The sequence below is a fragment of the Uranotaenia lowii genome, chromosome 3, assembly GCF_029784155.1.
Source record: "Uranotaenia lowii strain MFRU-FL chromosome 3, ASM2978415v1, whole genome shotgun sequence".
NCBI lineage: Eukaryota > Metazoa > Arthropoda > Insecta > Diptera > Culicidae > Uranotaenia > Uranotaenia lowii.
The window spans coordinates 84549106-84621194 of NC_073693.1; the positions used below are offsets into that span (position 1 = coordinate 84549106).

The 72089-nt window shown below is 35.5% G+C and overlaps 1 protein-coding gene and 2 long non-coding RNA genes across 4 annotated transcripts; all 3 read left to right on the forward strand.

The window, feature by feature from the left end:
* The first annotated feature begins 3559 nt into the window (after positions 1–3559).
* LOC129755555 (uncharacterized) lies at positions 3560–4100 on the forward strand. Its single transcript, XR_008739281.1, has 2 exons — positions 3560–3763; positions 3856–4100. It is a non-coding gene; the product is annotated as an uncharacterized LOC129755555 (long non-coding RNA).
* A 2432-nt stretch (positions 4101–6532) lies between these two features.
* Positions 6533–8276, forward strand: LOC129755556 (uncharacterized). The gene is made up of 4 exons (XR_008739282.1): positions 6533–6987; positions 7049–7609; positions 7669–7871; positions 7932–8276. It is a non-coding gene; the product is annotated as an uncharacterized LOC129755556 (long non-coding RNA).
* A 512-nt stretch (positions 8277–8788) lies between these two features.
* Positions 8789–27978, forward strand: LOC129755838 (protein ERGIC-53). 2 transcript variants are annotated; one of them, XM_055752523.1, is made up of 6 exons: positions 8789–9132; positions 21886–22213; positions 22274–23146; positions 23211–23333; positions 24024–24099; positions 24158–24304. In XM_055752523.1, exons 1-5 carry the CDS (start codon positions 8937–8939, stop codon positions 24070–24072), a joined length of 1569 nt encoding a protein of 522 aa, XP_055608498.1. In that variant the 5' UTR covers positions 8789–8936; the 3' UTR covers positions 24073–24099; positions 24158–24304. The 2 variants fall into 2 exon arrangements, with proteins under 2 accessions (XP_055608498.1, XP_055608499.1); XM_055752524.1 differs by lacking the exons at positions 24024–24099; positions 24158–24304 and adding an exon at positions 26999–27978 and having other exon boundaries at positions 8790–9132.
* The last annotated feature ends 44111 nt before the right edge of the window (positions 27979–72089 follow it).

A 72089-nucleotide genomic window follows, 5' to 3' on the forward strand; every position in this document is an offset into this window, starting at 1 on the left:
GCAGATATTCAAAATCCTCGAGATGTTCAACTTGTAGTATGTATCCGAACCACCATGGCAGCTCAACATCGGGATGCCTATTGTTTATCAAAACTCACACGAGAATGGAGTTCCTTCTTTGTTGTATATCATCTGAAGGTGTCAAAGGAATGTCTCGATTACAGTGGAACGCAGTTCAAATTCGTCAGGAGGATCAGATTCCAGCTCAACGTGTCAGTTCAATCGCAGTGCGCTTGAGTTATATTGATTCACATAAGTTTACAAAAAAAGGGATAAGATTATGAACCGCACGCTCAGTTAAACCCAGTTGCAAGTGAAATTTTGAAGTCAACCGACCTTATTTACATTCCTCATCGAAGTTCATGCGATGGATTTTACGTTAGACGTGCATTGCACTTCTCGCGGCAATGCACGTCTAACGAGTTCCTCTAGTTGGGGTCACAGAGATGCTTATCAAAACCACCAAAACCATTCACGCAAACAAAAAGCTCTGCTGTTCCGGAACTGTTGAGAAATCGAACTGTACTATCAGATGGCTCGGGACATGAGGAAGCTAGCACCGCTTATAACCATTCCAGCGCCTACATTGGTGCTCTACAAGGTATTCCCACTAGCGTTAGTGTGCTGATTTTTTTTTCTTTTTAGCATCGGACCAAGTAATAACACACTATAACTCGTTCATCAGACCCTATACGTAAATCTTGAATGGTCATCTCGTAAGGTTATTGTATAACTACGATCTTTGAATCAAAACCAATGAGTTCATATGCAATACGTAATACTAGATTCCACTGTCGGTAACACTGATCTTCTAGTAGTATATGTGGTATAACTTTTAGACAATTTGAAAGTTCAATTCTAGATTATTGGTATCTTGGTACCAACCGTTGACACTAAGTTTCTTGGCTCCTTGTTTTTTTTTACGTTCCTCCCTCTAATATTTACTCTTGACTCAACTTATTACTTCTTTTTTTTTTTAATATTTAATTTGTTCAAATTCCTGACCCATTTCTAGTGCCTTTCTACTCTAGACCCTTAACCTATTGTATGGCTTTCTAATCTTGACTCACGATTTGATTCTCGACCATTCATCACCTTCGGTTGTAAAACTTTTACTTCTGACTCATGACCCCTTTTGACACTTGAGTTCAATTTCAAGCTCTTAACTTTTGATTCCTGACCATCGATTCTTGGCTCATTCATCTTTCGATTGTTGATTCCAGCCCTTGTTGATTTCTGATCCTTGACTTTCTACTCTCGGGTTTCAACTTTTAACTTATGGTTTTGGCTCTCGACTCCTGACTCCAAATACATAGATTAAGATTCACTCATAATTCCTGAGTTTCGAATCGAACACTTTTGTCTCTTGGTTGTTTACCTCCAACATTCACTCAAAGCTTCCAATTTATTCCTTTGTTTTTTTTTTTTTTTTGACAATTGACTTTCCACTCTTGATGCTCGACCTTCTACTCCCGACTCGTGATCGACCACTCAATCTTTTCAGCTGTCACGAAATTTCAAACTCCTTACTTTTACTCTTGGCTTATTCATCCTTTTATTATTGATTCAGGACCCTTGACCTTTCACCATTGACCTTCAACTTCCGACTCATGATTCCGACTCTAGACTCCAAATCTTAAACATCGAATCAGAACTTTCATACGAAGACTCCTGTCTCTGTGTTCCTTTTTGGTCTACATTCTATTCTAATAAAGCCCAAGTTATTACCATTGCCTTTCTTTTCTTTTAATTCTTAACTCATATCTATTGACCTTCTGATCTTGATTTTTGACTCTTCGCTCATGTTTCTGACTCTCGACTCCGACCTTTCACTTTTGACTCATAATTCTGACCCTCCAATTTTTGACTCTTCAATTATGACTATTGAATCGCAACTGAACTTCCTTGTCATACTGTCATACTTAACTCCTTTCTGCCGGTTCACTTGTTGATTTCTGATCCTTGACTTTCTACTCTCGGGTTTCAATCAACAAGCGTTGCTTTTCGGGTTCGCCGGAACCGGTTAGCTATTTCTTTCAAACCAGCGTCACCTCCGGGCGCCATTCTTTTTTTTTTTCACACAAGCTTCACCTCAGGTTCTCTAGACGAGCCGGAACCAGGTCGCTATTTTTTTTTTTTTTTATACACAAGCGCCACATTAGGCTCTGCAAAGTAACCGGGATCGGGTTTCTTTTTTTTTCATCCCGCATACTAAAAAACTATAGCTTAAACAGTCTAAACCAAACATCAACAGTTCAAGAAATAGTGATGGTATCTGTAAAAGTAGCTGTAATATTAAACTTTACTTCGACAACATTAAAAACGAAAAATGAACGTTTGTGTGGAAAAGTGATGGTATTTGGAAAGGTGAACGAATGGTATGCACGATTAACTTAAAATTTTCTTGAATCGTCAAAATTATACCGAACCGTTACCCATAGCGTCCATGTCTTCTGTCAAACCCACGTCAAAAATGGCTGAAATGCGAATCAAAGATGTCAGATGATTTTGCAAGAAATCAGTACACATTTATTAAATCTTTAATTTTTTTTTCATATACTTTTACAACTGTTTAGAATAGATCTATATGAGAAAAAAAAAAGAAGTTTCTTTTTTCTTCTTCGCCTACATGCAGCCAGATGGTTTTGTACACAAAATTAGTACAGATTGATGAAAACAGTTTTAATTTTTTTTATATTCTGATACTGCTCAAGAGTAGTTTCAATGACAATGATTGAACTTGGATGCTACATATTACATCACACTAAAAGAGGTTCCGTACTTGATTTACAAAATGCTTTAAACAAACGCTTTAATGACATTATTCAAGATAATTATAATATGAAAGTTTCTTTGCGAATTCATGGACTTAATTAAAATTTGTTACATGCATGTTAAAAAGCCTTATGCGGACATTCCATGAAACATCAATTGCAGTAAATGCCATTCTCTACATAATCCACATTATTCCACATTTTATTTAGTATATCATATGTAAGTAAAACAACGAGTCAAAAGGAATCATATTGGAAGGTAACCCTGCTGGGGCTGAATAAATGGCTGATATTTTGTACAAGCAGCACCATACACCATGCCACAGAGAGTCGTTTGTACAAAATATTTCGATCCCGAACGATTTTATTCAAACCGTTTGCGCGGTCATTCAAGCAGTGCCATACACGATGCAAATCGTGTTCACAGCGACAAAATTTCATCGAATTACATCGCATTTGTACAAATGTTGTGTAGTCAGTGGCCCGCTTTAGGGGTAGAGCTTGAAGTTTCGATGGTGTAAAAACAACAATTACTACTGTTTTCGCCAGCAATCGTTTTTTAAGACGAATACGAGAACTATGGTTATTTTTTAATTTAGGCTAGAAAACATGCAATCAGGTGACATAAAATCATCGATTTTGTGTAATAGTTTTGCTAATGAATGAATGATGAATGAATTTATTATAATTTACTACGAAACAACATTTAATTTAGTTGACTTAAATGTTTAACATTTTCTAAATTGTTTAAGTTCAGTGCATTTGGCATCCCTGGTCGTTTTTGTCCGGTTGTTTACTTCTTGCGCCGAAAAATTGGAAGCTCGTCGCGTTTTTTTAAAACTTATCTTTACGGTAATTTACCGGATTCGGTTTCAGGACTCCCGGTGTTGTGATGCCCACTGTGGTCCGTTCCGAGCTGGGCTTACTCAGTTGCGGCAGCAACACCGGGAATTGGATTTTCTGCTTACTGAAATTCGTGCGCTTTTCAGGTAGGTGAAAATTTGTGTTTTGTTCTTCTTATTGCTCAATTTAACAAAAAACTAAATGCACCTTCTAATAAATAATTTTATTTCTATTCTAGCGCCTGAATTTCATCTCCCACAAATAAGGCAGCGGTTTCCGTACAGCAGCAACGTTATGTTGCGTGAGAACGGCGCACTCGGAATGATTAGGTTATTTCCAGGGTCCTGGTCCGCCGGCTAAACCGTTCACCAGGCTTTCGGTGGCTTCCCTGCATGCCGTAGCGCTGGAGCTACGGAAAATTTTGCTTACGCTTTTCACCCCTGTGTAAGTATCTAATAAAATTTCAATGAAGATGAGTTGAAAGATTGAATTTATAAAATAATGAAAATCCGAAAATCCCCAAAATATTTTCATCTATGTGTGGGTGAGGGTAGAAAAAAGCTTTGAGGTTATCGTCTCTTAGCAGTTTTACGATAGAATCTTATAGTTTTTTTCAATGTTTATGTTATATGAGGCCATAAAAAATACAGTAATCTTAATTCAAACGGTTCGTATACCTATTTCCGTAACAGTTCGGTTAACGGTATGATAAATCGTTTAAAATATGCCTACACATGTTCATTCTAGAAACAGTGCAATGCGCTGAAAACGTTATTCATAAGCGTTTTATAAACCATACCCTAACTGTTCCTAGAACAGTGTCTCCATATATAGGTTTTAATAGTTTTAAACAGTAACATAACTTAACGCCATATTCAACAGACCGTCGTTTTGGAATTCAAGATAAGTGGAATGTTTTTTATTGTTTCAGATATCATTTTCTAAACGTTTTTTTACGCTGTCTCTAATCGTTTTATAACTACTACAGGAACCGTTATGTAACAATATTTTCGTATTCGGGATAGGCGTCACCTCAAGTTCTTCGGATAAGCCGAAACCGGGTCGCTACTATTTTTTTTGTACACAGGCGTTACCTCTGGTTCTCCGGATAAACCGGAACCTGATCGCTATTTATTTCTCTAAACAAGCGTCACCTCAGGTTCTCCGGAGTGACCGGAACCGGGTCGCTGCTTCTCTCTTTTTTTTTGTACACAAGCGTCACCTCAGGTCCTCCGGAGTAACCGGAACCGGGTCGCTACTTTTTTCCACACAAGCGTCACCATAGGTTCTCCGGCTTACCCGGAACCAGGTCGCTATTATTTTTTTTTACGCAAGTGCCTATGAAATGTTTTAGAAAAATGGTTCTTACCGACTGTCGCCATTGTCGTGAATTTTCTTTTTGAATCCGATACACTATACACTCAAGAACAAACGTAAAACCTAACCGTTCGCTAAAAGATTCGTTAATAGACTACTCCTTTGTTTCACCCTTGAAGATCGATCAGTTCATTTCTTTCTCTCTTTTTTTGCATACATGCCAGCCAGTTCATCTATTTCAGGCGAAAAGCAGAGAATTCTCTTTTTTCACATTGCTCTTCACAAAACTGACTTATGCACCATACACTGATGAAATATTCATATAATTTTATCGCATAGATTTATATTATTTATATTTTTTATTTTACTATTATTATTTTATTCCATTATTCTCTACAAGGATCAGGTGAAAAATATTGGAGTTAATGATTTGAAATAATTTGAAATTAATCAGAGTAAATACTTTTTGATTTTCGGATCTTTTTTCTTTAATAATTCAATTTTTCTTTAATCAATTTATTTCAAAACTTACTACATGCTACAATTTTCTTAATCGAGTCATCCTCGTTAGGCAACAGCAGTAGCGGCATCTCCTCCAAAATCACTGGCCAACAGCCCAACCGGTGTTGCTGCTGCTGATAAAAGTCCATATTTATGAATGACATGGTTTCCGAACCCGAACCATCGCCATCGGCTCCCAAGGATTGCATTCATTGGACTCAAGTTCTGCCGTGTTCTGAAATTGAATAAATGCTGATTAGTAGATAAGCATTAGATTTTCAAGGGTAGAAATAACTTACCTTCCAAACTATTCCTGCCGGTTCCTTCGGAGGTTGAAACTCCACAAATCCACTCCTGCTGCTGGCCTCCTACCCCGTCAATGGCAGTTTCCGCATTGGTGTTTTTGTCAGAGCACTCACAATTTTCTCGATATTTTTTTTCTTTTTTTTCCATTTTTTTAAACTACACGTTTATTTAAAAAAACTAGGTTTTCGTTTGAAAATAAACCAAATTTTGATTTCAGGTAATAACAAATTAGTGTGCAAAAATAACAAAATTTTGTAATTATTTTCAATCGATTTTTTCATGAAAACAACTGAAAAATATGCATTGAAAAAACGAAATAAAATAACAAAAGGTTTTGTTGAACCGACCCCCCTTCTTTTTTTTCTGCGTGTACCTTACTAAAGAAGATTCTCTTCTTCTTCTTCTTCTCTGTGTGGTGTCCGCACCACATTCGAGTTCTTGCCTGAGAACTCTTGGACCGGTTACAATGACCATATGTCCATCAAACTGTTTAACGTCGTTCGACGGTTATTCCAGTGGATTGTTGCAGTTATACATGGTTAAGTTAGATCCGTTTGTGAATTCTAATAATATTTTTATAGAAACGTCGCTGGTGAACTGGTAACAAAACACAGACTTTCGACAATCTAGTAGGTACACTGAACCAAATCGGGAAATAAAATTTACTAGGTCATTTCAATAATTTTCAAAGTCAATTGCTCAAATACAAAGTAATGATTTATCCAGTACAAGTTATTGGAAAATCCAATAAATTCTACAAGTGTATTTTGTTGATGAAAAACATACTAAAAAGTATAGGAAAATCTAATGAATATGATGAGCCTAGTAATCCTAATCAAATATATTAGAAAATCTATTAATTTTCACATGTTTATTTATAAATAGATTTTATATTTTGCATACCTAATAAATTTACTAACAATTCGCACCGACTCGATCGATTTGTAAGTTCCTTATTAACAGGCTCACACTTGTCAGCCTGCTTGGAAAGCACAAATTTGTGTCTAACATCAGCAACAGCTGTGATGGATTTAGATCCTGAGTATTTGTCCAGATATTCGAGGTCCAGCTTCAATATCGCGCATCTGAGTGTAGTGTGTCTAGGCTGCTGCTGTCGTAGAAAAAAAAACACGAGACATATGTGGACCCGTACGATTCCGGAAGAAAACTATTTACTTTGGTCAGGAAACCAATAAATGGCCATAAAACAAATGAAAAATAAAAGCACCTAACACAAGCGATGAAGGTAAGTAAAGAAAAATTTTTGGTAAATGAAAATTTTAAATTTTTTTCTACTCTCCGTACAGCTCAACAAAGTACGTCAGATGCAAGGGAAAACTCCACCATCCGGCCGGACAAACACCTGAGCAGAATCTACAAACAGGATGAACACCGGTACAGAACAACCAGCACCATGCAGTTTATCAACAACAGCAGCAGTAAACATCACTCTGGCGGAAGAAAACACCATCAGTCTGCTAGTTCCTCAGCGACGGATACATCCAGACACCATGCAGCTACCACCGATCATACCGCCTACGCCATCATCACCACCAGAGGCAACAGCAGCATAACATCGGACATCCGCCGGAAGCGTTCCATCGCAGCACTACCTGCTTTCCGATGGAAGAGACCATCAACGCAGCAGCATCTACCTTTTCATCCTCACCACAAGAAGTGAACCAGCTCAGCAGCAGCCGCGGCCGCGGAATCAGCATTTCTTCTCCCAAAACGGAAGCGCACCAGGCGGCGGAAGTGGCTCAGGCGGGTCACAATGGAACAGTGGAATTGATGTTGGTTCTAGTGTGTTCATTATGATCTAATCTGTCCAACCCATGAGTGAACATATGCAACAGCCCACAGCCCTGGTAAAATAGTGACAGGATAAGTTAAGCTTTGATTAACTAAGAACTTTTTTTTATTTTAGAAAAAGGACGATCAACCTTTTAATATAACAGCCAGAATAAAAAAATAATCCCTGAAAATCTTCTGAAACGACGAAGTGGAACATTTGTTTTTATCACGGCGGAACCAGAGGAGTCAGCGTTAGAAACAGCAACTAATTAGTCAGCATCTTTAGAATTCAGAATTGCATCCGTGGCCCAGATTCCAGTCATGAGGGCCTTGGAGGTAGCACCAACTTTGCCCCTGCGTTTTCATATTTTCATTCCGAGTTTTTTTTCTTTTTAGGTAAAAATCACATTCTGAAAGCATACATCTGGTTCTCGAACTGCCGGAATTCAGTGAAGAGTTGTTATCCGTAAGTAATTCGTAGTGTCCGGCCATAGACAACACTTTTGGAAATGAGTGAAAATTAACATAAAATTATTTCTCTTACCTCATGAATATGTTGCAAATTATTTTTTTTCCTGTATAGTTAAGTGATCATAATATTGATATTCTCCAAATCAGTAGAAAAGCCAATATTTACAAAAAAATATTTTTGAAGTTATTGCTTAAAAACCTTAAGTGTCCGGTAGTAGAAAACTTCCCCCTACATACTGTCTATTAGTAAAAATACGGTCGACTTATAGATTCAGTGATTAATAAAATATAATGCTATACAAGCCCAGATGTTTCATTTTTCCTAAGAAATCAATTTAAATTCGATAGAAGAACGGATAACATTCATTTCATTGTCTAGAATAATCATTTTTATCAAATTACGATTGAATAACTTTCATTGGAAATTCCTATAAAATTTATCGGGACGCCAAACTATATGCGCAAAATTTTGCGCTGACTTATAAAAAGTATTGGATTTTCTAGTAGTGCAAAAATACTAGAATTCCCAATACTGTTTATAGCCCGATTTTGCTCAGTGTACATTAATACTTAACTTTTTTTTAGCGGTAAGTCTTTCGGAACGCTTTATTTTAAAAAAAATCACATACCGTGAGAGTTTATATCAAAAAATTTCGATCACTTTGCCGGACCCACCATAACATCGCAAAATCGACCAACAAACGTCAACAGTCGACGAAACGTCAGCAATCTGTCAAAACACTTTCTCCTCTCTCGGTTTCGTCCATCCACACTCTCACAGCTCCGCACTCCTAAAGCAGTGTTCGATCGAACTTGTTTCCCCAAAAGTGTATCCCCAAAAAGCAGCAACAAAAAACAGCCACCTCAGCCGTTCTTCGTTCAGGTCGCAGTTCGTTTCCGCAGTTGGTATCGTTTTCCACCGAGAAAAAAATGTCCACCGCCGTTCCGAGCGGGCTGTTCTTCCTGCCAGTGGTTCTGGTTTCGGCCATTCTCGGACTGCTGACCGTTACCGTGACGGCAAATGCGCCCCATCTCGTTCACCGGAGGTTCGAGTACAAATACAGCTTCAAGCCCCCGTACCTGGCCCAGAAGGATGGAACCGTGCCGTTCTGGGAATACGGCGGAAGTAAGTAGCGATTTTCATTGTTAACAGCTTGATTTTTCGGAACGATACAATCCGTAAAGCGGGGAACATAGCCAAAAGTTGTCTGTTGGAGGAACCTTGGGGTGCGTAAGGAGAAAGGGTAATCGAACGCGAAGAGTTACACGTCAGAAGGTTAGTCGTGTCTGGTTGAGTTTGAAAATTTTAACCAGAATGTCAGCTTGAGCATGTTTCGGAAAAACGAAATTCTGCAGACGAAGGCTGGTTGGAATTCTTGGTACAATTTGACCTTTTTATCACTCAAAATGGTAGGAAAGTTTTGTACATTTTGTTGATATAACTTAAATGCTGTTATGTCTGGCACGAAAGAAACCGGTTATTGTTTGATATAAGAGAAAACGTAAACTTATTTTACGTAAGATTCGAAGTTGCTATCGACCTTGCTTCCTTATGTGAAGTTGAGTTTGGCCTTTATAAAGTGACTATAGTCACATGAAAAAGATTATAAAGCAAGTTTTGTTTAACATTTCGTGTTGAATTTAAAAAGTTTGTATTTTGAAAATTTTAGCTTTGAGGCTTAGAACGTGAGTCAAAGAACGTGAGACATGAGACCTAAGACATGAGACCATGTGAACTGAGACCTGAGATTTGAGACATGAGAACTGAGACACAAAACCTGAGACATAAGACCTGAGACCTGAAACATGAGATTTGAGACCTGAGCCATGAGACATGAGATCTCAGGCATGAGACAAGATCCATGCAACATGAGACCTGAGACCAGAGACCTGTCACATAAGACCAGATACATGAGACATGAGATCTTAGACCTGAGAAACGAGACTTTAGGCCTGAGATATGAGACTTTAGACCTCAGATATGAGACTTTAGACCATAGATATGAGACTTTAGACCTGAGACATGAGACCTGAGACATAAGACATGTTTTTTTATACGATGTTTGTTTTTCTTAAACGATCATGTTTCACGTCAAATTAAGCAGTAACATTCTTACTCCGAGTATTTGAGTTTATACGGTTCAAACTTTAGACTAAGTTTGGTTGAAAATTTAAAATTGAATTTTACTTATTTCAATCTGTATTATTTTCGAATTGATTAAGCTTAGTTAATTTAGAAATGGACACTTACTTTTGGTGATAGCTACTCTGCCGTTCTAAGCAAGATTTTCCCATGTGGAAAAACGTACAAACGAGAAAAACGCGATTGAAATATCTGCTATATTTCCAATTTTTCTCTCAAACTAAAAATTCACCGACAGTTTTTTCGTAGTGAACAGTTCAAGTTAATCATTTTACAATGTTGTCTGCCAAAAAAAAAACATTTCCAACTGGCCACAGTCGTCTGCTTCCTACACGACCAAGATATCGCTCCTCCTTGCGCCACGAATACGTACCCGCTTGTAGACTTGCGCTCATCCGGATCGGATCCCCAGTCAGCGTCACAGTAGCCAACGATGTTGATATCTGCTTTGCGCATGTACCTCAAACCATGCTTCGATGTACCTCGGAGATAACGCATGACGTGCTTCACCGCTATCCAGTGTTTCGGTCCGGGATTCTTGTTAAACCGGCTCAGACAGTTAACAGCAAACAAAATATCTGGTCGAGTGCTCTGTGCCAGATACATGAGGCACCCAACTGCTTCTTGGTACGGAACATCCTTCATGGCTGCCAATTCCTATTCGGTTTTGGGGCTCATCTCGTTCGACAACCTCTCGCTTGTGTTCATGGGGATTTTCACGGGCTTGCTGTTAACCATGCCGAACCTCTTGAGCACCGACTCCACGTAGGCTTCCTGGTCCAGTGTAATTCCATCCGTCGTCCTTTGAATGCGGATGCCTAGACAGTGATTCGCAGTACCCAGGTCCTTCATGCGAAAACTGCTGCTCAGTTGATTCTTCAGCTTGTCCATTTTGGCCCGGTCGTTAGACAACAGGATAATGTCGTCAACGTAGATTGCAACGATGAGAAGTGTATTGCCATCTACATCCACGTAAACGCAAGGATCATACATCGTCGAAACCATGCCAAACCTTTTCAGCGCTGCGTCGAGTTTCTGGTTCCACACCCGGCTTGATTGTTTAAGCCCGTACAGAGCTTTATTCAGCTTACACACCTTCCTTCCTTCGGTAAATCCCATCGGCTGCTCCATGTAGATTTCCTCGTGGAGGTCCCCTTGGAGGAACGCGGTCACGGCGTCCATTTGGTCGAGTTCCAGATTGTACCTCGCGGCTAGGGCGAAGAGATATCGCAGTGAACTATACCTAACGACAGGAGCGTAGGTCTCTTCGTAGTCCACCCCCTTTCGCTGCGAAAAACCTTTAACGATAAGCCGCGCCTTGTGCCGCTGCACTCGCCCATCGCTGTCCCGTTTCGTTTTGAATACCCACTTCGTTTTGATTGCCTTCCGCCCAGGAGGAAGTTCGGAAAGGGACCACGTCTTGTTGGCAATCAAAGCATCGTATTCATCCAACTCGACGTCTTCAAATGTCCCGTCCGGCTTTTGATTCGGCTTCACTGCGCCCCAAAGTCCTTCCAGCTAAAGAAATGTCTTCGCTGCGAACTTCCATGGCGACCAATTTGCTCTTCCGGTCAACCTTTCGATAGCAGGAAGACTTGATCCCACGTACGAGGTTCCAGCTACTTCGCCTCCGGCAGCTACGGTTCTTGACGATCTTGATGTGGACATTTCAACCTTCTAGAAAACTTGCAGACAGGCCCATAACCTGTTGTAGAGAGCTAATCAGTAGAACGACTAGTTCGGTTGAATGTTAAGAACTGAATGACAATTTATTGAAACATCATAAACTACATTAATAACTACGGCTTGCTACGACTTATTCATTTCAACATATTTTTTTCCCAAAAACTCATGCTAAACCGTAATTTGAGAAATACGTTTCTCTTTATTTATAAAAATGTATAGTTGAGTATGGATCCTGTAAGTAGTGCCTGCCGAAAAGTGTTTTGTGAAAATTTCTCTGAATAAAACACTCAAGGCTTCTCGCTCCTCCTCTGTTCTCTATTTTAGTGTTCTTTTCAGTGAATAACATTAAATTCAACAGTTTGAACTCATCTTAAGACAATTTTTAGATAAAAGTCGCATTTTTCATAGAATTTTCTCTAGTGTGACATTCTTGCGTAGAACTATCAACATAGAGACAGACATTGAAAGAGTGTGGATGCTCGTTTTTACAATTTGGATTTTTTGGCTATTTTAAACTGTTGTATTGTCATTATTATTAAGAAGAACTGTGATAATTTTAGCGATAAATTCACAAGTATACCTTCTGTGATAAATAAGTGACCGTACTAAGATGAGTGGCGAGGATGCTGCTCCAGACGGAGCAGCATCAGTACTTAACCTCAATCAACCTATACTAAATCCAGGACAAGAAAGGATGGAAGAAGACATGGAAACAACCAGCAGAGGAAAGGATCACGTTGACGCAGCAAGTAGAAAAACATTTAAAAACTACAATTACCAAAATGGGGATTGCCGTCCGTATCGCGTAATAGTAGAGAACACAGATGTAGAAAAACGAAAAGTTGTTAACAGATTACAAATAGGGATAATGCTACACCAAAATGGTTTTGACAAATGTATCGATGATATCAGGAAGACAGCTAGAAATAAAGTAACAGTGTACGTAGGAAATATTAAAGATGCCAATAGATTGGCAAATTGCCAGAATCTAAATCTACAGGGATTCAAATCTTACATTCCGAAACAGTTCGTCACGGTGACAGGAGTTATTTCTGGTATACCACTTGAAATGAAAGACGAAGAAGTAAAACACTTTATCAAGGCCAAAGCAGAGATAGATTCCGTTTTTCGAATGCATCGCTATAAAGACAAGAAAAAGGAACCCACATATAAAATGGGTGTAGTTTTCCGTACTAATACTTTGCCAAATGACATCAGTATATATTCTGTGATACACAAAGTCCAACCGTACATTAGAAAACCGATAATCTGTTTTAAATGTCTTCGTTATAACCACTTGTCCAAAAATTGTAAAGCGTTGATTGAAAAATGTATGTCATGTGCTGTAGAACACTCGACAGAAAATTCTTGTAACGTTTTAAAATGTTTGTACTGTCCAAATTCTAATCATAAGACGACTGACAGAGTGTGTCCTAGATGGAAGAAAGAAAACGACTTACAGGCAATAATGGCCAAGAAATGCATGACTTACCAGGAGGCAAGGCAGTACTACGAGGTTCCAACTGAAAATATGTTTGACGTTTTGAGGACTACAGAGGATTTTCCAACAATTGCAGAATCATACTCCAGAGTTGCAGCTAGCGGGCGTAGTTTTCCACAACAACTCCAGCCAAAGCGCAGTGAGTGGAATCCAAACGACAAGAGAAATAGATCTAAAAAAGAAAATAAAGAACCAAACAAACTTAATGTAGAAACAGATAGTGTACCAGGAGTGGCCAGTATTTTGGGATTAAATCAAAACGAATTCGCCAAAAAACGTAAAATGGAAGAAGAAAAAGAGGAAACAAGAGGCATAGGGATGTTCAATAAGTATAAAACAGGAGAGTTAGAGAGGTTTAAAAAGGAAATTGAGGAAACAATTAAAAAACAATCACAAGAAGAACTGAAACAAATAATTTCAACAATTAGCATGAAATTAGAAACTATTATGAAACCACATGGCACAAAAGGAGGAGAAATATCAGCTTGCATCTTGGGTGAATTAAATAAAATGCTAGGATCTGCAGGAGACAAATAATGTTCACCGGCGATTTCAAGGTGTTACAGGCAAATATTCAAAGTTTATTTCGAAACAAAAACGAACTAACACACGAACTGTATACCCAAAATTATGATGCAGCATTGCTTTCGGAAATCTGGGTCAAACCAGAACAGATTTCTACTTTACGATGGAATATTCAAGGCTACCATCGACATCTGGCACCCCGTGCTGACGGGTATGGAGGAGTAGCAATATTCTTGAAGGAGGAATTTAAATTTGACAACATTCAATTACAAACAACAGACGATTTTGAAACGCTCGGAATATTCATACCTAAATTAGATCTGGCACTAGTTGTCGTCTATGTGAACCCAAGAATATCAAACGATAATTTAGAAACAGCCATAACAACACTCTTTAACGAAACAGCTAGATTCGGTAAAGTAGTAGTAGGAGGTGACTTTAACAGCCATAATGTAATATGGGGATGCCAAGAGTCAAACGGTAAAGGGACAATTGTACATGATGCCATAATAGGAGCTAATTTATTACTATTGAACAATGGAGCTGTAACTTACATTCCTCCAGTTTCCAATCAAAGATCTAGTGCTATAGATTTAACATTGTGTTCTCTTAATTTATTTAATGTGGTTCAATGGAAAGTTGTTGATAAAAATTTCGGAGGAAGTGGACACCTATTTATTGAGATTTGTCTGGATTTAAGGATAAACCGTAAACAAAAATACTACAACGATAAACAAAAAATATCGGAGGAAATGGCACAGGTTGAGCACTGGGAATTCGAGGACTTGAAAGATCTGTCTAAACTTTCCCAAAATATAACTTAAAAACACAAAAAAATAAGCAAACATACACCAAAATATTACTGGAGCTCGGAGTTGTCACAGCTCTATGAACAAAAACAAAACGCACTACGTAGTTACAATCAATGCTGTAGTAGTGAAAACCTAGTTTTTTGGAAAAGATCTTCTGCTATTTTCTTGAAATCCAAACTTGAACACATTAAAAACAAAATGATAGAACTCTCCAGCTCCATTGATCCTAGAAATTCACATGAAAATTGGAAACTCGTTAGACGATTAAAATTCCTCCCTGTTACCAACCCTAAAAACAATTCTATAAACACCAGCAAGGATATGGCTTCACAGTTTCTCACCTGCAACTTTGGCCCATCAAATTACAGAGAACCTCTCTCACCAGCAAACAACACAAGAACATCCATATTAACCTATCGACATTGGAAAAACTTCATAAGAAACAAATCCCCAACATCATCACTAGGTACAGACTATATAAACTATAATGCATTAAAAAATTTAGATCTACAATCAGTTACAAAAATAATAGAATTGCTAAACGGAATGTGGCAAAAAGCAACTCTAGACGATCACCTAAAGGAAATAAAAATTATCCCTATATTAAAGCCCAACAAACCACCAAATGAAATAAGTTCCAGCCGACCTATAGCGCTTTTACCAACCGTTGTAAAAATATTAAATGCAGCAGTATTAGTAGACATCCAACAAACGTGTGAAAAGAACAATGTCATCCCAGATTTATCTTTTGGTTTTCGCAAAGGTATGTCTACTGAGCATTGTATTACGTATGCAACAAACCTAATCAAAGCAGCACGAAGAGCCAACTATACCACAATTGGTGTCTTCTTTGATTTTTCAAATGCTTTTAACACAGTCGACATTGATAAATTATACAATATCATGATACAAGATGGTTTCAACGAAGATACATGCACATGGATCTACAACTTTTTAAACAACCGGAAAACCCTCATTCACACCGATCAAGGAATTGTCAGCCAAACTATTTGTACTGGAGTACCACAGGGCGATGTTATGTCACCTGTTTTATTCAATATTTACACAGCTTCTTTGCATAATACAAACCTCGACCCAGATATAACAACTTTACAGTTTGCAGATGATTTTTTAAAAATTGTCAAAGCAAAATCTTTAGAAAAGGCCATTAACAAGATGCAATCTGAAATAAACCGATTCATGGCAAAAGCTACGGAGTTAGGATTACGTCTTAATAGCTCAAAAACAAAGGCAATGCTATTTAAAGAAAGTGATAAACAACTCCACTTAAGAATGGGAGGAGAAACCCTTGAAACAGTGAGGAGCTACAAATATTTAGGTATAACACTTGATCAGGCACTCAGATACGGTATACATGTTAAAATGCTGAAACAAAATGTGTTGGACAGACAAAACATGCTAAAAATAATCAGTGGTATAAGATATGGTGGCACACCGAGAGTGATGATGCTGTACCATAGAGCTTTGTACGGGAATTATTTGAATTACGGCGCAGTAATCTATGGAGGAACAGCTAAGAAATATTGTGACATGTTAGAAGTAACGAATAGACAATGTCTGAGAATTGCTACAGGATGTACTAAAACTACACCAGTTAACACATTAGCAGCAATAGCTGGAGAAGAACCGCTGACATTCAAACGCACTTATTTAGCAAAAAAACGTATTGCCTTGCATATCCATCGTAACGATCTAATTGCACAACAACTACACTCTTTAGATTTGGACAACGTTCAAAGTGAAGCAAAGTACACTTTTCTAGAAAGAATTTACATTAAAAACATACAAGAATTTCAAACGATATACACAGAAACAAAACCAGAAATAGAAATAAGAGTCGAGATAGAAGATCAAATGATTGGCTCAACACACAACGAAAAAAATCTGTAAAATCACATCACATGAGATGTAAATAAAAAGAAGCATCATATATGACGGAATTTTCAGTGCTAGTTGGAAATTACACGCCAGTGAAATTTTGCAACGTGTAAAATAAAAATGATGTAAAATTTTGCAACGTGTAAAATAAAAATGAAGTAAATTATAATCTCACTGAATATTGAAAGGGAAACTTTCCAATTGGAATTTATTTTGTTTTATTTTTTGTTTATATGATTCAACAATGGAATTTTCTCATCTCTTCATAAAAATTAAACCTTTTTATAACTAATTTAATTTATTTTACTTAGCGACAAACATTTTTTAGCAAACATTTTTTTTATTAGGATTCACTTCACCCTTTTACTTTCTTCCCCGGATCCTAAGTTGATTTACGTGGAGCCGCTTCCGGAACCGCATCCCTACTTCACGAAGATCTCCGGGAACCTCACTCGCGGGAAAACTGCTTAAACTTTGGTGCACGACTTGACTTGACACTTTGTTTACATTTGTCTATGGTCCTGTTCTTGACAGTTCATAATTTTAAATGACATTATCATGTTCAGTGTTTGTAATATTGATTAAACACAAATTCAATGTCGTCATCACATTCCATGACGTGTAATTTTAAGAAATTTCTTATTCAGTGTTGTTAAGAATTGTATATGACCAAAAACATTTGTAAAATTACATCACATATGATGTAACGAAAAAGAAGCAACACATATGATGGAATTTTCAGAGCGAGTTGAATATTACACGTCTATGAATTTCAACAGACGTGTAAAATTTGGAAGACATGTAAATATTTAAGACGTGTAATATTTAATTCGCACTGAAAATTCCGTCATTTGTGATGCTTCTTTTTATTTACATCATATATGATGGAAATTTACATCAAATCATCGCATTCCGTGTCATGTAATATTCATGTCCTTCGAATTCAGTGCTATTATGGATTCAACTTTTTTCAATCTGTAAATTTACATCAACAAATCGCGTTCGACGTCATGTAATATTAAAGGTTTTTCAATTTCAGTGTTGTTAAGGATTCAGATTTTTTTGCTGTGAAGAATAAAAAAGAATGAAACATCTCCAATTGTTATGAAAAAACTGGCCCAAGAAATGATAAACAACCATTATAGTCACCGTGACCAATGGTACACTGATGCTTCTAAAAGTACGAACAAATGTGGCATTGGAATTTATGACGCTTCTTCCGATACAAAGATAAGCATTTCCTTAGTAAATAATGTTAACATTGCAACTGCAGAACTTTTAGCTATAAGAGTAGCTTTAGAACAAATACACAACGAAGAAGGAACTGGAGTTGTAATTTTCACCGATTCCCAGTCAGCCTGTAAAATTTTAAAAAGGGACATAATAAACAAAAAATTTGATCAAGTCACGCACGACATATGCTCACTAGCTACAACAAAAAATGTAAAAATCCAATGGATACCCTCACATGTCGGAATAGAGGGAAATGAACATGCAGACGTTCTAGCGAAACAAGGATTAGACGGACCAATATTACTCGAGAACAAACTGAGACTCGATGATGCATACATGAGATACAAATCAGAATCACTCGAATCCACGAATTTATGGTATAGGAACATGGTGCACAATGAAAGTAAAGGAATCAAATTTTATGAATTACAATCAAATTTCTCTACCAAACCCTGGTATTGGGACATCGAACTAAGCAACATTCAAATTCGCACTTTGAATCGTTTACTAAGTGGCCATGACTATTCACCCTATTATTTAGGAGTGATGAAAATTCGAGACACTAAATTGTGCGAACTATGCAACACGAATTTTACCACCGAACATGCACTTCTCAAATGCATTCAATTCAATCATATAAGGAATCACTATGATTGTATACAGAAAAATCTGTATATGTGGTAACGCTGCTGACGACCGCTCACGCACGGCACGACAGCAGCTCAGCCGTCGTGAGATCGTATGTATGCATGTAGCAATGTTGCCACATTCAAATCTGTACCGCTCATCGAAAAAATCTTTTTTATCTGTACCGAAAACTCAAAAATCTACCAAAATCTGTACCGAAGAAAACAAAGTTCTGCATTCAATGTGTTGATGTGTAAAGATTTTGTTTCCTTATTTTTAATTAAAAAAAAAATAGATGCTTTATTGCACATAAAACAGTTTTTTAGTTAATCACATTTTGTGAAACTCATTTATTCATTTATATTTTATCCTTTTAAAAAACTGACATTAAAAAATATTTTTCAAAACAAAGACTTCCTAATCCCGAGTAACATTTAAAGTTTTATAGCAGGCTTCTATAATAAGTTTAGGTTTCATAAGAGTCTTACAAAACAATCGGGAGGAGTTGATTTCCGACCCTGTGTTGATGGCGTTACTTCCCACAAGAGGAAGAAAAAAGGTTGATTTTACGGTGAAGTTATTGTTTTTCGTTGAGTTTTATTTGTTGGAGCTATTTTTGAAGATATTGTGTTCAGAAGAGTTGTGAAGTTCCAGTGAAAAGTGTTATCTGTGAAGCGCAATTTATGTTTTAATATGTGTATGATTTGTTTTCTTTGTGAGAAGCGAAAATGGCCGCAGTTCGAAAAGCCTTTAGAAAAGTAGCTAGTAATTTTTTGATATAAGATGGCGCTGTTAGGCCTTTTTTTTCTCAAGAGATTTTCTTCCCGAGATGGCGCTGTTATGGGTTTCCGAAAACTCATCAATTTCAAATGGAGATGGCGCATCTACAGCGCTTTTGAAGAAAGCTCAATATTTTTGTGCTGCCAGTTCATGAAAATTTGATGATCCTTATGGCTTTTTGATGACGACGAGTGGCGTATTTTCACCCGATACCGTTGCCCACAGAAGTTAAGGAAAGTCTTACAACTGGATACTAAGATAAGTATTTTTTTTTTTCATTTCAATTCAAACTCGAACCATATTATTAATTAATTGCTTAAAATATGTGAATCTGACAGATTAAATTTTCTTGCTACGATTTTGAGAGATATTAAGTTCGGCAGTTAGTTGTTAGAAGTGAATTGTTAGGTACGTAGAACGCTTATCCGCCGTGAAATCGAAGGCTTGTACAGCGTTTGATGATGGATAATTTTTCCGCGTTTTATTTCGTACGTACATTGCAAAGCCGCGTTTGGACATATTTTCTCGTGGTTTACAGCGCGCGATAAAAGTGTTTTGTACGTGTATGATGATTTCAATATAAAAATTTTCCAATGCGGTTAAATTCCGTTCGTTTTTTTATTTCTCTTCTTCTCCCCGTTTGCATAATGCGTTAGAACGTTTTTACTCGTGATAAAATTCGGTGAATCGCATCGGTGCTAAATGTGTATGCCAATGCACGTTAGGATGTTTTGCTCTTCTCGTTATAAGCGCGCGGTAAAATTCGGTGAGTTGCACCGGTGCTAAGAACATTGCACGGGTATGACAATGCCACGTTAGGACTCGATAGTGTGCGACGCGACGATTTTTAACTTTGCTTTGATCACATCCCTTCCCAAAGGGAATCCAGATCTTATTTACCCTCCCCACTAACAAACCACCCTTCCTGTGACGACCGTGGAGATTTAGAGGTGTATTCGGTCTCTAGTAGCAACGGAAGTCGAACTAACAATCCTTCCCTTTCCCCGATGAACTGTAAGGACGTGGCCGGCGCCGTTATTGACCATATAAGATAAGGAACCTTCGAAACGTGCACACAGAAAATGGTAAGCTAATCCCAAGCCCCATTTATTTGGATCTATGTGCAATTTTGATGGTTCTCGTCAATCACGGAGTAGCAACTACTGAAATGTACGGTTTATCTAAGCTCAAGCTCAAGCTCAAGCTCATAAGAGTCTTACAAAACAATCGGTGTTACTTGGGAATGTTCATGATGTTTATACATAGTTTTATTAAAACAATTTTTGAGCGTCATATTGAATACGACACTTTTCGACCCGCTTGTAAATCTTAAATGACTTTTCCTTCTAAGGATAGCGTCCAATATGTCAACACTCCGACGATTAAGAACTTTGGTTTTATTGGTATTTACTTGCGAGAAAATGCGCTCAACCACTGAGAACGAGTGGGGGATTATAATCAGATATTTAATTATTTGTAGCAAATTTGGAAATCTAATTGTTCCATCGTGACCAGGGTTGGTAAATTTCGCCCGTCACGCTTGACCCGACTAGTTTTTTTTTTCATCAAACGACCGGCACCTTACTCAATTGACGGAGCCTCACTACTCGCATGACGGATAAAGCACGACACAATCAACATTTCTCCGTCATGCGACTGGCGAAGCTCCTACACATCCTCGATCGGCTGCTGCCGGCAGGTACAACTAATTGAACGACTTGCTGGCAGAGAGCAACAATAGCAATAAAAAACTGAAAATGAGCTTGCTGGCAGGAGTAACAATAATAATAAATGCGTTTCTTTTTCGTCATCGGTCATTGAAATGCGATTGCTTGACTAGGTTATTATTTTAGCTTCAAATGACTGGGGAATGAATGACTGGCAAACGAAGTGACTGGTCGTTAAAGAACAGTCAAATGAGTTTGAAGGACCATTTTACCGTTGACCGTTGAATTATGCCAACCCTGATCGTGACCTTCCCAAAAAGGAACTCCTATCGTCAGAATAATAAAGGCTAACTTTTGACTTATTTTCTATAAACTGGATGAAAGCCAAATATAGAAATTTTATTAAGTTTTTAAAAGTAAAAAATCTGTACAAATCTATACCAAATTTTGAAAATCTGTCATCTGTACGTACAGATTCTGTACCAAAAATGAGCTCGAAAATCTGTACCTGTCTAGATAAATCTGTACATGTGGCAACTATGGCATGTAGTTAGGATGATAGAGAGAGCATATCGACTCGGAACGGCCTATCGACCGAGAGAGTGTCGCGCTCGCAATTATCGGCTACACATCTCCCCCCTACCCAAAAATGCAAAGAAAATTGGGTTCAAAATGTTAATCTGAGGCAAACATTCTGATATTTAATTTTTTTGCTCGAACTTTCATTAAACCATTTCCATTTTATTTTGTGATATTTCTCCGAGGAATACGGAATACGAGAATTTTTTTTAAATCTACCGTGGAAGTAAAGTTATGAAACAAAGAAGTTGTTTTCGGTATAAAATCAGTACAAAGCTGACTTTCAAAACCATCTGCATGTTGATTGTAATTGAAAATTTGACCGCTAGCTGAACATCTTTGTCACTGTTTTCCTTGAAATAATACAACTTCTTCAAATCATAACTCGCCATAAAATACTAAACTAAAATTTCCCATCCCTTGCCAGATGCCATCGCTAGTTCCGAAAACGTTCGGATAGCGCCGTCGCTGCGCAGCCAAAAGGGTGCCATCTGGACCAAGCAGAAAACCAACTTCGACTGGTGGGAGGTGGACATCGTCTTCCGGGTGTCCGGCCGGGGCCGTATCGGTGCCGATGGGCTTGCATTCTGGTACACAACCGAAAAAGGCGACTACGCTGGGGATGTTTTCGGTTCCTCGGATCGCTGGGTCGGTTTGGGTATCTTCTTCGATTCGTTCGATAACGACAATAAGCATAACAACCCGTACATTTCGGCGGTGTTGAACGACGGAACCAAGAAGTTCGATCATCAGAAGTAAGCTTGGTTTAAATATTAATTGAGGTAAAAAAGATTTATAATTAATTATTTTTGCAGTGATGGATCCACTCAACTGTTGTCGGGTTGTTTGCGAGACTTCCGCAACAAGCCATTCCCTACGCGTGCCAAGATTGAATACTACAACAACATTTTGACTGTGCTGTTCCACAACGGAATGACCAATAACGATCAGGACTACGAGATGTGCTTCCGGGCCGAGAATGTTGTGCTGCCGAAGAACGGTCATTTCGGATTGTCAGCAGCTACCGGAGGTCTTGCCGATGATCATGATGTTTTCCATTTCTTGACCACGTCGCTGCATATTCCTGGCCAGGTGAAGGAAGAACCTGCTCCAGATCAAGATCAGGCCAAGCTGACCCAGGAATACCAAGACTATCAGAAGAAATTGGAACTACAGAAGGAAGAATACCGAAAAGAACATCCTGAAGAAAAGGATGAGATGGATAACTGGTTCGAGGATTACAATGCCCGTGAGTTGCGACAAATCTGGGAAGCGCAGACGGCTACGCATGATCAGCTGCGTGCGTTACACAGCAAGTTAGATGAAGTTATCGGTCGTCAGGAACGTACTCTGGGATTGCTTTCGGTGCAAGCTGGACAGGGTATGCCTCCGCCACAGGTGCAACAGCAACCGCAACAGGGTGTTCCTCAACTTGGCGCTTCCGGTGGAATACAGCGTAATGAGGTCGATGCTCTGCTCCAGAATCAGAACCTTATGGTTCAGACGATTCGTGAAATAAGATCCATCATCGGAGAAGTTCACGCCCGTACGGATAGCATTCTGACCAATCAGGCTCGGGCACCGACGGCACAGATTCAGGGTGGAAGCTACGATATGCAGCAGTTGGTCTCCGAAATGCGTGATGGCTTGAACCAGGTCAAACAAGGTGTTGCAGGAGTGTCGCATAAGTAGGTTTTGGGTTTGAATTTTAACCGTCGAGTGGTTGTTAACAATGTTTTTTTCAATTTTAAGGCTTCAACAACCCAACGCTCAAGGTCAGGTTCAATGTCCGACACAAAACTGCGTTGGAACGACGATATTCCTGGCTACGATTGTCGTTCATTTGCTGCTGGTTATTGGATACAACATTTATAGGTAAGAACAAGTTTTTAAAAACACTTAAAATGTAACCAAAATCATGAACCCAAGAATTAGCTTAAGATAAGGCTCAGGGATGATAAAATCTTGAAACCGATTATAACCCTTTAGGTACACTGAAAGAAAAATCATGGTATTCCAAAATGAATAAAAATGTTTAATTTTACCATACGTTGATATTGTCGATATAAATAAAGTTTTAGTTATTTTGACCACTTTTTGGTTAATTTTACCATGCGGAGCAGAAAAAATATGGTAAACCTTAATGAAAAAAGAGGTTTAATATTACCATGCACAAAATTTGTTGATAAAAATGAAATTTTGGTTATTTTGACGATCTTTTTGTTAATGCTACCATACGGGCCAAAAGAAAATGTGGTAAACCTACATAAAAAAGAGGTTTAATTTTACCATGCGGAACGTTTTGTGCATTCGAAAATAAAATTTTGGTTATCGTGACAATACTGTGGTACATTGTACCATGGTTGTCGATAGCCAAAATACTTTCAATTAGTTGTGTCATCCTGCACTTTGTTGCCTCCTTGCCATTTAAATGGCTTTGAATTTTAATTTATTGTTAAAAACTTTGGAAACAATATTGATTTTGTGCTATGTTTCGCGATATTAAAGGTAAAGTGTTTCGGTGTGTGATGTATACAAAAGATATCATGTTTTATTTATCCGCAGAAGGCCATTACAATCTGGAAAAAAAAGCAGAGCCATCAACGGGCGCTAATTTCAACAGTTTATAAAATGTTCAAGAGTAAGTAAATTTTGTTAGTATTTCTGCACAATATTTAACTTTTTCTATATATTTTTAGCGCACGATGATGATTCGAGAAGACCAAAATAAAATCTTGGGACAACCGCGGAACACCGGAAACGAAATGTCGAAGGAACCTTCATCAAGTTTGGTTTTGGCATTTCCTGATCCAGCGTTAATGACAATAATAATATATGTGAAAAAAAATAACGGGGATAGTAACAGTAATGAATAAAAATAAACCAGTATTTTAAAAAAATAAATTATTTCATTGAATGCATGGATAAATTACCATAATTTTGTCTTAAATACCATGGCATAGTAAAATCGACCGTCATTCTGCCATAACGCACCATAACACGTTCACATGGTAATTTTAACCAATCTTTTGTTCAAGATAAACAAAAACGTACTCAAAAAAAATCCATCTGTTTTTATTTTTAAATTTACCCTCGGATATGGTAACGGTTACCATGATTTTTTTTTCGGTGTAGGTATCGTTTAAAGAAACCATTACTGGACCTGAATATAAGCTGCACATAATCTGAGTTAACTACGATAAAGCACGCTGGTGCCTAAGCAAGGAAAACTTGGTTTGAACCAAAGATATCTTATTTGAACACAAGATAAGGTAGTATATTTACCAAATTGAAAAAAAAAATCCCGAATCCAAGTATAAGCTCTTGGTAACGTAAAGACATGACAACCATTAAGTTTTGAACTCGACATGTTCTGCTGGAGAACCCATAATCTTGAAACCGTGTATTAGCTCATAAACATGTTTAACACTAAACGTACCGGAGGCGGTCAAATGACGGTTTTTGAACTTTGAATGATGATTACGCCTTATATAATTTATTTTTCGCAAATTTAACGACAGGACTATTTTTATTTTCAAAATGCAAGTATTTTTCCGCTTTTAAAATTTTTCTAAGTGTTGTGGTTTTTGAATAACGCATGTGGTATACCTATTCATACCGCGAGCGGTCAAATGACGGTTTACACTGTTTTCGCTAAAACTTTCTTGTTTCTCAACCGATTTCTTTAAAATTTATAGTTTTGAAAAGCCTATAATGTGACTCAAATATGTTTCTCAGACAATTTTCAGCTACAATAAATTATTTTGAAGTTATGTTAAGTCCAAGAATTTTTTTATGAAAAAACATGCTTCAGGAAAATTGCTATAAATCTGTTCATCAGTGCTTGAAAAAAATTTCACTTAGTGCATGAGAAAGCTGAAGTTAGAAGCTATATGTTGCACATACGGAAATTTTTATCAAATTTTTCTTAAGATCATGGCCACAAAAAATGTAAAAAAGTTGTGTAAAACCCGTACTTTTCAATCAATCAACCGCCAAAGCTGTTCCTGTTACAGTAGAAAATTTTGAAAAAATGAATTGAAAAGTAGACGTAATTTATCACATTTTGGCATCTTTAGATTTTTGAAATACGAAATACATAATTTATGACGACTTTTCAAAGGTAGCTGTTTTTCGAACTTTTTATCAATTTGGATTTTCTGAGACAATTCCTACACCTAAATTCAGCTTTGCACTGGTTTTTGAGTACGTTGACGTAAGTTTTAGGCAATAAAACTATGTGCAAAAGAAAGCTTATTTCATACCGGTTCTAGTGGTGTAACTGCATTGGCGGTATAGTGCTTGGCAAAAATATGATAAATAAAACAGTGAACTAGTTTCTGAATTTTGAGAAGTCAGCACAAATTCTTGCTTGGCAGACGGGCGCAGTGGGTGGTAATATCTCAAAGTCATTTTGCACACGAAGACGGATGAAAGGAAACGAAAAAACAAACGAGCATTCGCTCAAATTTTCTGGTTTTACTTTCAGAAATATATTTATTATATTTTTGTCAAGCATCGCACCGTCAATGTAGTTACACCACTAGAACCGGTATGAAATTAGCTTTCTTTTGCATATAATTTTTTTGCCTAAACCTTACGATAACATACTCAAAATCCAGTGCAAAGCTGAATTTAGGTGTAGGAATTGTATCAAAAATCCGAATTGATGAAATGTTCGAAAAACAGCTACCTTTGAAAATTCGTCATAAATTATGTATTTCGTATTTTACAAAATCTGAAGATGCCAAAATGTGACAAATTGCGTCTACTTTTCAATTCACTTTTTAAAAATTTTCTACTGTAACAGGAACAGCTTTGGCGGTTGATTGATTGAAAAGTACGGGTTTTACACAACTTTTTTACATTTTTTGTGGCCATGATCTTAGAAAATTTTTAAAAAAATGTTCCATATGTGCAACATATAGCTTCTAACTTCAGCTTTCTCAGGCACTAAGTGAAATTTTTTTCGAGCCGTTAATAACTGATTTACAACCTTTTCCCTGAAGCATGTATTTTCATAAAATTTTTCTTGTACTGTAAATAACTTTAAAGTTATCGATTGTACCTGAAAAATATCTGAGAAACATATTTGAGTCGAATTATAAGCTTTTCAAAACTATAAATTTGGTAGAAATCGGTTGAGAAATAAGGGAGTTTTAGCGAAAACGGTGTTTGCCGTCATTTGACCGCTCGCGGTATGAATAGGTATATACAAAGTGTCGGTATGTTTAGTGTTAAGAAACTAAAATCGCAACATATTAAATTCATGTAGGTACCTATAAGATAAAAGTAGGATAAAGAAACTAAAGGACAAAAGGCTGAACACGAGTAAGCGCTCATGGTGAAATAAAAACGACAAATTCCCAACATCCCAACAGGCATATTTAAAAAAAAAAATCGTTTAATTTGTGTTGTATATTCATGCTTCAAATTGGATTAATTTTATAAAAAAGTATGAACGAAAACAATGTCTTAACACCCACCTCTAAAACAATCAGAAAAACGTTCGAAATATTAACTGTCTTATCTTTTTTCAGGGACAGCAGAGATGCCCAGGCCAAAAAGTTCTACTAGTAGGAAACGTGCGATCATTTTAAGTAGACCCACGACCACCCAGTCCTGTTAAAAATTTCGGAAACGGAATTATCTTTCGATCGAGGTGCAGTAGCATTTGGGCACCAGCTTCAGCGTGGGACGAGAGCTAACCGAATCCGAACGGTTTGGGTAATGCTGCTGCTGTTCCACGAATTGTACCAGCAACCCACAGCTAGGGACGCATAGTAATCTTAGAGACGAAAGGCAGACAAAAGAGTAAAACAAAACAGTACATTTAGTGTTGATATGATTGGGGCAATTCCGGTGTAATATAAATAAAACATTCGAAAATATTTAGCATTAATGAAAGACTATTTGGAAAAAACGGAACTGAGTGGAATTCGCAGCAAACTATTTGGTAGAACTGAAAAGCGTCGTATATGGTAAAAAGTTTGATTTGTTTTTATTCTTAATCAAGGTCGTACTATCACGAACGACAAGATGAGGAGCATTTATTACTTAACCAACCACCCATATACGAATTGAATTGGCACACATTTAAGGAAAAAGCAAAAAAAAAAAAGGTAACAAAAGGTGGTTCATTGCCTGACGTGAATGTTTTAGATGTTTGTGTTTTTCAAATCCTTATACAACTTACAATACTTTCAATTTAGAGTGAGATTTAGTTTGTTTTTGTTTCATAGTGAAAACTGTAATTCAAAATATTCTTGAATAGATGTATCCGGCATGAGGAGGGCACGTTGCCCTCCAAGGCCGATAATCTCTATTGCTATCGTTTTCCAGTTTGCGAGTATCGCAACGTTGCTTTGTTACTTTATTGCAATGATTTGTGGCCGAAAAAGAACTAACTATTTTGTTTCAAAGAATGAACATGTCGGTGTAAATGTGTATTATGTTTGTGTATTTGATTTATAAGAAGAGCGAGAATTATAAAAAAATAGAGTCGAAGTTTATCAAAAAAGGTGTTTTTTTTTATCTAAGCTAAAAGAACTGAAATCACTTGAACAACCACTAAATAATTTGGGAAAATTTCAAATAATAGATCCATTGAGAAATAGTTAAAATATTAAAAAAATGAAGGTTTTATCGTAGGTACCTATACAAATTTATTAATTTTTTTGCTATGTTCATAGATTTTTTTTTTCAAGGAATTTAACAGCAAGCTGTCATTCTTCTCAAATATTCATAGATTTGTTCAACAAATACGAGTAAGGGAAAAACAACTTGTGGAAGATTTGAATTTCAATATTTTTGAACCTCGAGCTAACTTGCATGATGGCTTGCATGCAACCTTTCTTGTGCCCAACAAAGTAGGCGCGTTTCCAATGCCAGCCAACATTTAGGTGAAAACGGAGCGGAGTGAGGTTTTTATACAAAGAAAAGAATAATTAAACAAGGCAAGAAAGTTCACATTTTTCCGAGGTGGCAAGATAAAAGTGCTAGTTTTGGCTAATTTGAAGGCGCAAATAATAAAAAAAATATAGGTTTAGTTTTTTTTTCTATTTGAGCTCTCGTGTTCGAGATAACTTTCGAAATTAGGTAAAAACTCTTTGAAGAAATTTGTGCACTTTTTGGAAAACTGTGGATTATTGAAAAGATTTTGAAAATGATGGTTTTAATGTAATGATCAATTTTACAGAAAACCGCGAGTGGTTTTGATTTTTGTTAAAAAAGTTGTTGAAGTTTTCATTTTATTTATTTTTTTCTCCATATTCTGTAAACTAAAAGAATTTTGATACAATTCTAAGAAGTTTTAAATCAAATTGAATGCTAGATTTATTCAAGCATAAGTCAAATCGTTCTACAGTCTTCAAAAAAGTTGTTAAATGAATTTAAATCTCGCGTAAGTTTTAAAAACGTCGTATGAAACAAAATGTAAATAAACACACCCTTATTCTTGTTTACGGCGTATCTGGCTTTCGTTCGAACGGATACTTTCGAACGAATTCGAAAAGGCTATTCTTGTTTTCGTTCGAATCAGATACGTACGAGATTGGTGTTACCAGATGAAATTCGAAATTTCTAGGCAGCCCTGCGTATCAAAATGACATTTCTGGCAAGCAAATTCAATGTAAACAACCGTTCTTGTTTTGTGGGGTTGTGAAATTTTGCTCGGCGGATTGGAGTACGGAAGCCGGAAACCAGGGAAAACTCTGTACAAATGGATCTTGCCTGCCGTCAACATCACCAGCAGCAGCTACAACGGGTGTTAAAAGATGGAAATCGAGCCGGAGCCATTCACCTTTATTCTTGTTTTCGATCGAATGGCATTCGTTCGAAAGTTTCCCCAATTCGTATTCTTGTTTTCGTTCGAACGTATATAGACAGTTCGATCTTTCGAACATAGTTCGATCGAACGAATTTATGCATTCTCGTTTTCGATCGAACGTATTTGTTCTACCGCCAGACAAACGCGAGTCCGATGCTGCGAACGGGGCGCGTTTGTGAAGAAGAGAATAATTTGGGTTCAAAATGTGTAAATGAAATGTTGTGAGGTAAAATACTTTTTTTTTAATTTACAAAAGGCAAAATGTGTGGTTTGAAATAAACAACAAATTAGGCATTTTATTCAAAATTGGGCTTTATTTTTAAACCAAACTCGTCAGATCTATGCGTTTTTTCAATCCTTCTAACATCTCGGCGGAATTGGTTTTCACAACAGAACAAATAGCACCGGCGCCTTCATTATCACCGGATGGCACCTTGTTGTGATGGCAAACAGCCTTGATATTGAGCTTCGTTTGTTGTTGCTGACCACGGTATGATTGGTGGGCTAGATTCGTTGCCGAAACTCCTTCCGACCTTCCAGCAGACACTACTGATGTTTTTTTTTCGGTATCTTCGGAAACCATTCTAAAAATTGGATGAGCACAAGCACACTAAGATCCGTTTGTATCGTGACATCTGGATACATTTCTCGCGTCGCGGGCCGATGATTTTTTCCACAACAGCAAAAATAAAAATGTTTACGCTCAGAAGCAGCGATGCCACAAAATAGTTTTATCGTCAATTATCTCATTTTTTCCCATGAGAGTTCCAGTGAAACCGAAAAAATACACTGATAGATACAACTTTTTTGTGGCAACGGTGCTTAGAAGTTTCGAAGTTCATCTGGTAACACCAACATCGAACGTATCGCGTTCGAACGAAAACAAGAATAGGTTTTTCGAATTCGATCGAAAGTATTCGTTCGAACGAACGACAGATACGCCGTAAACAAGAATAAGGGTGATTACCCGCCGGTGTTAATGATGCTTCTCTGTTTCTGCTGTTCCTCCCAAGATGTACGGCCTTGTTCTCGTTTGCATATGTTTAATTCGGTTCAAAATCCGCTATCAAATGAATAATTCTTCTATAATAAAATTCACCCTCATTCTTGTTTACGGCGTATCTGTCGTTCGTTCGAACGGATACTTTCGATCGAATTCGAAAAACCTATTCTTGTTTTCGTTCGAACGCGATACGTTCGATGTTGGTGTTACCAGATGAACTTCGAAACTTTTAAGCACCGTTGCCACAAAAAAGTTGTATCTATCAGTATATTTTTTCTGTTTCACTGGAACTCTTATGGGCAAAAATGAGATAACTGACGATAAAAGTATTTTGTGGCATCGCTGCTTTAAAATGACAGCTCTGAGCGTTATCATTTGTATTTTTGCTGTTATGGAAAAAATCATCGGCCCGCGACGCGAGATATGTATCCAGATGTCCCGATACAAACGGATCTTGGTGTGCTTGTGATCATCCAATTTTTAGAATGGTTTCCGAGGATCCTAAAAAAAACAGTGACTGGAAGGTCCCGGAGTCTCGGCAACGAATCTACACACAACGAAAAAAATCTGTAAAATCACATCACATGTGATGTAAATAAAAAGAAGCATCATATATGACGGAATTTTCAGTGCTAGTTGGAAATTACACGCCAGTGAAATTTTGCAACGTGTAAAATAGAAAAGATGTAAAATTTTGCAACGTGTAAAATAAAAATGATGTAAATTATAATCTCACTGAATATTGGAAGAGAAACTTTCCAATTGGAATTTGTTTTGTTTTATTTTTGTTTATATGATTCAATAATAAAATTTTCTCATCTCTTCATAAAAATTAAACCTTTTTATAACTTATTTAATTTATTTTATTTAGCAACAAAAATTTGTTAAGCATTAGCACGCAATTTTTTTTTATTAGAATTCACTTCACCCTTTCATTTTCTTCCCCGGATCCTAAGTTCAGTAACGTGGAGCCGCTTACGGAACCGCATCCCTGCTTCACGAAGATCTCCGGGAACCTCACTCGCGGGAAAACTGCTTAAAACAAATACTTTGGTGCACAACTTGACTTGACACTTTGTTTACTTTTGTCTATAGTCCTGTTCATGACAGTTTATAATTTTACATGACATGGATATGTAATATTGATTAAACACAAATTCAATGTCGTTATCACATTCCATGACGTGTAATTTTAATAAACTTCTTATTCAGTGTTGTTAAGAATTGTGTGCGACCAAAAACATTTGTAAAATTACATCACATATGATGTAACGAAAAAGAAGTAACACATATTATGGAATTTTCAGAGCGAGTTGAATATCACACGACTATGAATTTCAAAAGACGTGTAAAATTTGAAAGACATGTAAATATTTAAGACGTGTAATATTTAATTCGCACTGAAAATTCCGTCATATGTGATGCTTCTTTTTATTTACATCATATGTGATGTAAATTTACATCAAATAATCGCGTTCCGTGTCAAGTAAAATTCATGTCATTCGAATTCAGTGCTATTATGGTTTCAACTTTTTTCAATCTATAAATTTACATCAATAAATTGCGTTCAACGTCATGTAATATTAAAGGTTTTTCAATTTCAGTGTTGTTAAGGATTCAAATTTTTTTTCTGTGTAGCCCACCAATCATACCGTGGTCAGCAGCAGCAACAAACGCCGCTCAATATCAAGGCTGATTGCCATCACAAAAAGGTACGATCCGGTGATAATGAAGCCGCTGGTGCTATTTGTGCTGCTGAAACCCAATTCCGCCGAGGTGTTAGAAGGATTGAAAAAACGCATAGATCTGACGAGTTTGGTTTAAAAATAAAGCCCAATTTTGAATAAAATGCCTAATTTGTTTTTTTATTTCAAACCACTCAATTTTGCCTTCCGTAAACTAAAAAAAAGTATTTTACCTCACAACATTTCATTTGCACATTTGGAACCCAAATTATTCTCATCTTCACAAGCGCGCCCTGTTCGCAGCATCAGACTCGCGTTTGTCTGACGGTAGAACAAATACGTTCGATCGAAAACGAGAATGCATACATTCGTTCGAACGAACTATGTTCGAAAAATCGAACTGTTCTTATACGTTCGAACGAAAACAAGAATACTTTTTGGAGAAACTTTCGAACGAATTCGATTCGATCGAAAACCAGAATAAGGGTGATTATTTACATATTCCAACTTGCAAATTATTGATTTTTATTTTTAAAATAAACGATTTTTTATCACTTTATTGCACTCCGCAAAAGTTAAATAATTTAAATATCCTTGGAATTCCACAACCGGTCTTATTTAATGGCAAAAATATCTGTCAACTATTGGCTGAATTAATTTTGAATTGGAATTTCTCCTATTTTCTTTTAATTTTTCACAAAATATGTTGACATCGTGTGAGAATTTTTCAATCAAACGCACTCTGTTCGCAGCATTAGACTTGCGTTTGTCAGGCGGTAGCAGAAATACGTTCGATCGAAAACGAGAATACCTACATTCGTTCGAACGAACTATGTTCGAAAAATCGAACTGTTTTATTCGTTCGAACGAAAACAAGAATACTTTTTGGGGGAACTTTCGAACGAATGCCATTCGATCGAAAACCAGAATAAGGGTGACAGTCTTATTACAAAAAAAAAAATTCAAAACTGAGTTTATGTCAGTTGCAATTTTTTTCCATTTATTATATTTGTAGTCTGACAACATATTCTATATGTGAAATAAAAATTTTAAAGTTGTTTTGATAACTTTTCCAGTAGTTTTCTGTGAATTCTTAAGATGTTTCATACGACGTAATGAAAGCTCACACGAGAAATGTTTAATATCAAATTTGCCTTTAGTAATTTCAGAAATAATTGTAAACCTATTTATTTTTTATAAAACTGTGGAATTTAATTTTTTTCGAAGCGTTGTTTATCTGAAACTAGAATATTTTGGCAAAATCCGAGTAGGCTGTGACCGTTTATGACGGGTGTTTTTTTTTCGGCTGCAAATTTGTGCTCCCGAAAATGGAATTATTCTTGAAGAATTGAGAATTGTGCTAAGCTGAGTTTAGGAAACTATCGTGAAAGACGGCAACCTTCGGAGGACTCATTAAGATAAGTGTTTTTCTTTATTATCATTTTCTTCAGTTTAGAATGGTCATTTTGTAAATTACTGAACATTGAATATTTTTTCGAAGTTTGAACGTCTAAAAAAGATTAAAAAAGGCAACCAAGCCAGTTCGGTAGATAAGGAAAAATAAGACAAGTCTAAATTCCATTTTCCATTGAATGTCGCATTATATTTGTACTGGAAAAGCAATACAATTTATGAAAAAAATTTAACAAAAAGTATTAATTGATCAAACCAAGCCTCAAGATATCGGAAGGTAGCTACTTTTCGTACCTTGGTATAAGAATTTGCTGCAAAAAGTTTGTATTTCTAAACTTCTTGATAAATTTAAGTATGCTCTTCAGATGTGCAGAAGTTTCAGTAGAGAGCTTAGGAGATTAAGAGAAGAAATCTCATGCGACTTCATCACATGTCAGAATGATTTCCATGTTGTACTATCTTTTCTCCAAACATTCGGCGTACTCGGCGGGTCTCTGGGTAGATGGCGACAGCCACATTCTTTTCAGATTTTTCAAATAATGAGATTCTGATAGTAAACAATAGAAGCATAGGGAAATAGGTTTCAAAATAAGATCTTTAAACTTGTTAAAAGTGTTTCCTGATCATATCCCTTTTCCCAACATCCACACCAAAATTGTTTTGCTAGGATGCAGAGGTGACCTCGGTCCTAAAGCATAAGTTTATTTTCTTTCATCCTTTTCTCTTATTTTCCTCTATGTTTTGACTACTAGGACGTGACCGGCGCCGTTATTGATGTATAAAGAGAGAGCATCAGTTTTGTTAATTGAGAATACGCTGTCAATCCCAGACACGATTTTTTGACCTCTGGACAATATTTATGGCCTCGGTCAATCACGGAGTAGCAACCATTGGCGATGTGGAATTAGTTCTACTGAGCCACGCCTGCGGTTATGGAATCCGAAATGTTTAAGTATTAATGATGACGGAATAAAGTCAAACACAAAAGTAACAAATCAGTTTCAGTAATAGTTTAAGGTGGCATTTCGGGTTCAATGACTTAAGGTGGATGTGAGTAGTCAATCAAGCTAACCAGAATATTTTGGCAAAATCCAAATCTACGATTGAATGAAGGTTTCAATATCAGTTTTGTTACTCAAGTAGGTTTGTTGGTTCGTTAACTATCAATTTCTAAACGTCATATCACCAAAATCTTCCAAAATCAGCTTCAAAACGTAGGCAAAAAATGCTGATCCCTTGTATCTAGGTTCCGTTTTATGACTAAAATTATAGTCAAATTGAAAATATTACGTACTTTAATGTTTCTAACGAAAACTAGACATGGATTAAGGTATTGTCATAAATTCTACATTGAAATTTTTTAAAAAAATGTTAATTTTTTTAATAATCTGGACTGATTTATTATTTTTCAGGATTTAATAAGAATTGCTTATTTTAAACAATTTTAAAATCTAAATTATAGTCATTAGTGGCTTTATACATTACTTTGAACAACTTATGTTTACATACCTACATTTGTGAAAATGATTTCAAAACGCTACGTTGCCTTCAAATGGGTACTTTTAAAATGAAAAATAAAATGCGGATAAAATATTGTGACAATCTTGGCATCGGTACGGCCATCTGAGGCGATTGATCCGGGGAGCGAAAGCAGAAACCTTCGATTCGATGTAGCAATGTTACTGTGTATGTACAGAAGGAAAAAAAAAAGAATAACGAATAAATCCGCCTTTTGACCATTAATCCAACATGATACATGACTATGACTCATTGGAGACTTTCCTGGTAGCGAATTGGCGAGCAGATATTGCTACGAACTTGTGCCTTTTTCTTTTTTTCTGTAATCGAATCAAAGTGCGTGTCTGTATCGAGCATAATGAATAAATAGTTTTAAGGAATGTTTCATTTTATTAACCTAAATTTTTCTTACAATAAAATTCAACATTCCAAATGTTATCTATACAAGTTTCTAATGGGATTTCAATTTCAAACATTTTTACGTTTTTATCCGACAAAATCGATTAAAGTTCAGATGCATGAAGGAACATGTCCCTATAAATCTTTACATCTTTTAAAGCTCTTCTGAATGTTGCCGGGATCTACGCTTGCAGAAACGCAACTACGCGGGATCCCTCACCGTTTCACGGAAGCGACGCTGTTGGAATCGAGCGCAGTACGCATCAAGCTGACTGAATATGCATTGCAAACGGCAGATACCTCCTTGAGCTATCCGCGAAAGATGTTTCAAAAGCCTATCTGCCCGTCTCCTGCCCTCGTCCCTTAAGACCCATCTGAAGGCTTTCATGGGGGGATTATCATCGTCAAGGACATCATCACTCCCTTGACTGGACCACGCTGCAGCTTAAGAACCATGGCCATGATGGGGGCAAACAGGCTAGACCACGACGACACGGTTTCGTCTGGTTGGTTCTTTTCTGGGGGTTGACTATGAGGATGATGATGATGATGAAGAACAGCCTCCCAGTTCTTGAAACCCGGAGGTATACCGGCATTTTCGAGTCAGTTTCCAACTTCTACTAAGAAATGGCGGTTCGTCGTTATGAGAGGGAGTTTCATAGCAGTTACATTGCTGGTCAAAGGAATGTAAATATTTCAGAATTGTAAGAGTGCGACTACGCGATAACCGTTTCTTGACGGTCGCCATAGGAAAATATTCAATTGTTTGATATATGTAGTACTATTCAATGTCTCAACCAACATAAAAAAGGGAAATTTCGTTAACAGTTTCAAGATTTTGGTATCTGACCGTTGATCTCTCTAATCCTTCATCATCCTTTTCTCAAGTTGCAGCGGAGTATCTGGAAACCGTTGATCATCACTGCAGCCTCCCATGCAACATGATCTTAGCGATTTGCAAAGTCATGGCCATTTTCCCTCGACAAAAGACGCATGCAGCCAGCCCATTACACTTCTCGGCAGCCAGTAAATTGCAGACCTGGACGGCTGCGAGGGGCAGAAAAATCCCACAAAGTTATGGTTATGGCAATAATTTATGAAGCTGCCTAATGAAATTAAAGAAATAATTTTCAATTTCTTATTGCTTTTTAAAATCGCATCTTGTGCTATCATCCATCGGTCGTTTTGCGTTGTTCCATCGCTTATTCTATAGCTTAGAGATCTCAATTTGCTTACGCACATTCATAGCTCTATGAAGGTTGGTTGTTTATTTAGCCGGGCGCAGGCCGATGCAATCTTCCGGTGCATAGGATGGGACGGGTCAACCGGCCAAGATTACCGTGATAAGCCTTTGCCATATGATATCAGCAGAGGTAATCGGCCATCAGCAATCAACTGAGGGTTATTAAAATTTCTACAAAAAAAAATCTATTCCGTGCTGATAAATTCGATTTTTACGACATCCATTCCTGTTTGTTGCTCGTTTTCCAATCACTATCGCTCCCTCTGAAGTGATATTATTTCAGAAAACGGTCAATAAGAACACCGGGGGATTTATTTAGAGACGAACGAAACCCATTCTTCGCAGCCTTCTGGTTCTTTCTCGGGCTCGCATCATCATCACAGGTAATGATTTCCGGTTATCGTAGAAATTTGTATCGAACCATGTCATTTTATGGCCACCGCACAGGCGCATTTTGGAGCCTTTTTCGGGCCGGGCCACCATCTCTGGGGCACAGCGTGCGTCGTTGGCTTTTAGTGGCCATCGGGCAAGATAGGTTGCTGATAGGTGCTGACCGGTTTCGGTTATTTTTAATTTCTGACCAAGCTGGGTGCCCAAAATGGGTATTATCTTAAAATTTATGCAGATTTTGACGCCACATCGGGGTAAGAAAGTCGGTTTTTTTTTCCTAAAATGAACATAATCATGGAACCGTATAACTTTGTCTGTGGTATAACATTTCATTTATGAGATTCAGGTTCCATTCTATCGAAAACTGTTTTTAAAATACATATATTTTTTGAAATTACCTTATGCTGAAAAAAAATTAAAGTTTATTGTAGAAAATTACTCTTAACATGATTGAGTACAACCTGTGGTACAACTGAACTTTCGAGTTGAAACCATGAAGTTCATGTTAACACAACTAACACATCAATATTCACACCACATGTATACGTTTGATAAAAGATGGATTGCATATTTTATGATGGAAGGTTTTTACTTAATTCCTAATATTCTGGGTGGGTGGGTTTGAGGGTTGAGCCCTTCTTGATAGCTTATGAACAAATCACGAGATACTCTATTCTACTTATTCTATACATAAAATCTAAAATTCCTCATCAAATTTATTTAATTACCGAGGTGATTTAAGAGAGAAAATCTCTACTCAGATGGAAGACCACTCCACTATCACAAAAATAAATCTCAGGTTAAGCAATTTGATATCAGTTTTGCAAAAAAAAATTTGTAAAACATGGAAAAGGTAAACATCAGATCCAGATGTTGAATTTTAGATTCAATTTCAATGATGATTTCAGTAGAAGTATAATTCTTAATTTATTTTGTATTAGCTGACCCGGTGTGCTTTTCTGCTACACCTTCTGAAAATAATTGAACATTGTAAAATTATTTGAATTTTGACTTATTTTTGTAGGCATAATTTTAAATCAATTTCAGCATTTAAAAATGAGAACCGAAGCTGGAGTTTCGAATTGAGTTCATCGTTTCAGTGAACCTTGATCTTTAAATTTGATTTTCAAAATCTGATATTTTAACTATGTTTTTATAAGTTTCATAAGTATTTTTATTATGCCAAAATGTATGTTTTATTGGTATGGATTCTCCACCCTTTCCCCCTTTAAAAGTGGAGAGGGCTCACGAACTACAATAAACACATTGTTAGCACCGTCAAACGGGGCATCATGCAAAAGCAGGGTTAAATAGATGCAACATTTTATACTACAAGAAATTTCTTTTGAAGTACTGTGAAGAAAATTGTACATAAATTTAAACAAATATGGAACACGCTTAAAGATAAGCGGAAAAGGCGCGCTTTGTCCAGATCCCTGCAACGATACAGGATTTGTCTATGTATCGTGTGACCAACATCTATTTGCAAAGTGTTAGAGAATCTCGTTTTTAAGCTTTTTTTTCCTCAGATTTAAGCTTTTTGTGCTTTGTGAGCATAGGAGATAAAGGCTTAAATCTGATGAAAAAAGCTTAAATTTGAGAGATGTGCTCCACACGGATTGTATATCGTTGCTGGGACCTGGCCTTGCCCCGCCTCGACATGTTTATTTAAAATCTCTCAAAAAATATAAATAATCATTAAATTAGGAAATTTTTGATTATTTTTATGAATGTGAAGACTCATGTTCATCACTAGAACAGATGACAGGTGTTTTTTTTTTCGTTTGAGATGCCGTAATTCCTTACGAGAAAAGTTGAAAAATTTCAAGAAAAACTCCTAAAAAATGTAGTTTTCGTTTTTCGTCAAATTTACGTGATATAAAAAACTTAGAAGGTCCACAAATATTTATGAACGCATAAAAGTGTAAATAGAACAAATTGGCATTTTTAGAAATGTTGAAAAATGTTTGGAAATTCGCTGCAGCATTTTTGCAGCATTTTTTTACTTTTCGACAGAAAAATGAAAAGATTTGTAATCGTTTATGATAAAAATTCGTGCCGGAACCAAACAAAATCAACAAAGCGATTGTTTCATAGTTGAGAAATGATTGAACTAGTAAATTTATCCAATGCAAAACTCTCTCAAGCAATCATAGGGCTTATTCTGCGACGCGAGTGACGTGACTCACGAAATTTCACTTCTTCGTCTTGACTCCAGAAAATGCTTAGCAAAGAAATTTGTGTATCGATGAGTTCTGAAGACCAATAGCAGCTCATATGAACGAAAATTTCGAGACTATAGAGAGGCTATTTAAGCCAGTAAAATGATATGAAATTTCGTGAGTCACGTCGCAGAATAAACCCCATAGAAATGTTTCTCGTATTCAGATACCCTCACATGTAAAATTTGGTGCCATTCACTTGAATAGATTTTGGGCTATGAAAAAAATCGTTAAGGAGATGTTTCTATCCCCCCATTGGAAGGAGGAAGAGATTCCAAAGATTCAGGGAAACATTTATCGTGCCCTAATATTCTCCCATGCCAAATATTATTCCATTTTCTCGATTTGTTCTTCAGTTATAGAAAAATTGTATGGAATCTCCCTTCCTCCTTTCCTTTTTCCCCATTGCAAGCAAAGAATTTTAAATGTGTTTTTTCTCCTAAGAGTGCTGTTATTTGTTGTTTGAGATTTCGTTATGAAAATCAGGCATTTGGAAAGATTCCTTGTCTTCATTTTAATATTTGGAAATAAAAAGCAGGTTTTGAAAATTATAACTCACTATTGCCATTAAGTTTGAAGCACGATATGAGCTTGAAAAGTTTTACACAAAAAATATCATGATCATCTTCCTCATCATTCCCTTTCGAGTCTGTTTTTCCTACGACCCTGTCATTAACTATCAAAATTCTGTTGAAAATTTTGTGAAATGCATAAAAGAGATTTCAAATTAATGTTGTGCAATCTAAGTGTAAGTACTTTTTATTATTTTCCCAAAGTTTCACATTCGAAGCATAACTCAAAAGCTGTTTTTGAATATCATTTTCGGATTCAGCGCCCGACATTTAAAATATAGCTCGGTCAATAAAGTTCACAATTTTGTAAACTAGTGTTATTAGGCAACTGAAGTATGATTTTTCTTTAGGGTGTTTTTTACTGGAGTTGTCCCAAAAATAAAGCTTACATTTAGAAAGTTCATATTTAACCTATTTTTATTAAATAACAAAATATCTTAACGTGACTGAATAAAAACACTAAGTGCTTTTGGAGCCGAAAATTTGCACAGTTTCAGGGTCGTTTTCTAAAGACCACGGAAATCAAAACTAAAAATTTTGAGAAGCATCTGGTAGCAGGCATTTGGACAAAACGGTATAGTTTATGAAAATCGGATCAGTAGTTTGATTTTATAATTAAAACAATAATCTTGGTCTATATGACCCTAACCGGCCAACTGTCCGTTGTTTTGCTGAGGGATTCTGGTAACCCTATTCAAAAATCTAAAAATGAGAAATTGTAGAACTCCTCTTTTTAGGAAAAGTCAGAAAATCTCATGTATCTAGTTTTAACCGTTCCTGGGATATGATACCGAGAAGACCCGGCAGAGTTTACACATGTTTTCTCAAATACATTTTGGTATGGGCCCAATCGGTCACGCTTGAGGACAATTTGGCGGATTCATCTCCTTCGATACGATCTGGACGTTGTTGGATTTGTACCAAGCCATCGTGTCCTTCAAGTAGCGAACAGATGAAAAATCAGGCCAAAACAGTACTAAGCAAAAACAGCTTACGGATTATGGACAGGAGGCACTCTCGGAAGTAAACAGCTGTTTCAGTGTTCAGTGCTGAAAAAAAATATGTCTCCGTCTTGTCAACACTTTGGTCATCTCGAACAGCGTAATACTGGTTGCCCGTAAGCTTTTTGTAATCATACTTGCAATAGATTTCGTCGTCGATGATAACGCTTACCGATTTTCCACACAGCAGTTGATCATATAATATACGAGCCCTTGGATTTACAGAAGTTGCTTGTTTTTTGACTCGGCTCCGGCTTCTTCTGTAGTTTATATGTCTTTAGACCCAATCTTACCTTGGTACGATAGACAGTACTGAGAGGGGATCCATGGTTTTGGCTACATCCTGAACTGAGGCTGTTTTCTAACTGGCGTAAGCACGCATGATTTTATGGTCCAAAGTTTTGTCCACTGGACCCGGTTTCCGCCCAGATATTTTTTGTTCTCGAAGCTGCTTTCCTTTTCAAACTTCCGAATCGCATTTTGGACCGCTTCAATGCTTACTTCTTTCATTTTCGCCTACTGACTCAGCAAAATGTTGGGGATGTACTTTCCCCAACATTTTGCTGTGCACGATATTTTTGCGCTTTTCCGGGAAAATTCTTCTCATTTTCACGAAAATGATGAAAATTGGAGCTCAATATACACAGGGTTTTAAGCTCGTCATTTTCGGATTCAGCGTTCGATTTCAGCGATAATCTTCAGTTGGCTAAGTTAAAAAATGCTGTAAACTATTGTAAACATTAGAATGGTTTACATGTGGTTTGGATCGATTTATCAGTTATTTTAAAAACCAATTGTCAAATATCCTGTACAAATTCCATGCTGTTTGGCCACATAATCGAGTGTTGGTTCGAGTATTTTGATTGCAAAATTTCTAGGTTGCATTGAAGCGTTTTCTTATCCTCTCTTATTGTGATTTTATAAGCAGAAAATTCAATAGTCTTAAACTGCTTTGTAAACCTTCTAGAAAGATGAAGTCTGAATTGACGGCAATAATTTTTAATGGGGAGAAGTTATACATGATTCCTTTACACTTCATTTACATCATCAGCAATTTTGATCAATTTTTACCTTTTTTGGTGGAATTCCAAATCTACTAGGTTTTTGATACTAGTGAAAGTCACAATCCAACATGTCTTTTTTCCAAACCAAGAATGCTACCGTTTTGATACTTCTGGTTTAAAGAACGTTTTTGCTCAGTCTTGATACACGTTTTCATAATCTGTTTTTAACATTAAATCAGAATACACAACAAGTCTCCACCCAAGAAATACTTTGAGATTTTAATTGGGAAACTGATCTGTTGCCATGCTGACTTTATTGCTGACGATAGAATAGCATCGATAAAACCATCCCCACGACGACGATGGCCAATTTGTTCCGGTTGATAAAGCTTATTTATGCTAATCACGAGGCCTTTTAAAAGTCGTGGTATTCCAATCCAACCAGTTTCCACCGACCTGATGAATGCCGTTCGCCCGAAATGTCAAAACTTCAAAACTTCTCAATGTGTCCCCAAGCACCAAATGATTGATACAATTTCCAACCTTCTAGAAAATCGACCGGGCACGTAAAGGAATTGTGTTTCGTATTCATGGCGGGTGGCGTCAGCAAAAACCCTGGGGTCCCAACAGCAGTGTCTAATATCAAAACTGACGGTGAAGCAATGATGCGTGTTTTCAAACAGGTAAATGTTTTTGTGTGTTATTTTTCCCTGAACCTGTGACTGATGTTTAGAAGAAGTTACTCGAAAGTCTGCGTGGGAGTCTAAACTACCAGTCCATCAGTCGCAAGTCCAATTTTTATGGCCCTCAGCTAGCTTAGCGCCTTCACTGTTAAGCGTGGGTGGTGTTCGTTTAACCCTTCAAGTATCAGGTTACTAAGCAATCATTGAATGTTCAATTTACATTGAATGTTGGGATAAAACATGTCTCAAAACTTCTATAACCTGAACAAGTATGCAGGACCATTCTTAAAAAAAAAAGAAAATAGGAATTAGCATCTAGAGGGTTAAAAAATTGGTTTACTCAAAAGCGTCGTCGTTATTTTGCTATTTTGAATATTTTTACCTCTCCCTTCTTCTTGGTTGGGGCTCGTATAATTTCTCCAAATTGATTATTAATATGGAATAAGTGATTTTGCGCGCAATTTCGAGATTTGCGTGAACATCAAGCTGGGAACAAACCTTCTACGTTTGAATATCACCTTTTCTTCGTGAAAATTTCAATTGATTAAGTTAATTTAAATTGGTATCGGATATCGATTATAAGTAGTCGAAGGAATCTGAGTGAGTTCAAAAAGTTTCCGGACTATCGAATCAATAATTTTCTGCCAAAGAAAAACCATTAGCAACACTATCGAACTTTTCCCACACCCAGTAAATGAAAGCCGACCCCAAGGGTCATATCTCGGAAAAGATGTCTTATTGAATGTTCGCACCAAACAGCAACTAAAAAGGAAAAAAACACCCTAAGTAAAAGAATGGAAGGTACTTCTTCGCTCTTCCCTTCGATTTTCGAAGGAAAAAATATATTTTACGACTTTTGACTTTGCTTTTTTCAATATACAACCTTTTTTTTTATCTCAAACAAAAACTGCAGCGTTTCGCCTAAACGAAGCGACGACGACGACGACGGAAACGGCCATCTCGATGATGCTTCTTCCATTTATTTTTGTGAGCTAAGCACAGCACATCGATTTTCCGTTTATTTGAACGTGATTGAACTTTGGCACCTTTTCTTCTCGGGAAGAAAGAAGTTTTGCGCAAAATCATCATCGCCGATAAACTCTCGAACCAGCACGCCAGCCAGCGAGCGACTGACATGCGGGATGTCGTTTTATTCCAACACTAGAGAGGTAATGACATTTTTGAACATTTATATAAAATGATGGTTTTAAGGAATCTACGAATGTAATGAAATATGGTTAAAAACTTGTAAAAGAAGTGGTCTATTTAGGCGACTGCAGTGTTTACTTAGAAAAATTATAACACATTAAATAACCAGAAAACCAGGAAAGCAGTATTGAGGCTTCAATTTCCTTATTTATGTTTAGAATGAGAATTCAACTTGATATTTTTACAAAAGAAATGTGAATAAGACAATACAATTTCAAAAACAGAATCAGATTCACGATTCACAAACATAATTTGAAATGCTAAGTTCAGGATTCAAAAGTGGAATTCGTACATTTTCATAATTGAGCTTTTGAAATGGGAAAAGCTCTAATGCAAATTCTTATTGCAACCGATTTTATAGGTTTAAGTTAAGATTTGAAAAAGAGATCAGTGCAATGAAATACTTATTTTGAAATTCAAATTTTGGCAGAGTTTTATGTCTTTTTTTGTCAAATCTATAACATTTTGTATAAAACTACAACTTTGAGAAAATTCTCCTTTAATTCTGCCCGTTTTTCCATTTAAATATTTTCAAAAATGAGATATTTGATAGGTGTGATAGAACACTAGATTAGACTTTAAGATTAACCAATTTTGATCAGAAAAATACAGAAAGCTCAAATTTTCAAGGTGATAGATTTTTTTTAGAGATACATAAGGGTCAAACAAAAGGAAGAACATAAGCCGTAAATATCGCGAACTTTCCGAAAAATTATAAGCACACAATTGTAATCAAACAAAACGAGTTTGGCTCCTTAAAGCCTAAAGGTATGAGCCGTTTCAAATAAAAAGTTTAAAAAAAAACTTTCCGAAAAAAAACAACAGCTCACCGACAGGACTTGATCCCGCAATCTCCGCTCCAGTACAACGGCGCGATAGCCAATTACACCACGGTGAACGTTCGCAGGGTTTTCATAAACGTGAAAACAGTGGAGCTCAAATTTGGCCTCAAAAATTAGAAATTAATAAGGATATTGATCCTTATTAATGACTCAACAATGAACCGGTCTAAAACACAATATTTCAAAAGTCTCTACAAGAATGCAGTGATTCACAAACATTCCAAAGACTAAAACTCATGCTTGAGCTGTTTTCTAGGACTTTAAACTTTGTTATTTTTATCAATACTAATGTTATGAATTCGTCTTGGTACATTTTTGTACCTGGAAAGTATTAGAGATACATGAGGTATCAAAGAAAGAAAGAACATAAGCCGTAAATATCATGAATTTTTCGAAAAAGATACAACGGCTCACCGGCAGGACTTGATCCCACAATCTTCGTTTCAAGTCCTGCCGGTGAGCCGTTGCATCTTTTTCGAAAAATTCATGATATTTACGACTTATGTTCTTTCTTTCTTTGATACCTCATGTTTCTCTAATACTTTCCATCGCCTTCAAAAATTTGAAACTAGCTGACCCGGTGTGCTTTGCTACCCCTTCCATGGAAAAAATTATGTTCGGTAAAATTTGATTAAATAACTTCCTTTGAAATTAAATTCCAAACTTATTCAAAAGTGAGCTATTTTTCATGGCGCCATTAGAAAGAGAAAGGGGTGCTTAATCGTCCTAGAAAAAATTTACGTACCCAAATATTCTTCCATGTCAAATTTGTTTTCTCTTAAGTGAAAAGTGTTCGAGTTACCATAATCCAGGGTAATATTGATCACTTTTTTCAAAATTTTTCGACTATTTTTCCTATTAAGAGGAATGTGGCATGCTTCATATTTTTAAAACCAGTACTGGAATCCTATGAATGTAAAACATGGTTGAAGAAATTCAATGGACTACTTTGAAATTGATTTAAAAATCGATTTTTCCCTGTTCAGGAATTGATACTTTGGGGTTACATTGATCAGTCTCCATTTTTACGGTTTTAACGAGTTATCTTGATCATAAAAGATACAAAACACCTTCATAATTGTTTATAAATTCTAATTTGTCAATTTTACCTTGCTTTTAAACGTTTTCTTCTAAAAACATTTATAATCGAAAAAAAAACAATGATGCTGCATACATCTAGGGGCAAAAATTATTATAATTGCTAAATAGTTATAGCTTCAAAATACAAATGAAATCTTACCTAGGCCCTCCCACTATTTCTATTTTTATTTTTTCTTCGAAGTTAATCATTTGATAAGATTCCTATCGATTTGTCCAATAAGGGCTTACTCTTGGCAAATGTTCTTACTTTTTAAATATCAAAAATTTATCATTAAATGACTTTAAAAATAGCACTATAACTGTACATATACAAAGAATTAAAGTTGTTCTTTCACATTCAACCAACCGTTTGCTTCATAATACTTTTTGATATCATCAGGAGAGCTGTTTGATGAAAAGCCTTGGAAAAAAAGATATTTTAAGATTTTGAAATTGCACTTTTACTAACAGAAAACAATTTCAAATACAAAATCAATTTTGTCTATTTGATACTCAAATAATAGGCTTTCAAACGTAGAAAACCTCGGTGATCAAAGTTACCCCGTTTTACGGTATATTTTGGAAGAACGAGTCAATCAATGGGCTAGTTAACTTGAGTTTAAATAACATCCTATGCGATATAATCTGTAAAATAAAATATGACAGACAGATAGACAGACAGACAGACAGACAGACAGACAGAAATATATTTTATATATATATAAATCAGTGTCTTCATTCAATTGAATGGAAAGCATCTATAAATACAATATATCATCTAATTTTGTTTAAATTTACTTGTTAATTCAATAAATCATCTTATTTTGTCAAAAAGCTTACGTTTATCGCTAATCAATAAAAATCCTTCGAGGATGTTTAAAATTATGTAAATTTTTTTGTTCTTTTTGTATGGGTGCCCCCTGTTCATGGATTCGGAAGGGTTTGATAGTATTAAAGAAATTATTTCAGTTCTTGAAAACGGCTACACACCAAATTTCACGTTAATCGGCTAACTACATTCCGAAAATTGTGCAAATTGTGTTAATTTTATGTTAATTTTGTATGGAAGTCCCCCTCTTTTTTTTATTCGAAGGTGTTTGCAAGTACTATGGAAACCATTCCCGGTCTTAAAAACGGCTTTACGACAAATTTCACGTTAATCGGTTCAGTACTGTACGAAAATTGTTCGAATTGCGAAATTTTTTTGTAAATTTTGTATGGGAGCCCCCCGTTTTTTAAGTTGAAAGTATTTTAGAAACCATCTCCAACCACAAAAAGTCTCATATACCAAATTTCACATTAATCGGTTCAGTAGTTTTACAGTAGACATACATACAGACAAACATTCATTTTTATAAATGTAGCTTTATACCATTTATACCTTTATAGATTTGGAGATAACTATGAGAAACTGAAAAACAGGCTGAAGTTTTGTTTTAAATCAAGAAGCCAGCCAATCTAGCTTTTTGAATAATTTTTAAGCAGTATATACTGCTGGTGGAAATTGAATATTTATCAAAAAACAGAAAAAAAGACTTTTTACATCTATTGTATGCAACGAACTCTTTCGACAAAAAAAAAAACAAAATAAAACAAATAGTTCGGTAGAAGTGCTCAGATTATACTTTAAAAGACTATCAATATCATCTAAGTTTTTACGATTACGGCAATAGCATGTACTAAGAGCACAATCATTTGCTTCTTGTATTTCGAGGTTTCTTCAAAATTGAAGTTTTGTGTTTTTGTTCTCAAACTTTGAATCATTTGAACTTCTTTTTTCCGGACTATTTCCTCCTTCGTGGAGTTGCTTATATACAAGAAAGCGCCATCGATAACCCAACGAGACTTGTAATTTAAAATTTACGTAAGAATAGAAATTCTTAAAGCAGTACCACCCTATATGGTGTTGAAGCTTAGCGCCCAGCAGAACTTGAGTAGGCCGACCAATTCCTAAGTGTAGAGCACTCGGAAAACGGATTATAAATTTATTTAGTTCATCTTTGGTTGGAATACCATACAGACTAACTTAAAACTAAGAAATACTACTAAATCCTAATTTAAATCTACGTTTACACATATGGAAATTACCATCGTACACTGAGTTGAAACGTTCACAACATTTATCTATGGGATGGTTTTGGCCATATGCCATACGGTGAAAAGGTATCCAGAGGAAATGACGTTGTCGTAGTATCAATCTAACTTTCCGTTTACACCCCTTGGGGTCGTTTGTTTGGTGCGTTTTGATAAATAAGTGGTTTCGAAGGAACTCACGAGGTGCACTGTGAACCTCGAAGATGAAAACTGCGTAGGTATTATAAAAAAATTCTACTGATAATTCTGGAATTTTGAAAATTACTTTTTAGGAGGAACTTTTGTTTGCCTGCCAATTTTCCTTCCATTCAGATAAGGGGGCATCCATAAATTACGTAACGCTCCTAGGGGGGGAGGGAGTAAGCTCGAGCGTTACGAATTGTGACATAGGGGAGGGGGGGAGGTATGCTCATCGTTACGTAACGATTTTTCCTTAAAAATTTCAGTTTACTTAATCGCAGCTATTTTGATGTCATGGCATTTTCGCAGAATGATAAACATACCAAAATTTGCTTAAAATTTGTAGGCTTCAACATGATTGAAACTGGTTTGTAACCTTTCCCCTTTAAAGATTTTGAATTAGACTCCGACAAATGCGGATTGAATATCCGTTAAATATCCGGTGGAAAACCGAATATTAGGTTCAACCTTAAGATGGAAATTTTACTATTTTTATCTCAATTGAATTAAAAAATGCAATTTTGATTACTCCGACGAATAGTACTAAGTTGAGTATATTTAGCATAACAAGTTATACTGCTTATGCCGACAAGTTATACTCCTTAAACAAACTAAAGTAAACAAGGTAGATCATCAGTGAACAAGCACAGAACAACTCGGATAAAGACAATCAATTTATTTTATCAAAGAGTTATCATCAATGAGTACTAAGAAACGATTTGGATAGATATAAATTCCGTTTTGTTAAACGTTAAAAAAAATATGTTAAATTTTTTTTTTGATCTTCGAAAATCTGTATTTAAAAACATGAGAAGATGGGGGGGGGGGGGTAATTATCAGCGTTACGTAATTTTCGAAGGGGGGTACGTCGAAGCGTTACGATTTGTGACATACGGGGAGGAGGGGGTTAAAAAAGTGCATTTTTTGCGTTACGTAATTTATGGATGCCACCTAACAGCTATCAAAATGTGTTAAAACATCGCGGACCAAATATGAGATATCCCGGTTTTTCACTTGCCGCGATTGTGCTACACGCAAAAGCAACCCAATTGTTACAAATTTAATCATGAAACTATATTCTACAAAATTTAACAAAACTCTTTTGATAACTCAAAGATACTAATTTTTTTGAATTTGGACCAGATATTTCTGAGATATAGAATGTCGAATATCGCTGTTTAGCGGCTAAGTTTTCTTCGTAGTCCTTAATGTGTTAAAAGAGGTTCAATTGTTGTAGTTTGCTTCATTCAACAATCAACATAATTCTTTTGAGCTGGCAAAGTGAAAATAAAAAGAAAACCATTACTTCCCGTATAGCTGACACAAGCTTGTATAACGAAAGACTTCAACGAACGAGGACATAAGCAGCGAGGAACCCGATAATGCAATCTGCAATAAATAAAACAACATGTCGGTTGATACAATGTTGCAGCCAGCCACCAAGCAAAGAAACAAGGGCGAAGCCAGTCAGTGCTGGACGGGTTTGGTGAAATAATATTGCACATTTTCGAGGCACTGAATTCGAGAGTTGAGGGAATATAATCCGCTTTTATCCTTTGGGGAGTGGAAGAGAAAACCCAACCTATTTTAAACTTACTCTTATATTCTCAAAGCCTGATTTCGTTATGGAACTGCAATAAGGATGACAATATTTTACCGAATTTTATTTAACAATCCAGGAACAATTAAAAACCTTAAACTACAGATCATGCTAAACTATTTGTTGAGCAAAAGTTAAAAAATGGTCTTTGAATGATGAAACATTTTCTGCTGAAGGAACAGTTTTAGAAATGTTGTGATAAAATATTATCATTCGGTTGGGGTAAACATTTTCAGACTAAAACAGTGATAAACAAAGAGACCCCGAAATTGGAAACTACAATAAGTAAACTGACTTTACGCTGCTAAAAACGAGACAAAAGCGAACGAAAAATCAACCAAAAAGATAATGATGGTGAGAGGGTTCGCCTTCTTGGTCTCCGTCTACGGATGATGCTTTAAAGCTCCAGTGATGCTGGATGCTGCCACCTGCATTCGAGGGACCGAGTGAACGATGCCCGAGGAGGAAACTTTACGCAACAGGAGGGAAAAATAATTGTGATCTTTCGGGTCCAGTGGTCTTTAAATTGGGAATATCGAGCGTTTAACTTTTTTTTTCTAGTGGTTGAAGTTTGTACCTAACCTTGCCGTCCACTTCGAAATTTAAGTCAGCATATTTCAACATAGATGTCCGTTTCCTTTTGTCGCATATTTAAAAAAATGAAAAAATGAACGTCATAAACTTTTTTTTAAAGCAACTTGAATTTAATGTACCCATATTTTCATATTTTTATACCTAAGAAGACTCATTAAACAGAATCAGTAGATTTATTTTAGTTTTTTATTAACTCCAATGCAAAAAAAAACCGGAATGACAGTTTTTATTGAAAAGCTATCAACTTTTTTTAAAACGCAGCCTGAGTCTTATTTTAAGTTATTTTTCATCATTTTTCCCAAAGTTCATCTGTCTCCCAAAGTAAATGTTTCGAGGAATAAAATGAATGCATGATTTGGTTTGGAAATTATGTACTGAAATTAAGCCAAACATTGAATTGAGAGTCTGTCATTGATATTTGTGGTCATAATTTCTTTATTTCATCATTTTTTCCAAGACGTTCGAAATTATTTTCAGCCGATTAAATTGACTTAATCAGCTGAAATTATTGAAATGAATCTGGTTCATGACTAAGAAACACAAGTTGAATTTCTCAGAATTTTTCTTTTTGATTTTTATTTTTAGTTAATTTTAGAATCAAATTTTAAAATTTTACATACTTCAAATAGTCTTTCTTTAAGTATTTTTTTTAAAGGGGGAGTGTGGGGTATCATGGGCCACTTTTTTTCTTTGCTTCATAACTTCTTTATTATAAGAGATAAAAAGAAAAAAAAATAGAAAGGTTGTCACCTGCTCCAACAGCAGCATGCGACATGGTTTTGTTACGCAGCCTTGGAATGGCTCTTATCCCCCAAAACCGGATAAAATGTTACAGTAGGAGAAGCTAGAGTTATTGTATTACAGAACACTTAACAACAGATACAACAGAACATGAGCAACGAGACCAATTGTAGCCAAGAGTCAATTGGTTATGAGCTTCTCGGTCCAAGCTCAGTAATCTAAATCCGTACCAACCAACCATCCTACTTCCATCACGGAAGCGCGATCAAATCTGTTATACAGAAGAGATTGACAAGCACCTAGATACCGAATAATCCATCCCTGGTCTAGGCACTCATGATAGCCGATCCAATCTCACTAATACAGCATTCGACGTTGAAGATGACTAGCTCAACAAAACCAATCATCACGAAACGAAGCAGCATCAGTTGAAGGTTCAACATCAAGGAGACATTGTGCTACCAGAACCCTAGCCATCTCACTTTCAGCTGTATTTAAACAGATAGTTTTGTTCGAAGTGGTATTTTTTTACAAAGTGCACGACGGGTTGATGAGCAAGCGGTTCTACTTACATCAGGTTGGTAGTGAAAGAAAGAAACCTAGACAGTGCGTTAAATACTGTTTCCAATCAACCCACAGCCCTGTATGGATTATTTGCTCATCTTGACATTCGGTGTAATGGCGAGATAATCAAATTAAGCTGCTAGGAGAGAGATCGGTAAGAAGTTCTAGCCAGTCGCAGTCGGACATTAACTAATATATAAATTGTGGTTTCATCACCCAGGCCTATTATGTTTGAACATAAGTGTGATGGAACGAAGGTGGTTGGTGCGGTGCGGATTATAAATGGAGTCTCGGCCATCGCAAACTCCGAAGTGGTGGTTACAAGAAAGGAGACACAGTGAGCGATCCCCACTCGCTCCCAGGGGCTTGAGTTAGGGACTGCCTGTGTCTCAGCCATACGATGGCCAACGCAGATGGACCAGAACCAGTCGAAACTGGTACAAACGCTGAGGAATGCATCCGGATGCAGCACATCAAGCCGTTCGCCGAGGGATACACTAGCATACACTACACTGACACTCACACAGATCTAAGGTAAGGTAGTTATAAGAGAGGGTGGGAAAATTGGGGAAAATCGGGGGGGAAAATTTAGTCAATATAAGTTTTTAAAGCCACTTTGCTGATTTATTTCTTTGTGATGCTGAAGCATTGTATCCATCTTTTGGGACGCGGGTAGATGATCGTTTTAGTTTTTCTATGTTGAATCGCGAACCTGTCCGTGAAGCCGAAGACGGGCCGATGCCCCTTCCGGCAGGACTTTCTTTCTGATAAATATTTTGTCCTCTGGCTGAGTTTCTTTTGGCCGGTTTACAAGGTTTGGTACATTTTAAGGTAACCTTAGGCATTTTTTCTACTCTTTATATACATTAATTTCCCCAAGTTCTGTGTGTTTAAAAAAAGTTATTTTGGATTTTGAAAAATGTTGGGGCCGTCAGCAGCCGATCGAAGTGCGAAGAGCTTTGCCAGACACTTGCAGGCAGGGTTGCCAACATTTTTTTTTCAAAAAATCAAGGAACTGGTGAAATTAAAATCAGGCAAAATCAGGCTACGTTAAAGTAACGGAAATTTCTCTTAGTGATGACCTTTTTTTGGTCATCACTCTAATATGTGTTGTGAGCCTACTGGGTTGAATAATTCTACTGAATCAAAGTAATCGAAAGATTCCCTTTAATTCCCCTTTTTAAATAAGAATTAAAGAGAATCTTTCGTTTACTTTGTTTCAGCCACATTTTCACTTTTCTACTCCAGCAATGGTACCTAATCCAGTTCCTTATCACCCATTTTTCATCACTTTCACAAAAATCAGGCAAAATCAGGCATATTTTAAAAAAATCAGGGAAATTCAATGGCTTATCAGGTTGTCAGGCAGAGCCTCGAAAAATCAGGCAAATCCTGAAAAATCAGGCACATTGGCATCTCTGCTCGCAGGCAAAATTTGACCAATTGTAGGAGCTTCGCGCCAGTCGCATGATGGAGAATATTAACTATTGTCGTGCTTTATCCGTCATGCGAGAAGTAAGGTTCCGTCAATTGAATACGGTGCCGGTCGATTGATGAAACAAAACTAGTCAGGTCAAGTGACGGGCGAAATTTACCAACCCTGATTGCTAAAACCTGGCTCGCGAACGTTTCGGCAAATTCCTTATAAAGGATGGAAATCATATTTATTAAAACTTTTCATTTGGCATAAGAAAACTTTACAGATAGGAAAAACGTTTTTTTAGTTCTGAATGTGTATAAAAACATAAAAATATAGATGGCCCACAATATGTGGCCTAAGATTCCCCACAAGCTATGATTTGCAAATTGGTTGCGTTTGTGTGACTTATTGATGTTTCATCAAAAATTCCATTTCCACGTGAAAGAACATGACAAAACTAAGTGTATGAGCATATTTTTGTTATGTACTTTAGGTTCCCCATCGATGCAATTAGCTAGTGCTTGTTTAATTAAGTAAATAATTTTTTTTAAACGTTTTTAAGCTTGATAAATAAAAGAAGCAAATGATGCGTATTTAAGTCAACAACATATAGAATAATATGCTTACGCAAAGCGACGACGATAACAGTTGAATTAAGATTTTTATCTCAACACATATCTAAGACAGGTCCGTGCGAAGATCCCGTCTAGGGTGGGGTGTTTTGAATTCAAATTTGGCAAAAAACAATAACAATATCAAAAATGCGCTTTAAATAAAAAGCTTAATTGTTTAACGTTGATATTAATAGGGTATATCACACAAACTTGAAAAGATAATTAATTTTACTGAAATTTTTCAAAACAAATCATAATTTGTTTCAGCCACATTTTCACTTTTCTACTTCAGCAATGGTACCTAATCCAGTTCCTTACCACCCGTTTTTCATCACTTTCACAAAAATCAGGCATTCCCTTAAGTTATCATTAAACTATTCAAACGATGTTCCTTATTTTTAATTAGAAATTTTCTTAAAAATAAATCTTAAGCAGTCTAGTTTCAAATTAGAAATCAATATTTCCAAATCACAAGAAGACAAATCGAAATGATAATTTTGAATAAAACCAAAATTAAAAGCATCGGACATAAGAATCAGTGCATAAAAAAGGGAACATTAAATTAAACAAAAAAAAATTAAATCCTTATTATAAAACAAATTTCAGATCCTATCAAAAATCAACCATGATTTAAAACTGTTTAGTAAAATAATAAATTATGTTAATTATAAACAATCTAAATTTACGTTTCAATTCTTCATTTTCAGTTGAAGAGTTCATTGAAAATTTTTTCCGTAATGTGTATGTGTAATATGTATATTTCCGTATGAAATAAAAAATATATAATAATGATTTTAAACATGAATTCTCGATTAGGAGAAAATATTAATTTTGAACTTAAGAAAATTTATTCATACTCATAGTTCATGATTGTTATCAAAGTCAGAGATAAAATCTTTTTTATATTCAAATTTATCCTGTTGTCAAAATAAATGGCATGATAAGTTAAAAATAAGGTGAAACGTTAATAAATTTCCAAATGCAGGTTTAAAAGTAAAAAATTTCAAGTTAGGGAAATTGTGTCACCATCAATTGAAATATTGAACCCTGGAAAGGGTAAAAGATTAAAACTATGTATTTATGGGATTCCAAGAAGATTTTGTTTACAGAACACAAACAATCAGATTTAAAAACAAAGACAAACCTATAATATTCGGTGCATTAGATTGAAAATGATAAAAAAGTATTAATTAAGATAAATTTATTTTAAAATTGAAATTGTCAGATTTCGTCTTATAAATACCTCTAGTTTTGTTGATATGGAGTTTATAAGTTTGAAAATGAATCATTTTATGAGTGATCTAAAAAAGTTAAATTCTACAGTTTTTCTTTTGATTTGGAAACATTTAATTAAATATTTTATTCAACTAAACTAATTTGTAGAGGCCAGCAATACGATTCGATTTCTGCTTTAAAAAATACCTAAAATTCAAATTGATTTAGATCCTCTTTAAAAATTCCTTATTTTTCAGGAGGCGGAAAAGTAAAAAAATTAAAATGTCTATAACTTTTTGTTGCAGAAGTCAAAATAGCTTCTTGTCTTAAGGAAAATTGATAGTTGATTTGAAATCTTTATTAAGAATAGTTTTGAAATGTTTTCAAGTTTTGTCAGAAAAAATGCAGAAATTCGTTAAAAGAGTTTAATAATTTTTAAAAGGTATTTCATAAACTTAAGCTGATAAAAATTACAAATTTGAATTCAGGGCACTCGAATTAATCAAAATGATCTCAATCATTCTTACACCTCGAAAAATGTAAATTTTAAATGTGGAGTTGAGCATTAAGGATAACAAGAAACAAAAAAAAATCAGGCTGAAATTGGTTTTTTGAAGAATGTGTCATGTCAGTTCAAAAATTTTATTGACATAAACGAATTTATTTGCGGTCAAAATGATTAATTTATTATGAATTAGAAATGCATACTAAACAAGCCATAGATTATTTTGCTAATTTTGTTGACTGCCGTAAGAAGTAATTTTGTCCAACTTGTTGATATGCAAAATTAGTATTCGATGAATGAATGAGGTTAACGGTTGTTTAGTTCTGAGCTTGTTTAGTTATACTTCTAAATAAAAACCCATTCTTAAGATTCGAGATTCAATACATTAGGTTTATTGATTGCAAATCAAAATTAACATTTAAACATAATTTCAATTCGTGAACGTAATATAACTATGAAATAAATTAACCCTACAATGAAAAAATTTCTTTGAGTATTCAAAAATGTTGTACACAAGAATATATTTTTTTGAAAATGTAAAAAATGTAGAAAAGTGGTATAAAAACCGTAACTTTCAATAAACTAACCGTCAAAATTGTTACCACCAGACAAATTTTGAAAAGAAGATTGAAAAATGGACGTAATTTTTGCATTTTTAGATTGTCGAAATACAAAACATACGAATTTTGAAAGGTAGCTGAATTTCGAGCCTTTTGTCCATTTGCAATTTCTCAGATTTTTTAGGATTTAAATTAAATTTTACATTGGATTTTAAGTATATTAACTCAAGATTTACGCAATAAATTTATATTCACTAGAAATCCACCACATTTCACACCACTTTTTTACATTTTTTTGTGGTAATGATCTGAAAAAATTAAAAAAAAATCCTTATGTGCAACGTATAGCTTCTAACTTCAGCTTTCTAGGACATGAAGTGAAATTGTTTGAGCATTCCGTAGCTGATCTTCAGCCTTTTCTCCGAAGCATGTTTTCTCGGATTTTTTTTCTTAGACTTTAGAATAACGGATACCTGAAGTATTCTAGGTGAATAAAGTGAAAAAATATATTTGATTTACATTACGAGGTTTCCAAAACTATGTATTGGGTAAAAATCCGTTAAAAAACAAGAGAGATATAGCGTTTAAAGGGAGAAGTGTCAAATTGACATTCAAGGTCTGATATGGGAGTTTATTTTTCCTGGGCGGTAAACTGATGATGTTACATTAAAAATTTCAAGAATTTATTGAGAGTCCCAAAGGTAATTGTATTATTTGGATGCACCCGAATAAAGTTACAAGCCGCCAAACTTAAAAAAGTGTCATAATGATACTCAAGAGCGGCTTAGGTTTAATGCGTCTTCCTATTTAAACTAGTTTTAGAATGCTGGATTTCAAAACGAGATTCTTATTCTAAATTTATTTTTTTCGTTCCAAATATGAATAAGTTTTTACGACACTTTTCCTATTGATGTTCTCAGAAGTTGAAAAAGGATGAAACATATACATATTTCTTATATTCTCTTTCAATTTTCCTTATAATGCACTTGAAGTTTGCTGAGACAGTTTTGCGCTCTGAATTTCTATATCTGATTTTTCAGTTCTGCAAAAAAGTGCTCTAATTTCTTTTTTTGAAATATCTTAAAAAAGCGACTAATGGATAAGGCGTTACTATCAATAATCAACTCGAAAGCGAAATTTATTAGACAGGATAACAGCATTTTGCTGTTGACGTGGATGATAGTACACATCGTCTTCAGAATCACTGAAAGTAGTGAGCTTTTGAAAGGAGAATATACTTACAGAAGTTTTCTTCCATAGACAATAATTCAAAATTGATTCATACATCATTCTATTTTGACTAATCTTACTGATTTAGGTCACAAAGCTGTATAAAAAAATCCAGTTGTTCAGGTAATCATTTCCTTCAAAACTAATTTTTCCTGAGTCTTTTACCCTGAAATATTAATGAATAAATCTTTCCAATTTACGTTTTCTTCTGAAATTGATAAACTGATTGTTGAATATAAAACATAAATTTTCCAATGCAACGCCAGGAGTTGAATTTTTCAGCTCACGGCCAAAAGATAGTAGCCATGCACAAATATGGAATTTTTAATGGTGGAATTTTTACCCCACATCATTCGAACTTTTGCTCAAGAGATGCGGTAAAAGTGATAAAAGTGCATTTCGTTATCAGTTTGGCATTTTCACTACTGCTATCCAATGGGTCATTCGATAATCTTTGTAATTTTTTAGAAGAGAGAAAAAGTCTAAGGAATCAAATTCTCTACTTGATTTTTTTAAAAAACACCTGCAAGATTTTCTAAAAAAAAGGATATTAATAAAAAAAGGATATGCACTTTAACACCATCCTATTCTGCACACCTATCATTATGTTTGATCTAGCTTATAGATTATTTCGTAAACTGAGCTCAAGTAAGCTGCTTTCATACAATCAGCGTTACGTAATGTAATATTACGTTTGAGTCTACATTGTCACATGTGGTTCTTTTATGAATAATAGATTTAAAATTTAGGTGTATTTGGCTACTTATCACATATTTTGTAGAGCTGGGGAAAATTGTTTTCCAACATAAAGCCTACGGATGAAATTAAGCCAATTTTTCTGTATTCAAAATTATGTCAATATTGATGGTCAGGAGCATCGAAATTCAAACCTTCAGAACTTTTCTCCGCGGTGAAATTCTTTAGAACCACCAACGTTTGAAATAAGCTCAAACTCTCGATGTGGGACGCTTATTATAACCGAGAACGTTGTGTTCGATAAAACCTGTTTTTTTTCTCCTCCAACGCTGCTGCTGCTTCTTTAACCCGGCCCAAACTTTATGTATGTAGCTCTTCCATTTTTCTCCCAAATTCGAAAGCCAGTCAATTTATATACATGAATATAGATTTCTGGCAGCCGATGTGTTCTTGCGTTTCTGTTTCTGAGGTTTTTTTTTCCTTCGCTCTTTTTCTGGAACGTGAATTAATTTTCAAAATGGTTAGTCCGAACTACGATTCAGCGGAAAGGGGGACATGAAGGTAGAATAGGAGGCAGGAACACTCTTGGGGAAGAACCGAAGCTGTATTGGCAATTTTGAGATTGGCATTCGCCATGTTCTATACTTAAAACTGACTGACAGGATGACGAAAGTGGTTAATTGGTCATAAATGCAGTACCGTTCGGTGATTTGAGTTTATTGCCATCATAATTTCCGATCGGTTCCATTCAGGCTAGGGAGTGGAATTTTCGTCCGTCCGCTGCTGCAATCGAAGGGATTTGGTTTTTTGAGATCTGCTTTTCGAAATTTTTATAATATTGACACTCTCCAGGTGAATCGAATTGAATTTTATTTTATCTGAAGATGAGCGCTTTTCCTTTTCTTTATTGCTGGAGTTTGAGGTTTCTTCAGCGTCGAAGCACTAAACCTTTTCAATAAACGTTTATTGAGTTCATAAAAATTCCTTGGACAAAATCGTTTTTTCAATAAAAAAAAGTTCAGAGATTCTCCTCTGTTTGGTTGAAACAATTTGTCGATGATCAACTGTAAGTTCAACTTGAATCCACACCAATATTTGATATGTTGGTAATCATAGATTAAAAATTAAAGAAACTTGTTCTTATTTCACAAGGCATGTTAAAGTAAAAAAAGCTGTAAGGTCCTGTTTCAAAATGTTAACTTTCCATAAACTTTGTAGAAACGAAAGCTTACTGGTCTACGTTTTTCGGTAAATTTCAATCTAAAAGAACTTTTCGAATCCATTTGAAAAGAAAAGATTTTTTAGTCGAATAATCTATATATATAAAAATGAATGTTTGTCTGTCTGTCTGTTCCCTATAGACTCGGAAACTACTGAACCGATCATCGTCAAAATTGGCATCTGAGGGTTTTTGAGGCCGATGATGGTTTCTGTAATAGTCAAAACTCCATCCGACTTAAGAGAGGGGGGGCTTCCATACAAAATATGTAATTTTTTGAAACAAATTGAGGCGCTTAGGATCAGAGGGGTGCAAGTGCCGAAATGATGATTTCGAGAAAACGGGCCTCAAAGTTTTTTTTCTAAATCAAAATTATCGAATCAATTTTTCTACTAAATTTTCGATGGAGTGTGTCTCATGAGGTCTAAAATGAACGATTCTGAAAGAAAAACCAAAGTTTTTGCGATATTTATGTTAAAACGGCGAACTACTTTTATGGATATTTTTCACTTGCACCCTTCTGACCCCAAGAATGACACTTGCACCCCTCTGACTCCAAACAATATGATAGCATCCTTTTGGAACCTGTATGTAACGAGTATTTTCAGTATGATACTAGATGTTTTGTTTTTGTTCACACATTTAATTTTCTACGTTTTCGGGCTTCAAATTTCTATGCAACTCATAATGAACGAGGTTTGCAAGTTCCACTATCCTAATTCCCAGAATTTGTTGAAAACTTTCAATCTCTCTTTTTCCTTAATGGTGGATACACAAGAATACCTGCATATGTGTTCATTCATTGGAATTAACTGTTTAGCTGGTCGCTTTTTCCGGTAGAACCAACGTACGCTTCCCCTTGGTTTCGTAGCTTTTTATCGCAAGATGAGTTTCCAGACTGCCTGATTTCGTTGGCGTCTTTGGGGTCTTGATGAATGGCCAGTTGACTCTCCAGGAATGGACTCATTCTCGCTAGCAACTGCAGAAGCAGCACCTTCTGATTATCCAGACGAACCGTGGATGTTTAATTTTTCTTTTTTGGTCTAATTATACCAGGCCTCTTTCCTAAACAGTTATTTAAATCCTCTGAGCTTTCATCCGAAAGATTTTTCTTAGATATATTTGCCAACAAAATATTGTTAAGTGCGTTTTGTGTTTGCCTTTTATCCCTATTAGCATTGGCTAAATTTGCCATAAAAAAATATTTTAGAATTTTTTGTATACATAACTATGAGTTTTTTATGCCGACGAAGTTACACCTGAATCTATTTTCATCACTTCTCTATCTGAGCACTTTGGATTATCCTGGTCAGAACCAGTAGAAAATCCTATTTGGAGCTAGATGATGTTGTTTTCAACTGACAAAAATGTATACGTTCTAATGAAATCAGCCTAAAAGTATAATCCTTTGGTGTCAGAAGGGTGCAAGTGCACTTGCACCCTTCTGACACCAAACGAAACAGGATTTTCATTGACACGTTTTTTTATAAATAGCTTAAAAATATCGAAATAATTTTTCTTTTGACCTGTGTCTTCTACAGAATGTTAATCTATACTTTAACTATCCAAAAAACAGTTTATCTCAGTTTTGATAAAAAATCACTTGCACCCCTCTGATCCTAAGTGCCTCAATTAAAGTCATGACATCCATTTTCTCGAGAATTTTTCTTCCTTTGGGCGGTTTGTTTTTCGTCTCCAAGGTCGAGGCGTCGCGAGCCAACGTCGCAAAAGGATAGTAACCATGGCATAGCATACTGATTAGTGGAAATATTTTGGCGCGTATTTCTCAACCAATAATATTTTCAATGCAAGGGGTGGCGATATGAAGCCTTGATGTGATTTTTTTCTACATGATTCCTAGCTCATTTGTACAGCACATGGTTATGCACATGGCATTAATTTTTAGAGATTTTCTTTTCTTTGAGGGGTTTGTTTTTTGTCTCTATGGTCAAGCAAACGTCGTCGCAAGTGGATAGTAACTAAAGCATACTGTTTATTGATCGCTGGAAAAATTTAACAATCAGGCGCCTGTTTTTCAACCAAGTACCTTTGTTTCTTATGCACGTGGGGGCGATATGCAACCTAGATGTGTTTTTTTCTTGCTTAATTGCACGTGGTAATAAATGACGCCTAGATGTGTCACGGATTGGTATTTTATCAAACGAATAAAAACCAATTGAAAGCTTTGCAAAAATACTTCCATATTTAGTTCGTGTTAATGTAGATAGCATTCGACTTTTCACTCAAGGAACATTAGAACATGTTCAAACGTTCAACTTTTTCTGTTGAGAAAAATTAAAAATTATGTTTTCTTCTAGAAATTGTTACATCGGCCCAAAAACACAACTGAAACGAATTAAGAAATGAGAATGAGAGCTTTTTATTTTAAATAATTCTGAAAAAAAACCATCGTACCTTTTGATACCAATTCAAGTACGAACTTAACATAAAAAGTTTTTTTGTGTGACATGGCTGCATAAAAGAGACTTTTGATCCGCTACGTTTTTGAAAAGCGAGACTTTAGAACTGATATTCAACTGGACGCAAAATTTTTATGAGGAATTTTTAGTAAATTTTTAAAGTGTTAAAAACAATATTCCCTCCTGTCAACTTACACGGTGGGGCAAGGGCAAACGTCCAAGGAATTCATCTTCAAAATGATTCAATATGTTGGAAAGACCAGAAGGGGTATTCCGAATGTTGAAACTGAAGCGGATATTGAAAATTTTTAAATTTCTTTGTAAATGAAGGTCATTCCCTTTGAACAGCATTCGTTAAAAGTAGAGTAACAAACATAAATTTATACTGCAGGAATACTGCAGATATATCAGTGAAACTTGATAGAACAAAAAACAGGAATATTTATTAAATCCATTTTAATGCCATTACTCTGACGCATCTGTAAATAAGCTTTGCATTGACACTTGCCCCAATATACGGAACAAATGTAATCTTCGAAATTTGTTTTTACCAACATTTTTGAATATTTGACTTTCAAAGAGAAAAGAATATACTCAAAAAACTGTCTCGATTCACGCTATTCATCGGTTTTGAAAATTCTATCTCCATTAAGTACAATTTGCAATAAATTCCAATATGCGAATCTTTTTCTTTCAATTAGTAATTTATGTAAACTCGAGCCGGTTAAATTTGCCTACCTTCTTCAAGCAGTGGGGGACAAAATTGGAAAAGATGGGGGATCTCTCATGTAAATTTAAGATAAAGAGCTTTTCAAAGAAGGGGTCATATTTAAAAAGGTTTTTTTTTTGGGTACAGAGTACAAATTTCAGATCTTGAAAAACGAGTTTAGAGATCAAGTTTCAGTAAATAATATAGACCATCTTTGAATTGCAATTCAGAACTGCAGCTGCAGCTCTCATTTCAAAGTTGTTGGTTCTGAAGTATGATGAGGTTTGATTTAAAAAAAGCTCTCTAAAATATAAATTTGAAAATTTTTTTACAAATTACATTTATTTTCGGAAGGTGTAGCAAAGCACAACGGGTCAGCTAGTAGAAATATAAATTCAAAATCGAACGAAGTTTCAACTACGAGAGGCATGAATTTAGGAACAATCAAAGGTCTTTATTCTAAAGACAAAAAAAACCCTTATAAGATAAATCAGTCCTGCAATAACAAAAATATTTGAGGGATTTCAACAGATAGCTTCACTTTTGGACAGTGAAATCTTCATAAATGTTTTTCAAATTATTCACTTCTGCAAAGGAATATGGAAAGTTGTCTATGAAAACCAGTTCATTTGCTCCAAATAACATTTGGAAACGCGTTCCTTCTCCAAATTGTATTCTTTTTTAAATCATCATTTTGATTAATTGAGATTTATATGTTTTTCATAGTCAGGAGTAATAAACAAATTGCTCTCCAAAAATTTCTTGGTATTATTTAATAAGGCCCTCAGAGAGAAAAGGATATAGTGCAAAAATGTTTTTTTTTTTTTTTTAATATGTCTTTATTAGTCTTTTAATCATTACATTTAAGTTACATTATTAAAGTTAAATTAAAGTGTTCAGATCAATTATGATCAGTTCAACTCTTTGATACAGTTAATTTTAAACATTGTTTATTTGATTTAAATTTGCTTTAGCAATAAATAATTTGATTTAAAGGAGAATATCCTGTTAAGCAAAAAAAAAAAAAAAAGATGTATAAACTTAATCCTAAATCCTATAAACTAACTTAATTGTAAAGAGAACGAATCTCTGCGATGGAAGACTGCATCGATTTGCCTCTGAAGTTGGAGATGATTTTGTTGGCCATCTCTTCGATCGATTCTATGCCTGCAATCCGATGAAGATCTTCGGTGCTGTGCCAAGGTGGAAGCCGCAAAATCATTTTCAGAACCTTGTTCTGAATCCTCTGGATGGCTTTCTTCCTCGTCGCGCAGCAGCTAGACCAAATCGGAACTGCATACATTATCGCTGGTCGAAAGACCTGTTTGTAGATTAACATCTTGTTTCGCAGACACAACCTGGATTTCCTGTTGATGAGAGAATAAAGAGATTTAGTGTATTTATTGCATTTAGATTGAATATCTTCAATGTGATTTTTAAAAGTAAGATTCCGATCAAGTGTGAGTCCCAAGTACTTCACGTGATCAGACCATTCTAATGAAACCCCATTAAAAGTTATGGAATGATTTTCATTAGGTTTTAAAAAATTTGCTCTTGGCTTATGGGGAAATAAAATAAGTTGAGTTTTGGAAGCGTTAGGAGAAATTTTCCACATTTTCAAGTAATTCAAAAAGGAATTTAAATTTTGTTGCAATCTACTGCGTACCACCCGTAAATTTCGACCTTTGGCTGAAAGCAAAGTATCATCAGCAAATAATCTTCTACCTTTTCCTTCTGGTACATCAGGAAGATCAGAAGTAAAAATATTGTATAAAATTGGCCCAAGTATACTGCCCTGAGGGACCCCAGCTCTAATGGGAGTCCTTTCAGAGCATGAATTTTGATAGCTTACTTGTAAGGTTCGGCTAGTCAAATAATTTTGAATAATTTTGGTGAGATATACAGGAAAATCAAATCGAGCTAATTTAGCTACTAAACCTTTGTGCCAAACACTGTCAAAAGCTTTTTCAATATCAAGAAGAGCAACACCAGTTGAATAACCCTCAGATTTGCTAGCGTTAATCATATTAGTTACACTCAAAAGTTGATGTGTAGTAGAATGTCCATGACGGAAACCAAATTGTTCATCAGGGAAAATAGAATTCTGATTAATGTGAATCATCATTCTATTCAAAATAACTCTCTCAAATAGTTTACTTAAAGAAGGAAGCAAACTAATTGGTCGATAACTTGATGGCTCTGAAGCACTTTTTCCAGGTTTCAAAATTGGAGTTACTTTGGCATTTTTCCATTTATTGGGAAAATAAGCCAAGTAAAAACATTTGTTGAAGATTTTAACTAAAAAATTTAAAGTGCTTTCAGGCAACTTTTTAATAAGAATATAGAAAATCCCATCTTCCCCCGGAGCTTTCATATTTTTAAATTTTTTGAAAATCAATTTAAGTTCATCAATATTTGTCTCACAAGAACTTTCAAACACATTTTGCTTAGAAAGAATATCATCAAATTCTAGGGAAATTTGAGCATCAATTGGACTTACAACGTTCAAATTAAAATCATGAGCAGACTCAAATTGTTGGGCTAATTTTTGAGCCTTTTCTGAATTAGTTAAAAGAAGTTTATCCCCATCTTTCAAAGTAGGAATTGGCTTCTGGGGCTTTTTCAGAATTTTAGTTAATTTCCAAAATGGCTTTGAGTAGGGTTTTATGTCCTCTACTGCTTTAGCAAAATTTTCATTACGAATGAAATTTAAACGACGTTTGATCTCTTTTTGAAGGTCGCCATAAATAAATTTTAAATAAGGATCCCTAGTACGTTGATATTGGCGTCGACGAATGTTTTTCAGTCGTATCAAAAACTGAAGATCATCATCAATTAAAGGTTGATTAAACTTATGTTTAACTTTAGGTATTGAAGCGGCTTTAGCATTGACTATTGAAGTTGTCAACTTTTCTATAGCCAAATCAATATCTTCTATTGAATTCAGTGGAACGTTTACATCTAAATTACGTTCAATAAAATTCATATATCGCTCCCAGTTAGCCTTTTGAAAATTAAAAGTTGATTTTAAAGGGTTTTCAATGGGACTTTGGGATAAAGAGAAAGTTACTGGAAGGTGGTCTGAATCGAGGTCCGCATGAGTAACTAATTGACTACAATGCTCGCCTAAATCCGTTAGAACCAAATCAATTGTGGAGGGATTTCTAATTGAAGAAAAACAAGTATGCCCATTAGGATATTCAACAGTATAATAACCTGCAGAGCAATCATTAAACAAAATATTCCCATTAGAATTTGATGAAATATTATTCCAAGATCGGTGTTTTGCATTAAAGTCACCAATAATAAAAAATTTAGATTTATTTCTGGTGAGTTTTTGTAAATCTCCCTTCAAAAAATTTTTCTGTTCACCGCTGCATTGAAAAGGCAAGTATGCGGCAACAATTATAATTTTCCCCATAGAAGTTTCTAATTCAATTCCAATTGTTTCTAAGACTTTTGTATTGAAAGAAGGAAGAAGTCTAAATTTGAGACGACTATTGATGACAATAGCTACACCCCCACCTTGTCGATCAAGTCGATCATTCCGTAAAATTTTAAAGAAAGCATTGCTTTTCAAGTTATTGTCTGGCTTTAAAAAAGTTTCAGTGATGGCAGCAATATGTATGTTTTGAGTTTTCAAAAATAAAAAGAATTCATCTTGGTTAGCCAGCAAAGATCTAGCGTTCCAATTCATAATATTTAAACATCTATTTGGATCCATGAGGGAATCGTAAAGTCATAATAATTTTGTTAGCATAATTAAAAGAAGTTTGAAAAGCTTCAAACATTGAATTTGCTTTCAACATAAGTTGCATCATTTCCATTAAATTTTGATGCAAAAATTTTAATTTTTCCTCAGTAATCTCACCCAAATCAACAAAATTGTTAGGATCAGAAAATGAAGGAGAAGAACAAGTATTTGAATTTCGGGGATTTTCCCAAGCCTTCGCATGAACGTTGAGACTTGGTTTTTTCCCATTTTTATTAGTTAAACCTGAAGAGGGAATCCCGTTTTCAACCACCTCTGAGAACGATAAACAACGAGTCTGGGGCGCAGATTCAGCACAGGTAACATTAAAATCACTTCGGGTATTACCCAGCCGTGATTCCAATGTAGGCCGAGGCTGACTGCGAACAGGCAGGTTGTTTGCCGGCCCGACGTGTGAAGACGAAAAAGAGGAAGGAGGAGAAGAAACTTTTCTGGAAACTTTGGGATTTTTCCTAGAAGCAATAATTTTTGCCCTGATGGGACAGTCTAGAGCAGTGGTTTTCAAACTTTTTTCATTCACCGCCCCCTTCTGCAAAATTTTCGAGCTCAACGCCCCCCTAGGCAAATTTTCAGAAATTAAAAAAAAAAATAATCTGGATCGTTAAAAACCATTAGCCAGTGTTCGGCATTAAAGCGCTAATCGCTAATTTGTCTGCTCCGTTTTTGTTAGATAACTATCGTTTTCATTTATTTTTTCACCAAACTTTTATACTAGCAGATAGAGAAACGTCACCACAAGTAATCAGTCAAGGAAGAATGCTGATACATGCTTTTTCCTAGTGTCTGGCGTTAAATCGCTAATCGCTAATTAGTCCGCTACTTTTTTGTTGGCAATTTTATTTTCATACGGAATTTCTGTTGAAAACACGGAGAAACAAACTCCACATGGTGTAATTATTCAAGCAGGAATGTTGATAAATGTTATTTTCTATAAAGTGATCAAGTTTTTTGAGCCGTAAGCTCCCCAAAAATAAAGTTAAAAAATAAACATACAAACAAAAATTTAGCGGACTAACTAGCGAATAGCGTTGTAATGCCGACCTCTGCCATTAGCTTTTGGCTTTGTGTTCTTGTAAGACTAAACTAGTATTTTTCTTGATACCTGAATTTCAGTCCTGTTCAAAACTTTGCAGCAGAAATAAAATCCTTCATATATTTTTTCCAATAAATCTATTACTTTATCACAGATGATGCCTTTTTACACAGATTATTTCGAAGTTTTTTTTGCAGATTTTTTGAGACAATAGGTTTTAAAGATTATCATGAATTGCTATATAAAATTTATCTTTTGAAGTATAAATTACAAAACAACCCGAATAGCCAGAACCATGGTATTACATTCATGTTCCAATGAATTCTAATGTGACCATGTACTTCACAGTTTAAACAACATCCGAGCGTTAATATTTATAGCAAATTATAACAATTCATATTTTTCGTGTAGGTTGACAATCTGACCGTACGACACGTGTTTTTTTTTCGCAGGAGAATTTTTCAATCGGCAGCAGGACTTTTGTTCTAAGAATAGTGCTCTAATCGGAGGATTGAAAGGTGTTCGAGTTTCGAAACGGTGAGTTTTTAAAAGTCTACGTAAGTGAGGATCATTCTAAATAAAAATTTTGTTTTCAATTATAGGGATAAAAGAACACAAATTGCTCGTCTCGAACTGGGAAAAAATGCCACCGGACCGGAAGCACCAAGTGGCCAAAAAGGAGCCAGCCTCCCAGCGAAGGATCCTCATCAGAAGGGGTACGTGGTGATGCCGTTGAGTGAATAATTAAAGTGAAAAAATATGTGAAATTATGTGTTTTTTTGTTAATTGAAAAATAAATCAAGTTATTTGCAATACATAAAAATAAGATTTTTCATTGTACAAATCATATGTACGAGCGAAAAAATCCCACCATTTACAAACCCTGAACAAGAATTTTTATTTCACCGGGCAAACAATGGAAATCAATGGATTTTCATGGTTTTACCATGAAAAAATGGAAGCTGTTATCACCATGAACTTTATAGTTTTGAGCTTTCTAATGTATGGGAAATCGCCATTTTTTTCATGGTCACGCTGCATAACAATTCCCCTTTTTCATTGTTATTTTCGTCAAAACTATGAAATGTATGGTCGAAAAATATGAATTTCAATGTGCATTCACGGTATCGAGGAAGATAATAATTATAGTGAAAACCGTATAATTTATGGTTTGTGAATATGGAATTCATGGTTTTTTCACCATATTTTTCTATTCGGGAAGATCAACATATACAGCGTACTCAAAATCTGGGACAATTTAAAAAAAAATGACAGCAAAAATTTATTTGCAGCTTTATGCAATTGTAGATATTTAAATCTTGAACCTGATGTTTAGTTCTGTAACGTAGTTTTATTCTTTTGCATCGAACTTATTCGTTATTATTTCTAATCTACGTTGTGTCGTGGTTTGTGAAAATATGAAGTACGACCTCACCGCCCTCCTGAGCCCTTTTAACGCCCCCCAAATTTCAAAATTGAGCTCACCGCCCCCCTGGAAGTTCTCATCGCCCCCAAGGGGGCGGTAGGGACCACTTTGAAAACCACTGGTCTAGAGAATTCGAGGAATGATTACCTGCGCAATTCGCACACTTAAAAAATTCTGTTTTTGGCTTATCACCACCAAAAAGGCATTTAGATTTTTCATGATCGAATGAGCCGCAAAACATGCATCTGGCATTCATTCTACAATTTTTAGTGCCGTGACAAAAAGCTTGACAACGACGACATTGCGTAATATTTTGTAAAAAATTGGTAGTAGATTTACGAAAAGGTTCAAATTTTACTCGACAATGAAACATAAGACGAGCCTTTTCCAGAATTTTTAAATTATTAACCTGATCCTTTTTAAAATGGATCAAATAAAGTTCAGGAGCAAAACCAACACTACTGGTATTATTCGTGTTGGTTCTTTTCCTCATTTGAATTACTTGAATTGGAGAAAAACCTAACAAAGAATTTAATTCAGCTGTGATCTCATCCGGTGTCTGATCGCCAGTGAGACCACGAAGTACAACTTTAAATGGACGATCACTTCTAGTGTCGTACGTAAAAAATTGGTGTTTTTTATTATTCAAATAATTTAAAACCTTTTGAAAATCATTAAAAGATTCCGCCAATATACGAGCAGTTCCCCTTCGACCGATCTGAAAAGAAATCTTCACATCCTTGACGGAAGTGACGATTTCTTTTCGAAAGGCATTGAAGTCAGGAATCGTGACCGTTATTGGTGGAATCTTTTCGTTTTTAAGAGTATAAGAAGAAGAAGGTTTCTTAGTACTCTTATCAGAATTAAATATGAATATTTCCTCATCACCGATGTTATGAAGGACATCGAATGAATTGGAAATTTCAACTTTTTTGGGCGATGGACCTGAATTAGGTTCGGCAATCCGTTTTCTTCCGGCCCTTGACCCGGCCGATGACTTCCCCATGCTGGAAAGAAAAGAGAAAATATGAATAAAAGAAAATGAAAATAATTTTAGCACTGAAAAGTGCTGATTGAAATACAGGTAAGGAAAAAATAAATAATGTAAAATGTTCCTGCAGGTACACAGCAACGATACGATGCTCCGGCGTACGTGTTGACGGCTCAACGGTACAGATGGAAGTGAAGTGCAAAAATGTTTGTTTTTGAGTTAATGTGGCAAACAATTCTTCATATTTAAATGTATGAAAAATGTATGACAAACACGATCATTTGAAAGCGCTTCGGGCTTCGTTTGGAACCCTCAGAGCCAAAGAGGTATAAGTGACAAAATGATTGACTTTGAGTTAATAATGCCAAACGCTTTTCCTGTTGCAAACTACATTTGGGATTATTTCGCATTTCAAGAATTTAATTACATATTTTTTTTTTCAGTTCTACAAAGAGTTTTTTGTAGGTTTTGTAGCTATCCTGAATGGCGCTTGTAAAAGATTCTTATTTAAATACACTTTGCTTTGCTACAACAGATACGTAATGAAACTGTTATAAAACACCATCGTAAGTTCACTAAGCTTACAGAAGTATAAATTGATGCATTACAACTGATAAAGAGCCAAGAAAAGTTCAGTTTGTGTTATAGCAAGCTTTTCCAATTTTTTCAAAGGCCGAAGCATTGTTTAGCTGGTATTCTCCATGACAAGTAAAACTTCCATTGTGTGATTTTTGTTTTGATGAAAAATAGTTATTTTGTTTTTTTTTCAGTTGTCTTTGGGACTTCACTTTTCAACTTCAATGGCTTCTTAAAACTTAATGTCAACAGATAATGCATACCGCTTGTACATCAAATATTTTAAGGTTGGTTGGACATCAAATTGACATAGTCAGAAGTATTATTGGTTTGACCAGTTATTTTGAATTCTACAAAAACATGCAATTTCCACCCTAGGTACTAAGAAAAAGGGGTAAGTTTGTAACAAACTTTGTTTTTATTGAAAAATCACATGAATTTATAGTTCATAGTTTTTGATATATTTGTGAAATCATAACGCATAAAGCACCAATTGCAGTGATTTTTTTTCATTTTGTTCGAGTTAAATTCTACATTTATCGGGTCAAAAATGTTTTTAAAAACAGCAAAAGGGTGTTGAATCATTTAGGAGTAAAAAATACTACTAAATTTAACTAGCTGAAATCATAGAAATTAATGTTTGGATGGATGAAATTTTGAAATTAATAAACGTGTGATGCAAAACAATCCTATTCCAGCATATAGTAACAATATTTAAAAGGTGAATCTTTGATTTGCATTTTGACTGGTGAATGAATTGTTAAAAGTATTTATTCAAAAATGGTTATCCAAAAAATTTTACGATAATAATAGTAATAGAAAGTTTGTAGGTGATATCATTAAGCTAATCCGTCAAACTGGGTAAAGTTTTTACGGCATCGAAAAATTTCACGGTATGTTTGACTTTTCTCGTTCGTCTGATTTCGAATGTATGAATTGTTTGTTTTGATGAAAAATTTGTGCGATTTTCTTAAGTTTTATCCGAGCTCATTGAAAGCAAATCGATGTATTTTGAAGTGAATTTTGTATTTTTCAAATCAGCGTTGGTGACATCAATGACAGCTATAGGCTTTAAAAATCATTTTTTAACATAAGATCAAAATTCTTTTCGGACTCTCTTGTGGAAGGGCCATTAATAGCTCATTTCACGAGTGTATTTTTTTTAAAAGTTTTAACAAATGTCTTGTTCAAGAATTCGTAGTTTCGAATGGATACTGCTGACCGTATTCTTATGGTTTTGTGGGGTATCTTAGGTACTTTATCCAAATTTAAGAACCTCCGGAAAATTTTTGATAATTTTGCCTTCTTCGAACTTCCTCGAACAATATTTAAAGTGAGGTTTCCAGAACATTTCCAGAACGTATCCGGGCCGGACAAATCCGGGCAATTTTATAATAAAACCTGGCAAAATCCGGCCATTTGATTTCAAAATTTACGAACGAAAACTCGGGCTGATTTTGTCACAACCCATAAATTACTAACAAAAATCAAGAAAAAATATATTTTTTTTTATCAAAACTCATCGACAGTTTTCAATTGTATTTTAAAAGCTTTCAAAACACCTTTCATGATTACTTTTCAAAAACTTGCTCAATTCTATTCAACTATCCAAAAATATTTAAGAAGTAAAAACGGGAATCCAATTCCACGTTGCCCTAAATGGGCTAATCCTATGGCCTTAAAATTTGAATCTTTTATTTTTGCAATGAACGGTAGTCTACTCGTTAATGAAAGCACCCTTTTTGCAGTCGTATATTTTCCATTAAGTCACATTTTGACCCTACCCAAGAATCCAAGGATACATCAGGCCTACAGATTTGGTTCATTAGTTCAAATTATAACGTTCAGCAAGGTGCTGTGCGGCCATTTTCATCCATGCGAAATTGTTTAAACTCATGTTGAGTAATTTTCTGAATAATAAAATCACTAAGCATTGAGGTGAAGTTTGATTTTATAACTACGATTTAAATTGATAAAATTATTATTTTGATAATGCTATGTTTAAAATAAAAGAAATAATTTGCGTAAGAAATGTTTTTTTGAATATTTCTAAATCTTTTTTTTCTTTCTCATGAACCAAAATAAATCTTCACTTATCTGTACCCAAATAGCTACCGGGTGTTTTACCTTATCAACAGCCAGTCCATTCCCTAATTAAAACCAATATGGGCTGCAACCCGTTACCCGAAATCGTTCGCTTTATCGAAAACGTGATACCAGATAAAACATAATAAATAACATACATCAACCTGTATCCGGTTTCACCAAACTGACATTTAAAAAATTGTTTATTCTTTCCCCCTCTTCGACTTTTCTCCACACCTAGCCTTAAGCACCATGTTCCCCCGATGCTCCCAGCTCCAATAAATAATATCTGTCA

What these genes read in the sequence shown, in the direction of transcription:
- LOC129755838 (XM_055752523.1), top strand. Translation starts at nt 8,937, where the DNA reads ATGTCCACCGCCGTTCCGAGCGGGCTGTTCTTCCTGCCAGTGGTTCTG. An exon ending in AAGAAGTTCGATCATCAGAA is followed by an intron (nt 22,214 to 22,273) that starts GTAAGCTTGGTT and finishes TTATTTTTGCAG; the next exon opens with TGATGGATCCACTCAACTGT. An exon ending in ATTGGATACAACATTTATAG is followed by an intron (nt 23,334 to 24,023) that starts GTAAGAACAAGT and finishes ATTTATCCGCAG; the next exon opens with AAGGCCATTACAATCTGGAA.